Source organism: Eptesicus fuscus, chromosome 3, assembly GCF_027574615.1.
Source record: "Eptesicus fuscus isolate TK198812 chromosome 3, DD_ASM_mEF_20220401, whole genome shotgun sequence".
NCBI lineage: Eukaryota > Metazoa > Chordata > Mammalia > Chiroptera > Vespertilionidae > Eptesicus > Eptesicus fuscus.
In genome coordinates, this window is record NC_072475.1 from 111,462,850 (window position 1) to 111,534,938 (window position 72,089).

The window sequence follows — 72,089 nt, forward strand, 5'->3', positions numbered from 1 at the left end:
CACTCATCCTCTTTCTACTTCCTCTATAATGAACTGAGGTTCATCCGATTCTTAATCTTACTTTCTGTATATAATATCCTGCCCACACCCTCTTTACTGGGAATTTGGTGTTTGTATGGTTTGGTTTACCTGTTTTTTTTGTTTTGTTTTGTTTTGTTTTTATATATTTTACTGATTGTTTACAGAGAGGAAGAGAGAGGGACAGAGAGTTAGAAACATCGATGAGAGAGAAACATCGATCAGCTGCCTCTTGCACACCTCCTACTGGGGATGTGCCCGCAACCAAGGTACATGCCCTTGACCGGAATCCAACCTGGGACCCTTGAGTCCGCAGGCCAATGCTCTATCCACTGAGCCAAACCGGTTTCGGCTTGGTTTACCTGTTTGTTCTCTGGTGTTTTATATATATATATATATATATATATATATATATATATATATATATTCCTTTTTCCTTCATTTTCTTCTGTTTCTTTTCTCTCATACTATTTTTTCTCTCTTTGATATTATTTGTGCTCTCTTTTCTCTCCCCTAATTCTCTTTTCTCTGGTGGTCACTTATCAGTGTTGCAAGTACATTTGTGTTTTGTTCTCTTTATGCCGTGTCTTGTCAAGGTGAATTTTATCAAGTTTGGCCAATGTGCTAGAGAGTGAGCCACATAACCAGACACCCTGAGAGAAGACTCCATCCACGAATGGGTCAATAACACTCCAGACCCAACTACAGAGTCAGGAAGAAGAAAGCAGTAAGGGAGAGAGCGTGAGTGAATGAGGGAGCAAAAGAGGAGTGTGTGTGGGGGGTGTATGTGTGAGTGAGGCACAGTTAGATCCCACAGGACCTTTGTGGGCAGGCTGACTGGGCTCGCCTAACTAGGCAGCCTCTGCTACCAATGCAAACACTCCCAGAGCAGCCTGCTCTTCCTCAGAGGCCTCAGCTTTTTGAAGGGGAGAGCTGCTGTGACTGGGAGCCCAGTCTCACCTCCACCCAGGGTGCCCTCAGACAACAGCCAGGACTCTACAGCCACCTCTGCCAGGGACCTGCTGCCTTGGCTGTGGTCCCACAGTCACTGAGACTCTTGTGAGTTCAGGCGAGTGTTCCCCTCTTACTGGCCCAACACTTTTGCCCAGGGCACTGCGACCATGCAAGCAACAGACATGTGAGCAGTCTGCTCCTGTCCAAGGAGAAGTAGCCCTGAGAGCAGCCTGACCAAGGCCGAGGAGCAGCAGCCTCACACGACCCTGCTCCCATCCAAGGAGCAGCAGCCATGCAAGCAGCCCACTCCTGTCTGTGAAGCAGCAGCTGCAGGAGCAGCCCCCCGCTGGTCCAAGGAGCTGCCCACCCCCACCCAAGGAGCAGCAGCTGAACGAGCAGCCCGCCCATGTCTGAGAAGCAGCAGCCCCATGTAGCCCACCCCTGTCCGAGGAGCAGCAGCTGCATGCAGCCCACACCCACCTGGGGAGCAGCAATTCTGTGAACAGCCTGCCCCCGTCCAAGGAGCAGCAGCCGCACACAACTCATGCCCATCCGAGGAGCAGCAGCCATGTGAGCAGCCCATCCCCATCTGAGGAGCAGAAGCCACATGAGCAGCTCACCCCCATTCGACGAGCAGCAGCTGTGCTAGCACCCACTCTCCCCTGTAGGAGGAGCAGCAGCCTCACACATAACTCACCCCCATCCGAGGAGCAGCAACCTCATGAGCAGCCTGCCCCTTCTGAGGAGCAGCTGCATGAGCAGTCCAACCATCACAGGAGCAACAGAACAGCTTCACAAGCAGCCTGCTCCGGTCCGAGGAGCAGCAGCTCTGTGAGCAGCCCACCCCCATTGCAGGTGCATCAGCTGCATGAACAGCTCACCCACATCCAAGGAGTAGCAGCCCCATGCAGCCTCCCCCAATCTGAGGAGCAACAGCCGTGAGCGCAGCTCACACCAGTCTGAGGAGCAGCAACCTCATGAAGAACCTGACCCTATTTGAGGAGCAGCAGCCACGCGAGCAGCCTGCCACAGTCTGAGGAGCAGCAGCTGTGTGAGAAGCCCGCCCCATACGAGGAGCAGCAGCCCTGTGAGCAACCTGCCCCTGTCCAAGGAGCAGCAGCCTCGCAAGCAGCCTACCCCAGCCCAAAGAGCGGCAGTCCCCATGAGGAGGCCACCCCAATCCGAGGAGCAGCAGCTCACAAGCAGTCCGCCCTATCCCAGGAGAAGCAGCTGCACGAGAAGCACACACCCATCTGTGGAGCAGCAGCTGTATGAGCAGCCACCCTCCGTCTGAGGAGCAGCAGCCCCAGGAGCAGCCTTCCCCCGAATGTGGAGCAGCAGCCGGACGAGCAGCCCACGCCCATCTCAGGAGCAGCAGTGGCGAGCAGCCCACCACCATCCAAGGAGCAGCAGCTGTGCGAGGAACCTCCCCACACCAACCAGAGGAGCCACCACTGCTGTGAACAGAACCCACCAGAGGAGCCACTGCGAACTGAGGAGCAGCTGCTGCTATGACCGACCGAGGAGCAGCCTCTGTCCAAGGAGCCATTGCCACCCAAGGAGCTATCCCCTGCACGAATCAACACCTAGGTCTTCCAGTGAGAACAAAAATGGGTAGACAAAGAAACCACCAAAGGAAAGAAAAGGAGGAATCACCAGAAAAGCAGCTAAGTGAAATGGAGGCATGCAATATGTCAGAAAAAGAATTCTGAATAAGGGTCATACAGTTCATAAACTGGATGGATGAAAATATCAACAACTTATGTAATAATCAAGAAGAAATAAAGAGTGATATAGCTGTAATAAAGAACACCATGGAAAGTTTCAACAGTAGACTAAGAGAAGCAGAGGACCAAATTAGAGAATTAGAAGATGGAAGCAAAACACACCCAAGTTGAACAATTGGAGGAAAAATTAAAAGACATGAGGAGAGCCTAAGGGAATTTTGGAACAACATGAAACGAAGCAACATATATATAATAGGGGTGCCATAATGCAAGAAAAGGAGCAAGGGTTAGAAAATGTATTTGAAGAAATAATATAAGAAAATTGCTGAAACCGGTTTGGCTCAGTGGATAGAGTGTCGGTCTGCGGACTGAAAGGTCCAAGGTTCGATTCCGGTTAAGGGCATGTACATTGGTTGCGGGCACATCCCCGGTGGGGGATATGCAGGAGGCAGCTGGTTGATGTTTCTCTCTCATCGATGTTTCTAGCTCTCTATCCCTCTCCCTTCCTCTCTGTAAAAAATCAATAAAATATATTTTTTGAAAAAAAGAAAATTTCCCTGATGTAGGAAGAAAAAGGTCACACAGGTACAGAGAGTACAAAACAAGATGAACCTGAAAAGACCCACACCAAGACATGTCATAATTACAATGGCAAATGTTCAAGACAAAGAGCGAATCTTAAAGGCTGCAAGAGAGAGACAGAAAGTTACGTACAAGGGATCTCCCATTAGATTATCAAATAATTTCTCAACAGAAACACATCAGGCCAGAAAGGAATGGAAGGAAGTTAACAAAGTAATGCAAAGCAAAGGACTGAATCCACAAATACTCTATCCAGCAAGGCTATCATTCAAAAGTGAAGGGGAAATAAGGAGCTTCACAGACAAAAACAGGCTAAGGGATTTTATCACTACCAAGCCAGCAATGCAAGAAATGCTAAAGGGAATGCTGTAAAAAGAAGAAATAAAAAGGGAAGAAGGAACACAGGCACAAAAAATACAAATGGCTACAAACAAGCACCTATCAATAATAACTTTAAACGTAAATGGATTAAATGCTCCAATCCAAAGACATCGAGTGGCTGAATGGATAAAAAAAGTGACCCATATATATGCTGTCTACCAGAGACCCACCTAAGAACAAGGGACTCACACAGATGGAAAGTGAAGGGATGGAAAAATATCTTTCAAGCAAATGAAAATGAAAAAAAAAAAAAAGGCTAGGGTAGAAATACTTATATCTGACAAAATAGATCTTAAAGTGAAGGCCATAACAAGAGATAAGGAAGGCCACTTCATAATACTACAGGGATCGATACAACAAGAGGATATAACCCTGATAAACATATATGCACCCAATGCAGGAGCACCCAAATAAAAAAAAAATTAAAAAACCCTGGAAGATAACAAGGGAGAGATCAACAATACAATCATCATAGGGGACTTTAATACCCCTCTGACATAACTGGATAAATCCTCTAGACAAAAAATCAGCAAAAAAACAGCAATCCTAAATGACTCACTGAACTAGATGAACTTAATTGACATCTTCAGAGCATTTCACCCGAAGGCCACAGAATATCTGTTCTTCTCAAATGCACATAGGACATTTTCAAAGATAGACCACATATTGGGCCACAAGCAAAGTCTCTCCAAATTCAAGAAGACTGAAATCATATCAAGGATCTTCTCAGACCACAATGGCATAATTTTAGAAATGAACTACAATAAAAACAACAGCAAAAATTCAAACACTTGGAAGTTGAATAGCATGCTATTGAACAATGATTGAGTTACCAAAGAGATCAAAGAAGGAATTAAAAACATCCTGGAAATGAATGACAATGAAAAACAACAATCTACAATCTGTGGAACACACTGAAAGCAGTCCTGAGAGGGAAGATTATAGCTCTACAGGCATACCTCAAAAAACAAGAAAAAGTGGTAGTAAATCATCTAACTCTATAACTAAAAGATTTAGAAAGAGAGCAACAAGAAAAGCCCAGAGTGAGCAGAAGGAAGGAGATATTAAAGATCAGAGCAGATATAAATGACACAGAGACCAAAAAGCAATACAAAAGATCAATGAAACCAAGAAATGGTTCTTTGAAAGGATAAACAAGATTGATAAACCTCTAGCCAGGCTCATCAGGAAGCAAAGAGAGGACCCCAATAAACAAAATCAGAAATGAAAGAGGTGAAATAACAACAGACCCCACCAAAATACAAAGGATTGTTAAAAAGTACTATGAAAAACTCTATCCCAACAACCTAGACAACCTGGAGGAAATTGACATATTCATAGAAAAATACAACCTTCCAAAACTCAATCAGGAAGAATCTAAACAGCTCAATAGGCCAATACCTATGGAAGAAATTGAAGCAGTCATCAAAAAGCTTCCAGCAAACAAAAGATCAGGGCCAGATGGCTTCACAGGGGAGTTTTACCAAACATTCAAGGAAGAACTAAAAACTATCCTCCTCAGACTATTCCAAAAAATTCAAGAGAAAGGAACACTTCCAAGCTCATTCTATGAAGCCAGCATTACCTTAATACCAAAATCAGATAAAGACAACACAAAGAAAGAGAATTATAGGACAATATCCCTCATGGATATAGAAACCAAAATTCTCAAAAAAATTCTAGCAAATTCAATCTAGCATTACATTAGAAAGATCATACACCATGACGAAGTGGGATTTATCCCAGGGATGCAAGGATGGTACAATATCCACAAATCAATAAACGTGATACAACACATAAACAAATTCAGAGATAAAAATCATATAGTCTTGTCAATTGATGCAGAAAAAGCATTTGACAAAATCCAACACCCTTTCTTGATAAAAACTCTCAGCAAGATGGGAATAGAAGGATCATACATCAACATAATAAAAGCTATATATGATAAACCTACAGCCAACATCATACTCAATGGGCAAAAACTAAAACAATTTCCCCTAAGAACAGGAACAAGACAGGGATGCACACTCTCACCACACCTGTTCTACATAGTACTGGAAGTACTAGCCATTGCTATCAGACAAGAAGAAGAAATAAAAGGCATCCTAATTGGAAAATAAGAAGTAAAATTGTTCTTATTCTCATATGACATGATACTATACACAGAAAACCCTAAAGATTCCATCAAAAAAATTATTAGACTTAATAAATAAATTCGGCAATGTATCACGATATAAGATTAATGCCAAGAAATCTATGGCATTTCTATACACCAAAGTGAACTTACAAAACGAGAGAATAAAAAAACAACCCCATTTACCATTGCACCAAAAAAAATTAAGATAACTAGGAATAAACTTAACTAAGGAGGTAAACGATCTATACTTGGAAAACTACAGGAAACTGAAAAAAGAGATAGAGGAAGACATAAACAGATGGAAGAACATACCGTGTTCATGGGCTGGTAGAATCAACACCATTAAAATGTCCATACCACCCAGAGCAATCTATAGATTCAATGCACTCCCCATTAAAATACCAACGGCATATTTCACAGACCTAGAACAAACTCTCCAAAAACTCATCTGGAATAAAAAAAGATCCTGAATAGCTGCAGCAATCCTGAGAAAGAAGAACAAAGTAGGTGAGATCTCAATACCAGATATCAAGTTGTATTACAAAGCCACTGTTCTCAAAACTTCCTGGTACTGGCACAAGAACAGAAAAATAGATCAATGAAATAGAATAGAGAACCCAGAAATCAAACCAAATCACTATGCTCAATTAATATTTGACAAAGGAGGCATGAACATACAATGGAGTCAAGACATTCTGTTCAATAAATGGTGTTGGGAAAATAGGACAGATACATGCAAACAAACGAAACTAGACCACCAACTTACATCATACATAAAAGTAAACTCAAAATGGATACAAGACTTAAATGTAAGATGGAAAACCATAAAAATGCCAGGGGAACAAAGGCAGCCAAATCTCAGACATATGCTGAAGCAATTTATTCACCAATACAGCTGCTAGGGCAATGGAAACTAAAGAGAAAATAAACAAATGGGACTACATCAAAATTAAAAGATTTTTCACAGCAAAAGAAACCATCATCAAAACAACAAGAAGGCCAACTGCATGGGAGAACACATTTGCCAATGTTATCACCAGTAAGGTTTTCATCTCCAACATTTACAGGGAACTCATACAACTTAACAAAAGGAAGATAAACAACCCAATCAAAAAATGGGCAATGAACCTAAATAGATACTTTTCAAAAGAAGACAGAAGGAAGGCCACAAGACATATGAAAACATGCTCAAAGTCACTAATCATCGGAGAGATACAAATCAAAATGACAATGCAGTACCATCTCACACCTGTCTGAATGACTATCATCAACAATCAACAAACAACAAGTGCTGGTGAGGATGAGTACAAAAAGGAACCCTCGTGTACTGCTGGTGGGAATGCAGACTGGTGTAGCCACTATGGAGAACAGATTGGAGTTTCCTCAAAAAACTAAAAATGGTTCTCCCATTTGACCCAGTGATCCCACTTCTAGGAATATATCCCAAGAAACTAGAAACATCAATCAGAAAGGATATATGCACCCCTATGTTCATAGCAGCACAATTTACCATAGCTACGATTTTTTAAAATAAATCTTTATTGTTCAGATTATTACAATTGTTCCTCCTTTCCCCCTCCATAGCTCCCCTCCACTCGGTTCCCACCCCACCACATGCCCTTACCCGCCTCCCACTGTCCTCATCCATAGGTGTACGATTTTTGTCCAGTCTCTTCCCGCACCCCCCACACCCTCTTCCCCCTGAGAATTGTCAGTCCACTACCTTTCTATGCCCCTGATGCTATTATATTCACCAGTTTATTCTGTTCATCAGATTTTATCTTTACCTTTTTCTTCTTCTTCCTCTTCTTAAAGAATACCTTTCAGCATTTCATATAATACTGGTTTGGTGTTGATGAACTCTTTAGCTTTTTCTTATCTATGAAGCTCTTTATCTGACCTTCAATTCTGAATGATAGCTTTGATGGGTAGAGTAATCTTGGTTGTAGGTTCTTGCTATTCATCCCTTTGAATATTTCCTGCCATTCCCGTCTGGCCTGCATGGTTTCTCTGCACTTTACTTCCGCAGCTCCTCTGAATCTCAGTGCACTTTTCTCTTCCCTTCTAGTTGTAGAATTTCCACTTAGCCAGCCTTCCTGTGGTTCTGGATGATGTCCGTTTGGTCTTTTAGTTGTAGTTTTGAAGTTGTTGTGTGAGGCAGCAAGTTCAGGTGTTTACCTATGCCATCTTGGTTTCTCCCATAGCTAAGATTTGGAAACTGCCTAAGTGTCCATCAGCAGATGAGTGGATTAAAAACTTGTGGTACATCTACACAATGGAATACTATGCAGCGGTAGGAAATAAAAAAGGAATTCTTACGATTTCAACAGCATGGAACTGGAGAGCATTATGCTAAGAGATATAAGTCAGTCATATAAAGATAAATATCACACAATCTCACTCATTTATGGAAAATAATGAACAACATAAACTGATGAACAAAAACAGATTAGAGACAGAGAAGCATCTTTCAGACCGTCAAACCTCAGAGAGAAGTTAGGGGAGGATGGGGGTATGGGGGAAAGATCAACAAAAGGACTTGTATGCATGCATATGAGCCTATCCAATGGACACAGACAACAGGGTGGTGAGGGCATGAGTGGGAAGGTTGGGGGGGCAATGGGGATATAAGGACACATATGTAATACCTTAATCAATAAATTCATTTAAAAATTAAGCATCTAGATAAAGAAGATCAATTTTGAAAGTGAGAAAAAAGAAAGGAAAGAGAAAAACTAAAAAGGAGACGGAGAAGGAAAATAGGAGGAAAAAAGAGAAGGGAGGAAGAAAAAGGTGCAAAAAAAAAATAGTGAAGTGTTCATTTCATCTGAGTTTGAAGGCCCCATGGTAGCTGACTTAGGATCCCATTCTTCTGTTCTGTCTGCTAATTCTGGGCTTCTTGTTAGATACTTAGGTGCTAACCATTGTCAGGCACTGCCTTTTGGCTTTTAGCACCCTCTTGAAGCTCCAAGTGATCCACCAGTCCAACACTTCTCTCTCTCTGCAGACCTTGGCTGCAAGCAGGAGGGGCCGATCTGCCTCTAGAGTAGATTTGTTAGCTGCCTGGGGCCCAATGCTGGCTCATCACACTTCCCGATTCCTGGGCTTCCACCACTGCCCATCTTTGCCTGTCAGACAGCTATCAATCTTAATTACTCAAAGTCTCTTTCTGACAGGTTTTTAGTTGGGGTAATTGCTGTTTCATTTTCAGGGAATATGATGGGAGTGTTTTCCTGTCCCAGAGCTATTCTTCCTCCAGTGGCCCAAAATATGACTCTGCCCTTGGTTGGACAGAGATCTTTGTATGGAGAGTAATTGGATCAGCTGGGACCCTGGAGTTTTCATCAGTCTGGTTCCTAGAATACTGGGGCGGATAGCCCCTCCTCCAGTCCAGTACTGAGGACTCCTGGAAACTGTTCAGACCTGAAAGCTTGACTTCTGCCCTTGTTTCCTCTGTAAAGCTCAAAATTCAGGGTGTGGCAGGTTGTATCACCTACGGTATTTTTTTTTTCTTTCACCTGCCCTCTGGTAGCTCCTCCCATGAAAATTGCCATTTTGGAAGCATCTGAAAGACCCAATGCAGGACTCCTAGCTACTGCTTTTCCAAGTCTCCCTGCACTAGTTCTCTCTCCAGCATGTCCTCAGGCACCTCAAGTCCATGCCTCCCTTCCTGAACCAATGCCTCAGGTGTGTAGCTGAAAATGAAAACTCCTGTGCTCTGGGTTTAGAGATTTAAAAAAATAAAAGCAACAAAAATGTGTCTCTCTCTCCCAGTGGCTCCAGTCTTCCAGGGCTAACCTCCACTGCTGCCAGCAACCCTACTACCTTTCACAACTGATGAGATGTTCAGGTGACATGGGTCATGCCATGGGTCAGGTGGGGCAGCTTCTATTTTCTGAGGGAACAGTTCTCCCCATAGCGCAGCACTCCTCCCTCTCCAGGCAAATCTCCTCTCGTGACCTCGCCCTTCCTACCAGTCTCCAGGTATTTTTTTTCTTCCTTGTTATAAGTCACTTCCTCAACTGGACCTCAGATGGTAATTCCAGGTGCATGTTCTCTAATTTAGTTGCATTTCCAGTCTGGGACAAAGTGCACAACAGGTCTGCCTATTCAGCCACCATTTTCTCCTCCTTCTCAAGAGCTGTGTTGTTGTGGGTTTTTTTTTGTTTGTTTGTTTGTTTTTTAAGATAAACAAAATTGATAATCCTTTAGCCAAACTTATTAAGAAAAAAGAGAGAGGATCCAAAAAATAAAATCAGAAATGAAAGAGAAGTGACAATTGATACAACACAAATACAAATTACATCCAAACAAATCAGGCAATTTGGAAGAAATAGATAAATTCATAGAAACATACAATCTTCCAAAATGGAATCAGAACTAATAGAGAATGTGAACATACCGATAACAAAATCAAATCACTAATCAAAAAACACTCAACAGACCTGGTGTGACACCCCACCCAGGCCCCAGGACCATGCTGATAGTGAAAGCCAGAGGCACCCAGCATGGAACCCTGACCATGCCCCAGGAACATGCTGAAAGTGTGCAACAGAGGCACCCAGCACAGCACCCCACCCAGGCTCCAGGACCACACTGCAAATGCACTGCCAGAATGACCTAGGGCACCACCCTGCCATGGGCACTGGGGATATGTAGTGAATCACATGCCAGAGGAATCCTCACAGGGAGTCACACACCAGAAGAACTGTGCAAGTGCCCCCACCAACCCTGAGCATCTGCAGCGGATAACTGAGGGAAGATCTGTGGGGGAAAGGAGTACTACTCAGAGCAGAGAAAATAAAGGCATAAGACTCAAGGCAGGCTCACCCTCTGGTCTAAGGAGTACCAGACCATTGGACCTCTATGGGCTTCAAATTCTTGGAGCTCAAACAGGTTGCCGAGGAACAGAAAGAGATAACAACTCACATTACATAGAAACTAATAAGAAGGGACAGCAAAAAGGGGGAGACAAAAAAAAAAAAAAGATCCCCAAAGGAAAGAAAAAGAGGAATCGCCAAGAAAGGAACTAAATGAAATGGAGGCAAACAATTTGTCAAAGAAAGAATTCAGAGTAATGTTATAAGGATGCTTAAACATCTGGATGAGAAATTCACCAAGAGTAAGACTATAGAGGAAATCAAGAATGATATAGCTACAATAAAGAACACAAGGAAGGTTTCAACAGTAGACTAGAACAGCAGTTGCCAACTGGTGGTCTGTGGACCACTGGTGGTCCGTGATGTCCGAAAGGTTGGTGACCACTGGTTTAAGGAAATCTCTGGAGCAGCAGTCTGAAAGGTTGGTAGCCGCTGGACTAGAAGAAGGTGAAGACTGAATCAGTGAGTTAGAAGACAGAGTAGTAAAAAAACACACAATCTGAACTACTATTGGAAAATCAATGTAAAAAGCAGGAGGAGAGTTAGAGGGAGATTTGGGAGAATGTGAAACAAAGCAACATAAACATAATAGGGGTGCCAGAAGTAGAAGCTGAGCAAGGAATAGAAAACCAATTTGAAAAAATAATGACAGAAAACTTTCCTGCCTTGGGGTGAAAAAGTCACACAAGCAGCACAAAGAGTCCCAATCAAGATGAACCCGAAAAGACCCACACCAAGACACGTCATAAGTACAATGGCAAACATTAATGACAGAGAAAGAATCATAAGGGCTACAAGAGAGAGATAGAGAGTTACCTACAAGTTATCTCCCAGGAATGCAAGGCTGGTACAATATCTGTAAGTCAATAAACATAATACATCACATAAACAAATTGAAAGATAAAAATCACATGATCATATCAATTTATGCTGAAAAAGCATTTGACAAAATCCAACACCCTTTTTGATAAAAACTCTCAGCAAAGTGGGAATAGAGGGATCATACCTCAACATAATAAAAGCCATCTATGGCAAACCTACAGTCAACATCATACTCCATGGGAAAAAAACTAAACTCATTTCCCCTAAGAACAGGAACAAGATGGGATGCCCACTTTCACCACTCCTGTTCAACATAGTGATGTGCTAGCCATAGCGATCAGACAAGAAGAAAAATAAAAGGTATCAACTTGGAAAAGAAGAAGTAAAACTGTTATTGTTCACAGATGACATGATATTGTACATAGAAAACCCTAAAGATTCTATCAAAAAATTGCTAGACTTAATAAATGAGTTTGGCAATGTAGCAGGATACAAAACTAACACCCAGAAATCTGTGGCTTTTTTATACACCAATAATGAACTCACATAAAGAGAAACTAATCTAACAATTCCACTTCCATTGCAACAAAAAAATTAAGATAAATGGAATAAAGTTAGCTAAGGAGGGAAAAGATGCAAATTATAACAATAATGAGATATCATCTATACCTGTCAGAATGGCTACCATCAACAAATCAATAAACAGCAAGTGTTGGTGAGGATGTGGACAAAAAGGAACCTTCAAGCACTGTTGGTGAGATTATAAATTGGTGTAGCCACTAACAAAAACAGTATGGAGTGTCCTAAAAAAATTATGGAACTGTCTTATGACACAGCAATTCCACTGCTGAGTATTTATCCAAAGAAATCTGAAACACTAATTCCAAAAGATATATGCACCATCCTATGTTCATTACAGCATTATTTACAATAGCCAAGATATGGAAGAAACATAAGTGTCTATCAATAGATGCATGGATAAAAAAGAGGTGGTACACATTCAATGGAATATTGCTCAGCCATAAAGAAGAACAAAATTTTGTCATTTGCAACAACATAGATGGACCTTGAAACCCATGCTAAATGGAAGAAGCCATGCTGTAAAAGACAAATGCCTTATGATTTCACTTACATGTGGGATCTGAAAAAAACAAAAACAAAATATGAAACAAACTCATAGACACAGAGAACAAATTGATGTTTGCTAGATAGGAAGGGTGTCGGGGCAATGGATGAAAAGGTGAAGAAATTAAATATAAATTTCTGGTTATAAAAAGAGTCACAATGATGTTGAGTATAGCATAGAGAATATAGGCAATAATATTGTAAAAACTATGTATATTGTCAGATTACTAGACTTATTTGAGTGATCACTTGTAAGATATAGAATTTCTAATCAATATAACTGAAACTGACATAATATTGTAAATAAACTATTATAAAAAATAAAAGTTGTGTACTGATTTAAAAAAAAAAAAGAAAGAATAAACAGGTGTCAAGAAAGAACTGATACTGGATGTTCTGGAGTGCATACAGGAAGCTTTCTAAAAATAGATGCAAATCCCAGAAGTCAAAAGTGGAAAACACTGTAAAAGATGATTAAAAATGAAAACTATGTATTGCTAAAGTAACTTACAATTAGACATAATTCAGAGACCGTCTAGGCAAAAGGATTGTACCTTATTAATAGATCAGGGATTCAATCCACAGTATATAAAGAGCACAACAAATAAGAAAGGGGGAATAAATGTCCCAATCCAACAAAAACTGTGTTAAATATCAGACATATCACAAAAGAATATGGTAGAATGTTCAGTAGTAATATGAAAAAAATTACTCAGTATTACTAACAATCGGAATTAACAAAAACAATAATAAGTTAATACTTGCCAATCAAAATAGCAAACATTTGGAAATATTTAGGAAGTGGAGAGAGGCGGTAAAATAAGCATTCTCAGACTATATTGGCAAGCAGAAGAACAGAATGATAAGTTTCTATGGCGTGTACAGAAAGATATGTGAAAGGATTATGACCATGACATAATTTGTAATCATGAAATTGGAAGCAAAGTATACTGTGATGACTACATCAACATTCAGTTCTGTATTAAAGGTAAGGAGATTTCCAAGATGTTTCATAAGGTGGAAAGACATGAGAGAACACTTTACATAAAATAATCCTGTTTATGTTTTTAAATAATTTATTTAGTGCCTACTCTGGCAGGCATCACTCAGAACTTTTTGTATATTTTAACTTTCTTAATCCTCATAAAACAGATTAATGAATCTCAGAGGGAAGGGGAGAATTATATGCCTAACCCATGGTCACAGACAATAGTTTGGTGAAGGCTTGGGGGAGAAGGGTGAGGGAAGAGGGTGTCAAAGAGGGAAAAAGAATACTTGTATTACTTTCAACAAAAAAGATTTTTTAAAATTCTATGAGTAGATAGTATTACTACCCTCATTTTACAGATTAAAAAATAGACACAGAGAGTGCAATTTGCGCAAAGTCACACAAATGAGAAGGGATTCAAACCAAAGTGACTTGGTTTCTGTTAGGTCTGATCAAATAATTGAATCTATGTTCCCTTCCCCTGGGAAACTGACCTTTAGATCGTTTGACAACCAACATTCCCTTTAGCTTAAACCACCTTCCATTTGCTAAGACCAGTAACTTTCCCCTCCTGACTTTCCCAGGATCCGGACCTGTCCAGAGAATCCCCCACTGAAAAAGTCTTCATCTCTGACTCCCCATCCTTGGGTGCTGGCGCCACTTTGGGGCTCAACCCATCTGTTTTCTAGATGACCAATCCTATATAATAAAAGGCTAATACGTGCACTGCTGGTGGGAATGCAGACTGGTGCTGTCACTGTGGAGAACAGTATGGAGTTTCCTCAAAAAACTAAAAATGGAACTTCCATTTGACCCAGTAATCCCACTTCTAGAAATATATCACAAGAAACTAGAAACACCAATCAGAAAGGATATATGCACCCCTATCTTCATAGCAGCACAATTTACAATAGGTAAGATTTGGAAACAGCCTAGATACCTGTCAGTAGATGACTGGATCAGAAAATTATGGTACATCTACACAATGGAATACTATGCTGCCATAAAAAAGAAGGAATTCTTACCATTTGCAGCAACCTGGATGGAACCGGAGAGCATTATGCTAAGTGAAATAAGCCAGTCAATGAAAGAAAAATACCACATGATCTCACTCATTTTTGCATAATAAAGAACATTATAAACTGATGAACAAAAAGATAGATACAGAGGCAGTAAAGCATTAAACAGACTGTCAAATTAGAGCGGGGAGGTTAGGGAGAGGTGGGGGAGATAAGAGATCAACTGAAGGGCTTGTATGCATGCATATAAGCACAACCAATGGACGCAAGACACTGGGGGGTGAGGGCATGTATGGGAGTCAGGTGGGGGGAGCAATGGGAAGATATGTACAAATGTAATACCTTAATTTAAAAAATGGGGAAAAAATAAATACAAAAAAAAACCAAAAAGAGGCTAATATGCAAATTGACAGGAACGACCTGTCGCTATGATGCACACTGATCACCAGGGGGCAGATGCTCAACGCAGGAGCTGCCCCCTGGTGGTCAGTGCACTCTGTGGGATTGAGTGCTGCTCAGCCAGAAGCCAGGCTCACAGCTGGCAAGCCCAGTGTGAGCCTCTCCCACCTCCCCAGCAGGGCTATGGATGTCCTACTGCTGGATTTCAGTCTGACATCCCCTGAGGGCTCCCAGACTGGGAGAGGGTGAAGGCTGGGCTGAGGGACACCTCTCAACTCCAAGTGCACGAATTTCATGCACCGGACCTCTAGTAAATTTATAATTCTTTACCACTTTTGGCCTCATGCGTACCTCCTTCCTTGACCCTAACAGTTTCCTCCCTCCTTTTTCAGTCTTATTTTCTCAATGTCCCTATATCCCTCCCTTTCAACTCCCTTCTCTCCTACCACCTCCCTATTCTCTCAGTAAATTTTCAAATGTCTATTAAGTGTCATGGGGAGAAGAGTGGGGTGCAGAAGGTATGTTTCGCTTCTTTTCTCCATATTTGGCTTTATTGTGTGGAAGATCATGTGTTACTTTTATAAATGAAAATTTTATTTTTTATTATTATTTTCAAAATCTTTATTGTTGAAAGCATTACAGATGTCCCCTTTGTTTGTTTTCCCATTGACCCCCTCCACCCTGCACCCGCCCCTCCCAGGCCTTCACCAAGTGTCCTTGGGCTATGGATATATGCACTTAAGTCCTCCAGTTAATCACTCCTCCCCTCACCCCGCCTTCCCTCTGAGATTCCACAGTCTGTTTCATGCTTCTCTGTCTCTGGATCTATTTTGTTCATCAGTTTATTTTGTTCATTAGATTCCACATATGAGTGAGTGCATGTGATACTTGTCTTTCTCTGACTGGCTTATTTCGCTTTTATTGTGTGGAAGATCAGGTGTTACTTTTGTAAATGAAAATTTTAAAAGAAAAAATAAATCAATGAATTCTTCAGTTCAGTTCAAATATTTATTGTGCTTGGTTGCCAGTCCGAGGGACCTGAAAAACTAAACATTCTAAACACATCTGGTCGGTTTAACTCTTAAAAAGAGTTAAGACTCAAAGACTGAGAGAGACAAAGAGCCAGAGAGCAAAAGTGAAAAGGCCCCACAAAGAAAAACCTGTGTGCTCTGAACCACTCACTGCTGCCACCCTGAAAGTGACAGGAATGTAAGGGATGAAGGTGGAGGCCAGAGTCCAGGAAGCGCCTTCCACCCACCCGGCAGCCCAGTCCCGGTAGTGACCCCAGGTCAGCGGGTGTAGGCGCCCCAGTCCCTGGCTGCTGGGAGCACACAGCCCCTGTGGTACCAGGCGGTGCAGAGCGCGAGGAGGGCGGCGGCGGTCCCTGCGGCGCCCCCTCCAGCAGCTGTGGACTGTGGACGGGCGCGCGGACGCCAGGGAACCCTTTTGTATACGTAGGATCCGGGAAACGAAACTAAACCCCAGCCGCATTCGGCGCCCAGGTCGCTAGGAGGCCCCACCCGGGTGACTTCCGGGAGGTTGACCTCCGCGCAGGGCCACCGGGGGCCAAAGGGCGCAGAGCCACCGCCTTCGCCCGGGTTCCCTGTTCTGGTCCGCGCGGGGCGGTCAGGGAGCAGCGGCAGCCGCAGGTGAGTGGGGCCTTCTCCGTCCCCGGGCGCGGGGCGCGGGGCGCGGTAGCCGGGCCTGGCGCGGGCCTTCAGGGGCGGCTGGTGACCCGGGGCCGCTAGGGCGGCGGGTTGCGCTTGCACAGAGATTGGCGGGGTGCCTGGTGGGACCGCGACCCTAGGGGCCCGGGACGCCGCCCGGAAGTGGAGCCGGGCTGAGGAAGGGCCCCGCCGGCCGGCCGCCGGGTGCTCCGGGCCAGGAGCTCGCCCTGACGGGGATCCCGCTGAAGCCGCCAACCAGAACCAGGCTCCGCTTCCTCTAGCGGGCGTCTTCACGGCCCCAGAGCAGCTGGAACCAAGGCACGAACCTGGGCCCCGGGGAGCTGCCAGCCGTGGGGGCAGTCGGGAGGGACGAGTCACAAAGCCCGCCAGCTGTCGTTTAACTGTGGACGCTGAATGGAGGTGGGTGGGCTGTGCCAGGCACCCTGGAACACCAGCTTGGAAAGCGAGAGGCGGTGGTAGAGGCCCCGACCCTTACTCAGGAGTCCACCTGCCTGCCTGAATCCTGCCTGCACTGCTTAATAGCTGGGACTTCAGCCAGTTCCTCCATTGCCTCATTCTGGGAACTGTACAACTGTTGAGCCTTACAGGAGTTCGAGGATGGCCTGAGTTAGTGAACCTCGTTAGGGCAGGATCTGGCACTGCAGAAAGTACTCAGTGAAAATCAGTTCTTTTTGTTTGAATATTTGACAGAGTTCACCTTCTCCATGCTTACTATCTGGTTCCCCGGGGTTTTATGTATGCGTTTATTTATTCCTGGAATTCTGGCATGGTGACTTCCCAGTTGCAGGAACAGGCAAGAAACTATTGTTTCTCCTAGTTTAGCAAGATCCGGAACATGATTAGTACTGTGCAAAGTGTCCCTTGCTTAGTGTCAAGTGTCAGGCGGTTTGGGATCACTTTTTCTCCCTTGAATTTTTGTAACAGCACAAGTTCCTCTTAATACTACCCTGGCGACTGGAGGAGTTTGAAGGCTGAACGAACACAAGGCTGCTTTAAAATGAGTGGACTTCTGCACTTAAGTAGAAAAGTGGCATTTGAAATAGCTAGGTCCTAGGAGATTAAGCAGCCTTCAAAGGTGTGAGGGAGCTGTTCTTTCTGACTGAGAGGAATGAACTCATACCATACACACCCCCTATTGAATCAACAAGCACCAATTAAGTGCCTTGCCTTGGACTGGCTATGCTCTGGCCTTTCAGAGTGTAAAGTGCAGCTGGAGACAGTGAGTGTGTGAGAACTCCATCCTCATGTCTAATGACCTCTTCCTCCTAGTCTAACTCACAGAACTTTCCTTTTCTTGAATGACACAAGCTCCCTCAGCCTCAGGACTTCTACCTATGCAGTTACCTCTGTCTGTAATGCCACACCCTACCCACTCTTCACACACACTTCCTTCAGCTCTGGGATCTGTCTTCCTTGACACACACGTCCCCACTATCTAACCTGGTGCCCCCATAACTCTATTATAGCACCATTGTACTTATTTATAGCACTTAGAGTGTTCAGAATAAAGGATTGTCTGTCATTTTGTTCTAGTGATTGTTACACTGTTTTACATGCTCTATGCCTTCCATCAATATTCTTTGAAAAAAGGCACAAGTTTATACTAAGTTAATATTTACACAATATTTATAAATGTACATGTGCATTATATATGTGTATATACACACACACTGTATAGCACTTTCTTAAATAGTGCTAAATTGAAAAAGTCAAAGTACAGCTGTTAATTAGTATTAACAACTGTGCTTTTCATTTTTAAAAGTTTGAATGTAGTAAGTGCTTACAAAATTTCTAGCCTGGCCTATTAAAAACAAAGTGGCCATGAGTAAATTTGAAATTATTAAGAAAGATACCCATAAAGATAGTCTTTTAACAAGTTTTACTGAAACTGGACAATTTGGAAAAAAAAATTTTAATGAATCAAGGACATGAGCGTAAAGCACATGAACCATAAATCATTTTAATTCAGCTAGTGAGTGAGCATTAAGTAACCATTCACTTTTTGCGTGTAGTTTCCTCATTTATAAGGAGGAAAGGAAACAAATTTGTGAGGGACCTCTGGGAATTGTCAGCAAAAGCTTTGCAGGAGGAATAAAGCACCCATGCCAGGATAACTGACATAAAATTGTTTTTGTTTCTTTTGTCATTTTGGTTTACTTGTTAGTTTTGTAGAACACTTGACCACCACTTCCTCAGTTGGTCCCAGTTTATGCAATATCTACTTTTATCTTCAAAGTTTACTATAAAATGCTATCCCAATGTGGTTCTGAGCATTTTTGTTTTGTTTCCTTGAACATAAAATGCAGGAGTAGACTTTTTTTTTTTTTTTTTATTGATTTTTCACAGAGAGGAAGGGAGAGGGATAGAGAGCTAGAAACATCGATGAGAGAGAGACATCGACCAGCTGCCTCCTGCACATCCCCCAAGGGGGATTGTGCCCGCAGCCAATGTACATGCCCTTGACCGGAATCGAACCTGGGACCTTCCAGTCCGCAGACCGACGCTCTATCCACTGAGCCAAACCGGTTTCGGCCAGGAGTAGACTTTTATAGGAAGACTCCACATTACCAGATACTTTGCTTTTATAAATCAGCCTTAGCCACCTCACTTACATCACATACCTTGTACATGTATTTGGTGGTCTGGTGGACTCAACATCTGTGTAAATTCATCTGGTTTTAGTCTACTTACCTTTTACCAAAATTGCAGTTCAACAGATGAAATATTTTTGTCCTCAGTGTTAACTAAAGCTTGTTAAATGCACAAAATTTACCTATGAACATAAGCTGAACAACATAAAAAGTATTTTATTTGTGACCTACCTCAGCAAGTGTTTCTGTGCCCAGTTTCTCCCCTCCTCCAAGCCTAATAACTCATTTTCACTTATTCGCAGGAATTTAGGGACATTTATGTGATGGACTTTAGACAATAACTTGCTAAAATAATTTAGAACATATATCCCCCATCTTGGGGATCTGAGAAAAAAATTTAACTAGTTTGTCTAGGCGATTAAGAAGCAAATTTGGATAAATAATTCAAATCTAGTTTTTCCTAATTTGTAGGTATAGTAGTTCTAGGATTTTCCAAAATGAGGGATGCTTCCCCCTTGGGTTCCAGATTTTACAGTCACACTTTTTTAAAAGCGACAAGATAGAAATTTTGGGACCCCAAGACATGGTCAAAAGGGTTTCACTGTATTATGAACTGTGGAATGGTTACTGGATATCAGCTGAACTATTTCTTCTTCTCTTGGTCATAGAAGTTTATAATTTGAAGTCTTATTTGTCCTGAAGTAATTAAGATTCCAATGGTACAGTATATAATATGACTTTATTAGAGACTGTATAGCAGTGGTTCTCAACCTTTCTAATGCCGCGACGCTTTAATAAGTTCCTCATGTTGTGGTGACCCCCAACCATAAAATTATTTTTGTTGCTACTTCATAACTGTAATTTCACTACTGTTAATGAATCGTAATTTAAATATCTGTGTTTTCTGATGGTCTTAGGCTCGACAGCAGCGGTTCTCAACCTGAGGGTCGCGACCCACAGGTTGAGAACCGCTAGCAGGGTCACCTAAGACCATCAGAAAACACAGATATTTACATTACGATTCATTCACAGTAGTGATATTACAGTTATGAAGCAGCAACAAAAATAATTTTATGGTTGGGGGTCACCACAACATGAGGAACTGTATTAAAGGGTCGCGGCATTAGAAAGGTTGAGAACCATTGCTATATAGGATAAATATGACTTTCTCTGTCTTGGAAGATGTTTTTTGGAATTTGTTCCTTATAGAAGTAGTGGGAGGCATTATTTAATTAAAGGTATCATGTTAATTAAGGAACTAATTCACCCAAGACTCAATTCTGTCATTTCCAAAGCTGAGTGATGTTATGTCTTGTGATAGACCCATTAAGTTTGAGAAAACCAAAAGATCCTTAAAACAGCAAATAGTGGATAAGGATGAACATAGTGGATATCTTTAATCCACAAGTGCTTTATTCCGCCTGTCACTTAACATTTTGCACCACAGCTTATGACATACCATTTTTATGCTTGAGGTATTACATAATAGTGAAAATTCTAAACGCTATGGGAAAATGAGAGCCCAGATTGTGTTACACAGTATTTTTCCCAGCAGATACTCATCCTTACAAACTTGTAGTTTAAGACTCAAAATAATGTAATCAAATAGGAAGGGAAAAAGCAAATAAGAACCAGTGTGCTCTGTTTTGGAGTCCGTTTAGTTTCTCTTCCTTGGATTTCTGTACAGGGAGAGAATGATCTCTGACCCTATGAAAGAAAGAAATTCAGGTTGGTACTCATTTGGGAAGGACTTGTTAAATCACGACACTCCATTGCTCAGGAGCTTTCACCTTTTCCTGATGCAATGCACAGCATTTTTCTTTTGTTTTTTACCATTTTTTAATTAAGGTATTACATATGTACATATCTTCCCATTGCCCCCCCCACCTGACTCCCATACATGCCCTCACCCCCCCAGTGTCTTGCGTCCATTGGTTATGCTTATATGCATGCATACAAGTCCTACAGTTGATCTCTTATCTCCCCCACCTCTCCCTAACCTTCCCACTGTAATTTGACAGTCTGTTTGATGCCTTACTTCCTCTGTATCTATCTTTTTATTCATCAGTTTATAATGTTCTTTATTATGCACAAATGAGTGAGATCATGTGATATTTTTCTTTCATTGTCTGGCTTATTTCACTTAGCATAATGCTCTCCACTTCCATCCAGGTTGCTGCAAATGGTAAGAATTCCTTCTTTTTTATGGCAGCATATCATTCCATTGTGTAGATGTACCATAATTTTCTGATCCAGTCATCTGCTGATGGGTATCTAGGCTGTTTCCAAATCTTAGCTATTGTAAATTATGCTGCTATGAAGATAGGGGTGCATATATCCTTTCTGATTGATGTTTCTAGTTTCTTAGGATATATTCCTAGAAGTGGGATTACTGGGTCAAATGGGAGTTCCATTTTTAGTTTTTTGAAGAAACTCCATACTGTTCTCCACAGTGGCTGCAACAGTCTGCATTCCCACCAGCAGGGCACAAGGGTTCCTTTTTCTCCGTATCCTCTTCAGCACTTGTCCTTTGTTGATATGTTGAGGATAGGCATTCTGACATGTGTGAGATGGTACCGCATTGTCATTTTGATTTGCATCTCTCAGATAATTAGTGACTTTGAGCATGTTTTCATGTGTCTCTTGGCCTTCCTTCTGTCTTCTTTCAAAAAGATTCTATTTAGGTCCGTTGACCATTTTTTTATTGGATCTTTTATCTTCCTTTTATTAAGTTGTATAAGTTGCCTGTAGATGTTGGTGACTAAACCTTTATCAGTGATAGCATTTGCAAATATGTTCTCCCATACAGTGGGATTTCTAGTTGTTTTGTTGATAGTTTCTTTTGCTGTAAAAAAGCTTTTTATTTTGATGTAGTCCCATTTGTTTATTTTCTCTTTAGCTTCCATTGCCCTAGGAGCAGTATCAGTGAAGAATTTCTTTCGGCATATGTCTGAGATTTTGCTGCCTGTGGATTCCTCTAGTATTTTTATGGTTTCCCGTCTTATGTTTAAGTCCTGTATCCATTTTGAGTTTATTTTTGTGTATGGTGTAAGTTAGTGATCTAGTTTCATTTTTTGCATGTATCTGTCCAATTTTCCCAACACCATTTATTGAAGAGACTGTCATGACTCCATTGTATGTTCATGCCTCCTTTGTCAAATATTAATTGAGCATAGTGGTTTGGGTCAATATCTGGATTCTCTATTCTATTCCATTGGTCTACATGTCTGTTCTTGTGACAATACCAGGCAGTTTTGAGAACAGTGGCTTTGTAATACAGCTTGATATTTGGTATTGAGATCCCACCTACTTTTTCTTCTTTCTCAGGATTGCTGTGGCTATTCAGGGTCTTTTTTTATTCCAGGTGAATTTTTGGAGAGTTCTTTCTAGGTCTGTGAAATATGCCATTGGTATTTTAATGGGGAGTGCATTGAATCTATAGATTGCTTTGGATAGTATGGACATTTTAATGATGTTGATTCTACCAATCCATGAACATGGTATGTTCTTCCATCTGTTTATTTCTTCCTCTATCTCTTTTTTCAGTGTCCTGTAGTTTTCCGCCTATAGGTCTTTTACCTCCTTCGTTAAGTGTATTCCCAGGTATATTAATGTTTTTGGTGCGATGGTAAATGGGATTGCTTTTTTAGTCACTCTTTCTGTAAGTTAACTACTGGTGTATATGAATGCCATAGATTTCTTGGAGTTAATTTTGTACTGCTACATTGCCAAATTCATTTATTAAGTCTATTACTTTTTTGATGGAGTCTTTCAGGTTTTTTATGTACAATATCATGTCATTTGCAAATAAGAACAGCTTTACTGCTTCTTTTCCAATTTTGATGCCTTTTATTTCTTTTTCTTGTGTAATTGCAATGGCTAATACTTCCAGTACTATGTCAAACAGTAGTGGTGAGAGTGGGCATCCCTGTCTTGTTCCTGTTCTTTTAGTTTTTGCCCATTGAGTAGGATGTTAGCTGTGGGTTTTTCATATATAGTTTTTATTATGCTGAGGTATGATCCTTCTATTCCCACCTTGTTGAGAGTTTTTATCAAGAAAGGGTGTTAGATTTTGTCAAATGCATTTTCTGCATCAATTGACATAACTATGTGATTTTTATCTCTGAATTTGTTTATGTGATGTATCATGTTTATTGATTTGCGGATATTATACAATCCTTGCATTCCTGGGATAAATCCTACTTGGTCATGGTGTATGATCTTTCTGATGTACTGCTGGAACCGATTTGCTAGAATTTTGTTGAGGATTTTGGCATCTATGTTCATGAGGGATATTGTCCTGTAATTCTCTTTCATTGTGTTGTCTTTATCTGGTTTTTAGGGTGATGCTGGCTTCATAGAAGGAGCTTGGAAGTGTTTCTTCCTCTTGAATTTTTTGGAATAGTCTGAGGAGGATAGGTTTTAGTTCTTCCTTGAATGTTGGTAAAACTCCCCTGTGAAGCTGTCTGGCCCTGGGCTTTTGTTTGCTGGAAGCTTTTTGATGACTTGCTTCAATTTCTTCCTTAGGTATTGGCCTATTGAGATGTTTAGATTCTTCCTGATTGAGTTTTGGAAGGTTTTATTTTTCTAGGAATATGTCCATTTCATCCAGGTTGTCCAGTTTGTTGGAATAGAGTTGTTCCTAGTATTTTTAATAATCCTTTGTATTTCTGTGGGGGTCTGTTGTTATTTCACCTCTTTCATTTCTGATTTTGTTTATTTGGGTCCTCTCTCTTTGCTTCTTGTTGAGGCTGGCTAAAGCTTCATCAATCTTGTTTATTCTTTCAAAGAACCAGCTCTTGGTTTTGTTGATCTTTTGTATTGTTTCTTTGGTCTCTATGTCGTTTATCTCTGCTCTGATCTTTATTATATCCTTCCTTCTGCTTACACTGGACTTTTCTTGTTGCACTCTTTCTAACTCTTTGAGTTGTAGGGTTAGGTAATTTATTACTATTATTTCTTGTTTTTTGCAGTAGGCTTGTAGAGCTATAAACTTCCCTCTCAAGACTGCTTTCTCTGTGTCCCATAGATTTTGGTTTGTTGTGTTTTCATTGTCATTTGTTGCCACGACGTTTTTTATTTCTTCCTTGATCTCTCTGGTAACCCAGTCATTGTTTAATAGCATGCTGTTTAGTCTCCATGTGTTTGATTTTTTTTGGATTGTTTTTATTGTAGTTGATTTCCAGTTTTATTCCACTGTGATCTGAGAAGATGCTTGATATGAGTTCTATCTTCCTGAATTTGAAGAGACTTTGCCTCTGATCCAGCATATGGTCTATCTTTGAAAATGACCCATGTGCACTTGAAAAGAATTTATATTCTATGGCTTTGGGGTGAAATGTTCTGAAGATGTCAATTAATTTTATCTGGTCTAGTGAGTCATTTAGGATTGATGTTTCTTTGCTGGTTTTTTGTTTAGAGGATTTGTCCCATGGTGATAGTGGGGTATTAAAGTATCCTATTATGATTGTGTTGCTGTCAATCTCTCCCTTAATATCCTACAGGAGTTTTTTTCATGTATTTGGGTGCTCCTGTATTGGGTGCGTATATGTTTACCAGAGTTATTTCTTCTTGTTGGATTGCTCTCTTTAATATTATGAATTGGCCTTCCTTATCTCTTTTTATGTTCTTCACTTTGAGATCTAATTTGTCAGATATAAGTATTGCTACCCAACTTTTTTTTTCATTTCCATTCGCCTCGAAAACCTCTTTCCATCCTTTCACCCTCAGTCTGTGTGCGTCTTTTTTTTCTGATGTGGGTTTCTTGTAGACAGCAGATATATGGATCTTGTTTTCTTACCCAATCCATTACACTATGTCTTTTTATTGGGGCATTTAATTCATTTACATTTATAATTATTGATAGGTACTTATTTGTCACCATTTTTATTCTTTACCCCTGTGTTCCTTCTTCGCTTTCTATTTCTTTTCTTTACAGCAGACCCTTTAGCTTTACTTGCATTGCTGGTTTGGTGGTAATAAATTCCCTTAGTCCTTTTTTGTCTGTGAAGCTCTTGATTTCATCTTCAACTTTGTTTGATATCCTTGCTGGGTACAGTATTCTTGGATTCAGACCCTTCCTTTGCATGACTTTGTATATTTCATTCCATTCCCTTCTGGCCTGATGAGTTTCTGGTGAGAAATCAGTTGCTAGTCTGATGGGGGTTCCTTTGTAGGTAACTTTCTGTCTCTCTCTGGCCAATTTTAAGATTCTTTGTCATTGGTGTTGGCTAATTTAATTATAATGTGCCTTAGCATTGGTCTTTTGGGGTTCATTTTACTTGGGACTCTGTGAGCTTCTTGGATTTGTGTGGGTTTTTTCCTCCCTATATCAGGGAAGTTTTCTGTCATTATTTCTTCAAACAGGTTTTCTATTCCTTCCTCAGTTTCCTCTCCTTCTGGAAGCCCTATTATTCGGATGTTTTTTTTGTGTGTGTTGTCCCAGAGTTCCCTGAGGCTCTCCTCCTGCTTTTTAATTTTTTTTTCTAGAAGCTGCTCTACTTGGATATTTTTTCCAAGTAGAAAAAATATCTACTTGTAGCTCACTGATGCGGTCCTCTGCTTCTTCTAGTCCACTCTTGATGCTTTCTATTGAGTTCTTTACAGCAGCGATGTCATTTTTCATTTCTTCTTTGTTCTTCATTTCCTCTTGGTTTTTGCTCATATTGTCGAATTTGTCTTCCATTCTTTTCAGCCACCTTATGATCATTTCTCTGAATTATTCCTCTGACAAGTTGCTTGCCTCCATTTCGTTTACTTCCTTTTCTGGTGATGCTTGCTTTTCTTTCATATGCGGGCTGTTTCTTTGTCTCCCATGGTCTCTCTTCTCCGGATGTCTGGTTATGTTGTTCTCTCTCTCCAGCATTGATTTAAAGGCACAAAATACAACACAACCAGGTACAATACACAAGGCACTGAACAGAAATGTATTCACGATATTAATAAATCCAAATAAAGGTGACCACCAGAGAAAGGCAAATTAGAGGATAGGAGAGAACAAAGAAGAGGAGGAAAAAAGGAGTGCCAAAATGAAATTGGGAAAATGAAAAAAAAAAGTAAGAGAGCAAAGAAAGAGAATTAGAGAGAAAAGGGGATCAAACTATATATATGGGGAGAAAACTCCAATAGAACAGCCACTAATACCAGCAAATGCCAGCAACCTGGAGATTAATACAAACTACAAACAACAACTAATATCAAGCGAGGCGACGGAAAACAGAAGCAAAAAACAAACAAAAACAAAGGAAACAAAAAAAAAACAAAATGAAAAAAAGAATATGCAAAACAATCTCACAAAAAAGCATAAAAAATTGATATAATCAACATTCAAGCAAACAACAACAAAAGGACAGAGAGAAAAACAATTTTTTGGATAGCTAAGACAGAGAAGAGAGAGATGTGTATGGACGTGGAGCAAGGGATTGGAAATTAGATATATAAGTAGGGTGAAATTTTAACGGGTTAAAAAAAAGAATACGGAAAATCTAAAGAAGGAAAAGGGTAAGAGAAACAGGACAAAAAAAGGGAAAAGTTAGGAAGAGAGTAATGGCACAAAGGTAAAGTTGAGATAGAGTAAAATGATGCTAAAGGAAAGATGAAAATAGAATGTAGAACACTAATCCCAAAGTAAAATAAAGAGAAAATAAAATGACACTTTTTTTTAAAAAAAGGTAAAATAGTAGTAGTAATAATACTGATTGAACATAAAAATGTAATAATTAAAAATGTAAAATCAAGTGAGGAAAAAAGAAAAAAATGGTTTTTTAAGTAAAAGATGAAAAAATAAAAAAATTAAAAAAAATTAAAAATAAAATGTGCAGTAGTGAAGGTCAATCACTTCCTCTATTGTTCTGTTTGGCATGCCTGTTTCCCAGTCAGGACAGTATTGCAGTTCCTTGCATTCCACTGTTCCTCTGTGTTGTAAGCCAGTCCTGATTTTTAAGCAGGCAGTGTCTTAATTTCTCGTATTCCTTTATTTGTGATTACACAAGAGTCAATTTGTGATTCAGCCCCTGGGTAGCAGTGTTTCTGGATTGACCTCTGGGTCTATAGGTCCTCTCTAGCCAGTGCTTAGATCCTGCTTTCCCTGTGGCACTCAATACCGGTTTGTGGGAGTGGACTGCCTCAGAGCTGGCTCTGACGGTCACTCCCCGCTCTGATCCCCAGGTTCCAGAAAAACAACTTTCCCCTGCAGTCTCCCAGGGTGTCCCCAACTGGATGATCCTATGTATTGGGCTTAGTAATCAGAAGCAAGGATTTGAAGAGGAAAAAGCCCAAGTGTGCGAACAACGGGGCTGCAGGCAAGTCTGTGTAGTCCTCCTTTCCCTATTGGGTCTAAGCAGCCGGCACACTTTTAAAATTTTTAGGCTGTCCTTTTGAGTCCGATCAAAATGGGTTGCTTTTTAGAGATCCCTTCTGTTAGCAGCTCTGAGGACCCCCTTCCACATTCACAGATCACGCCAGCCCCAACAGCCACAGATTTTTCTAGGTGCGGACTTCCCCTGGTCCTCCAGCTCCCGCAGTGCATGCTTTCTCTGTCCTGCCGGGAACAGAGACCTCACCTTATCCCAGGCGAAATCTGACCTTTCCGTGATGGAGTATAGACCTCCTCTGAATCTGTGTGTTTGCGCCAATTGGGAACTGGTGTTCTGGGGCTCGCAGTTGTTCGGTGAGTGTCACAGTTGTAGATTTTTAGGCTTCCGATAACATCCTTTCCCCTTCAAGATGGCAGGGTCTCTGCGTCCGAGCCGGTGGCTCCAGGAGGGAACCCAGTAGCAGTGGGGGCTGCCCGTCCGGGGGAGCCCCGTCCAGCCGTCCCCCACCTTCTCCTGGAGTATAGCTGTCCCTTAACTCACCAACAAACACTCCCCGTGCGACCCTCAGCTGTTCTTTCTTTTTTCTTTTTTTTTAAAATATATATTTTATTGATTTTTTTATAGAGAGGAAGGGAGAGGGATAGAGAGCTAGAAACAATCGATGAGGGAGAAACATCGACCAGCTGCCTCCTGCACACCCCCCACTGGGGATTTGCCCGCAACTAATGTACATGCCCTTGACCGGAATCGAACCTTGGACCCTCCAGTCCGCAGACCGACGCTCTATCCACCGAGCTAAACCAGTTTCGGCTCAACTGTTCTTTCTATCTGCTCTGGGACAAGGCTCGGGACACATCTGTCTATTCCACTGCCATTTTTTTCTCTCCAATTCACAGCATTTGTTAATGATTTCCTCTTTCTGGCATACTCGTTCTTTCTGACTGGCCCTGGACTCCCCAGCCTCAAACAACTAAATGTAAAAACATATATTTTTAAATTAAAAATATTTTACTTTTTAAGTAAAATTTTTTATTTTAGTAATTTTAAAGTTCTCCCTCCACAGAAACACACAGGAGGGCTTGTCTGTGTTCCTCCTCCAGGTATTATTCAGGATTTCTCCTTGAAATTAGTACACTTCTGACATTGTAGGCAAGTAGAGAATGATAGAAACAATGGTCCCTTAAATTTGCTGTATAATTGGTTAAAGGTATATTTTTTGACTAATCATATTAAAGAGGGCTGTCATATGAACAATAGAGGATAAATAAAAACTTTAGAGATGCCCCATTCAGCATGTTGATGAAAGGATATACTTTAATTCTACTCCACAACCTTAGTCTTTTAATTTTATATATCTATGAAGGTACTCTTAGCATATTTTAAGTTAATGGGTATTATTTTTTAATGTATAATATTGGATCTTGGAAATGTGAGATTAACAAAAGTAACCATGGCATGTGTTACATATGACTAATCTCCTTTTACTGTTCCTAACCTAAAACATGAATGTGGCCTATGAAAACTTTTAGCCAACTTTGGTTGCATATATGTTTATTTAATTATTGATCATCTTATAGATTAACTGAAAGAAAAAAATATAAATTTTAATCTTTTAGCCTGATGAGGTCCACAACAGTTGGTTTCTGACTAACTAATGAAAATTTAGGTTACTGTTATTCTACAAAAATCCAGGAAGTCAAATCAGTAACTCAAACAAATGTTTTGCTTTATTCAAGAGCCAAGTAAACCCATTCCGAATTATTCAACCACTAGAAGCCCGGTGCACGAAATTCATGCACGGCGGGAGGTTGTCCCTCAGCCCAGCCTGTACCCTCTCCAATCTGGGACTCCTAGAGGGATGTCCAACTGCCCGTTTAGGCTCAATCCTGGTGTGATCGGGCCTAAACGGGCAGTCGGACATCCCTCTCACAATCCAGGACTGCTGGCTCCCAACTGCTTGCCTGCCTGCCTTCCTGATTGCCTCTAACCGCTTCTGCCTGCCAGCCTGATCACCCCCTAACCACTCCACTGCCAGCCTGGTTGATGCTTAACTGCTCCCCTGCCAGCCTGTTTACCCCCAACTTCCCTCCTCTGCCAGCCTGGTCACCCCTAACTGCCCTCTCCTGCAGGGTTGATCATCTCCAACTGCCCTCCCTTGCAAGCCTGGTCCCTCTCAACTGCCCTCCCTTGCAGGCCTGGTCCCTCACAACTGCCTTCCCTTGCAGGCCGGGTGCCTCCCAACTGCCCTCTCCTGATGGCCATCTGAAAGCTTGGCTTGCTCTGTTACCAGGGAAACCTTGCTCTCTGTGGCTGTAGCCATCTTGGATGGGGTTAATTTGCATAGTCGCCCTGATTGGCTGGTGGGTGTGGCTTGGCTGGTGGGCGTGGCTTCTGTAGCAGAGTGATGGTTAATTTGCATATTACCATTTTATTAGAGAGGATTGCTGAATTTCTTGAGCACACATAATTAAGAGATGACTATAATTGGAATGTTCATAAGAGTTTTACTAGTTTACAAAATTTTATGCTTGAAATTAAAATGAACCCTGGCCGGTGTAGCTAAGTGGTTAGAGCATCGGCTTGTGCACCAAAGGGTCGCAGGTTCAATTCCTGGTCAAGGGCATATACCTGCGTTTCCGGTTTGATCTCCTGCCCCTATTGGGGAGCATCCAGTCGGTGTGTCTCACATTGATACTTCCCTCTGTCTCTCTTTTTCTTTTTCCCCCCTCACTCCCTCCCTTCCTCTCTTTCTAAAATATTCAATAGAAAAAATATCTTTGGATGAGGATTAACAACAACAAAAAATTAAAATGAGAGTAGGAACATGAGTTCTTCCTAGGAACACCAGATTTTAGTAAAGAATATAGAGGAATCAATTGATTTTTTAAAATTTACCATTTAAGATAGTACAGGAGGAGGCATTAATAAAGTGATAGCAAGACGAGAGGTCTTAGGAAAGTCGGGTCTGGTTTATGTTAGTGTGTGAGTCCAAGATAAAAGAGTCAGGGAACAGAGTTTTTGCTTCATGTATTAATTGAAATTAACAGGCATATAGGGGGTTGGGATATAAAGTGGAGAGATAAGAAATGGGGAGGAGTGGGGAAATATAGGATGGGTTCAAGGCACTGGAAGGCAGAAGTACTGAGTACAATGTTTATTATTATTATTTATTTTTCAATAGAAATAAACAAATACAAAATTTCAGTTAGATTGTCATGGAACTACAACTATGACAACCCCTAAGGGTGGGTTATCTGGCTAAAAACAGGTCTTAAAATATGGCACAAAGGGTCAGGCCTTTTCAGATTTACCATCCATGCTGGGCAGAACACATCCACAGGACCTGGGATTTCCAGAGGTGTTTGCACAAGTGGACCTGATAGCTAATGTTTCTCTCTCATGCTGGACCACGCTTGGAGCCCAGCCCTGAGCTGTCCACCACCTGGCTGACCCACAACTTTCGAAGTCCTACTCAGAAATATAGCAATAGGGAATGGATCAAGACCAAAGGGTTGAAATGATCAGATTCTGATAAACTAGATGAATAGAGGAATATCTTATGTGCATATAGACTTTCAGAGTATCTTGTTTTAACAGTCATATTTGACCTATAAAATTACAGCTGATGTATTAATATCAGGTCTTCTTTTTCAGACCTTTTAAAATCATGGACAAACAAAGTAAGTAGATTATGTATTTACTTTTCTCTTATAATGTTAAATCTGCTGTTAATACATTACTTATCAGATGTTTTATTCAGTTTCTGAAATAATATAATTTGCTTTTTGTTGTTTATTCTTCAGAATCCAAAGTCTAGTTCAGTGTTTTGATATACAGTATCTACAAATATTCACTACCAATAATTTTTTCTTTAAAAATAAAAATGCCTTAAACTTAAGAAATTTTAGGCCTACTGGAAAATATGTTGTATAATTTATACTATATTTCATCCAGACCAGTTTTCCCTTTTGTGTGTATATTCATTTTCATAAAGATTATTCAAGTCATATTAATTAACAAAATAAATGTAATATGTCAGTTCATTGTGATAAAATCCTCACATAAATCCCTAATATGTGTTTCATAACATACGCATGTGAATAGTTTTAAATAAATACCAATTATTATATTCTGGCTTTTTTTTATTCTTTCAAGAAAATTCTAAATAAGTTAGGTATTGACCAAGCATGTAATAAGACATTGTCTGATTAAAAACCTAAAGCAATATGTGGGGAAGGGGGATATTTTTTAAAAAGTCCTGTGTTCTTAAAGGATTTATATTCTCTCTTTAACTTTGTATAGGTAGCCAAAGATGTTTATCTCTCACCACAGTGTCAGCCTTGCTACATGTATATATTTATTAGGACCAGAAACTTTGGCTCTTCTTCAGGAAGTTTCATGATTTTTCTCTTAATGTTTGCTATGTTAATTTAATCTTATTTACAAAATGCAAAGCTTTTTAAATGTAAGTTATATAAAGCTTTGCGTTTTGTAAATAAGATTAAATACATATGTACATTTCACTTGTTTGATGTAAATTTTAGGATGCTTCAGATAACTTTAGAAAGATTATTTTGGCCATAGTCACAATCACCTTTTAACTCTTCAGTTTCACATATATAAATTGTATGTATGTGTATGCATCAATAGAAGTGAAATGTACATATGTGTATAAATATACATATATAAATTAAAATGAAATACCTTTATAACAATGTGATACTCCTATGACTTTATGTCATTTTAGGTTGCATTTCACAAATTCATTTGTAATTCATATGCTCTTTGCTCTACTTGACCACTTGCCCATTCATATATTTCTGTTTGTATGAATTTCTACTAATTCTGTTACCAGGATCATTGCTCTGGTACCAAAATCCCAGAGATAAGGTCCTAATTTCTTGATTCTGTGATGTCATGGACATATGTGTATTTTCACTATTGTGAGCAATGGTACTTGCTCAGAGGTGCCAAAGTGTGACATATCATTTAAGGGTAGGTCTTTAAGTCAGATTTGCAGTTTGTTTCTTCCAGATCCATTGAGTCCGATCCTGTTGTCTCTAACTCACGCTGAGAGTAGGGACTCTGGGCAAAGCCTTGAGAGCTAGAGAACTAAGCAGAGCCACTCATGTGATGCTAAAAAACAGAAGAGAATAGTTGGGAAAAAATGGCTTGCAGTAATTCAGAAATCTGCGACAATTTGGTGTGTCTGTCCAGGGGAAAGCCCTGATGGAAGTTGCTCTGTTGCCTGAGTTTACAGTCTCCCTGGACTCCATTCTGCTGAACTTATTATGAAGCAATTGAATGGAGGAAGTGGGCCCACAGTCCAGCCTTCCTGCTGAAACCACATAGTGAGTGATCTTAAAAGGCTCATGAAAGAGAAGCATACAGGGGAGGTGTCAGATTGAATGTTTGCGGGGGCCTGATGCGGCGGGGATCTCCCTTTTCCGTGGCCAGCACGGAGAGAGATGAAACTGGTTCTTGATAGAGGCGTCCAGGGATTGAGAAATCTTACCTTATAATAGACAAATATGCAAATTGACCGCACCTTCGCTACGCCCAAGCCACGCCCACCAACCAAGCCACGCCCATCAGGAAACCTTTACAGGGACGCTGGGGCCGGTGGCTTTCCAGGCGCCTGCTCCGATCGCAGGGACCGGCTGGGGTGCGGTGCGGCGGAGCCCAAGGACCGGAAAGCCGCCCGGGCTTTCGGGCCTTGGGCGCCAGCCGGGTGCCTGCTACGATTGGAGCAGGGACCCGGCTGGGGTGCGGTGCGGCGGAGCCCAAGGACCGGAAAGCTGCCCGGGGCTTTCCGGGCCTTGGGCGCCAGCCGGGTGCCTGCTGCGATCGGAGCAGGGACCCGGCTGGGGTGCGGTGCGGCCGAGCCCATGGACCGGAAAGCCGCCCGGGTCTTTCCGGGCCTTGGGCGCCAGCCGGGTGCCTGCTACGATCAGAGCAGGGACCCGGCTGGGGTGCGGTGCGGCCGAGCCCATGGACCGGAAAGCCGCCAGGGGCTTTCCGGGCCTTGGGCGCCAGCCGGGTGCCTGCTCCGATGGCAGAGCGAGCCGACCTGGGGGTCTGCTCCTGCAATCGGGTCGCAGGGACGCTGGGTGCAGCTGAGCCCAAGGCCACCGCCCAGGGCCAAGCCGGGACCCTGAAAGAAGGTAGAGGGCAGTGGCCACAGCCAAGGCCTGGGTCCCTGGTGCCGGCAGAAAACTGGTGCAGGCAGCCAGGTGAATGAAGGTCTATTGCACGAATCTTCGTGCAAACGGGCTACTAGTAAAGAAATAAAGAGACACAGAAGTAGATGCAAGCTGGGTCCCGGGTGGGTTGCTGACCTCTTCTGCTGGAGAGACAGACTAATCCCTGAGCCACGCAGCACATTTATTTATACTCCCATATACAAGGGGGTTCACTGGAAAACAAGATTAAAGGAGCTTGGGAGGGCCCAGGTCTATTTCATTTCCTCTTTTCCTGTGCTAGACTGGTTCCACATCTCAAAGCCCTCTTCTGGAACCTAGACAAAGGTAAGCCAGGAAATGACAACACCTCCGCACTCCTGGGGCGGGGTGCAACTGACATGACTCTGTCAAATATCTTGGGCTTAGTCAACAGCAAGCTAAAGAATGTCCATGTGTCTTCCCAGGGGGCCCTCTACAAATGTCAGGACAACATTTTCTTCTGTATTGATGCCATGTCCCCATGATTCCAAAAGAAACTTTGAATTTACTGTTAGTAAGTCATATGAAAGAGAGGAGGACATAATAAAAGTAGAGAGTCCACAGACTATATGTTCCATGAAGACAGTACCAGTGTAGCCCCAGAGCCTAACTCAGGGTGAGACAAGAGATACTTATTATCCGGCTGGGATGGCCACTAAATGAATAACTGGAGAAACATAATTATGAAGAACTATGATGTTGAACTATTTGTACATATATTAGGATTTGTTAAGGCACATTGTATATCGTTTGATTAGCAAATAATAACATTTAACCTGTTAGTTTATTGTAATTAACTCAGTTTTGATTTTCATAAGTCAAAATCAGTCAAATATTAGAATTCACTTTGGTCAACCTTATTAGGGAAGTCCCAGAGTAAGCATGAAAAGGATATTTAAATACGGATATAGTCTGGCCACCGGCATGGCTCAGAAGTTGAGCATTGACCTATGAACCAGGAGGTCAGGATTCAATTCCCGGTGGGGGCCTATGCCCAGGTTGCAGGCTTGATCCCCAGTGTGCGGTGTGCAGGAGGCAGTCAATCAGTGATTCTCTCTTATCATTGACTAGAGGCCCAGTGCTGGGATCCCTTGGCCTGGCCTGTGGGTATCGGGCCAAAACTGGCTCTCCGACATCCCCTGAGGGGTCCCAGATTGGGAGAGGGTGCAGGCCAGGCCGAGGGACCACACCGGTGCATGAATCTAGTATGCATATAAGATCTTTGGTTAATCTCTTCCTGTCCTCCTCCTTACCCCTTCCCTCTGAGATTCATCAGTCTGTTCCATGTTTCCATGCCTGTGGTTTCCACTCCTGCATTGAGCGTCTGCCTCCTGGTGGTCAGTGCGCATCATAGCTACTGGCCAATTGGCCGGTTGGCTGGTTGCTTAGGCTTTTATCCTATCTAATAATAGACAAATATGCAAATTGACCATACCTCCGACACACCCACAAGCCACGCCCACCATCCAATCAGAGCAAGCATGCAAATTAACCCAAACCAAGATGGCTACAGCCACAGAGAGCAAAGTTTCCTAGGTAACAGAGGAAGCCAAGCTTTCTGCCAGCCGTTGCAGGCCTAAGCCTCCACTCAAGCTACAAAGTTTCAATTATAGAAGGTAAACAAATTCAAACAAATGGCGGCAGAATGGAGCTTGAGAGAGCAGGCCAGGGTTGCCAGCAGCAACAGGGGAAGCAAAGCTTTCCGCACACTCTGGCTGGGCCCACCTGCTTAAGGCAACAAAGTTTCAATTATAACCCCAACACAAATGGCTGTGGGCCTCGGAGGGAGCCCCAGGCTTGGCTCTGCTCCAGGCTACAAAGTTTCAATTGTAGAAGGAAAATAAATTCCAGATACCAGGGCCTCTGCTTGGGTTGCCAGGGGGCGTGGCCATCCTGCAAACCACCACAGGCCCCTCGCTCAGGCCGCCCCACACCCCAAGGGAACCCCAACCTGATCAGGGACACCCTTCAGGGCAAACCAGCTGGCCCCCACCCCTGTACCAGGCCTCTATCCTATCTAATAAAAGAGTAATATGCAGATTGAGCATCACTGCAACACACAATATAGCTGCCCCCATGTGGTTAAAGATCCTGCCCCCATGTGGACACAAGATGGCCACCACAAGATGGCCAGCAGGAGAGGGCAGTTGGGAGGCACCCAGCCTGCAAGGGAGGGCAGTTGGAGGTGATCAACCCTGCAGGAGCGGGCAGTTAGGGGTAACCAGGCCAGCAGAGGAGGGAAGTTGGGGGCAAACAGGCTGGCAGCAGAGTGGTTAGGGGGTGATCAGGCTGGCAGGCAGAAGCGGTTAGGGGCAATCAGGAAGGCAGGCAGGCAAGCAGTTGGGAGCCAGCAGTCCTGGATTGTGAGAGGGATGTCCGACTGCCCGTTTAGGCCCGATCCCAGGGATCGGGCCTAAACAGGCAGTCGGACATCCCTTGAGGGGTCCCATATTGGAGAGGGTACAGGCTGGGCTGAGACACAACCCCCCTCCGTGTACGAATTTCGTGCACCGGGCCTCTAGTATATATAGATGTTTCTATCTCTCCCTCTCCTCTCTAAAATCAATAAAAATATATTTAAATAAATATATATGCATTATTTTAAATATGAAAAAATTCCATGATTATAGATATCTTTAAAATCATCTGTAATTCTTCCATTACCATTGTCACATCCCACTAGTTTTATTTATCTCTTCACACTCTATATGTGGTTTTAAAACCATCTCTTTTCTAATACCAACAAAATCAAACTATGGAAGTGAACACTCATCCAGCATAGTTGAAAACTAGAAATTCAACCCCTGTGAATTTAGCTATTTAATTTTATCCAAAAGGGAATATGTTTACCCTGGCTGGTGTGTCTCAGTTGGTTGGACATCGTCCTGTGCACCAAAAAAGTTGCCAGTTCGATTTTTGGTCGGGGCACATGCCTGGGTTGCAGGTTCGATCCTGGTTGTGGGGAGGGAGAGACATGCATGCAGGATGTTTCAGTCTCAAATCGATGTTGCTCTCCTTCTCCCATTCCTTCTCTCTAAAAATCAGTTAAAAACATTTTTAAAGGAAATTTGTTTGACACAGGATTCTGTAGCAAAATAATTCTGATAACAGGCACAACTTGTGTTAAGTGAAGAATTCACTCTATTTCAATATAGCACAAAATCATGCAAATGAAGTTATCTATCCACAAACATTATATTTTATTTTTTAATGTGTATTTTGTTAAAGCTTAACTCTCCTTGAATTACAGATTCACAAATGAATGCTCCTCACCCAGGAACAAATTTCCCAGCTGGGTATCATCCTCAATATCCTCCAGCAGCATTCCAAGGTAAAGCATTTGTTTAAAGAATAAAATGAAAATAAAGCAATCATTGATATTCCCCAAAGGGTGTGTGTGCATCTGTCCATTTGTCTGTGTATTTATCATAGTATTGCATTTTGTTGAAGGTGCAGTAATGAAATTGGCAGAGTAGTTCTTGATTTGTTTTGGTTGACTATATGTTATCGTCAATAGCAATAAAGTAATTTTTTATTGATTGTATTGATTCTCCAACTCTTCAGAAAATTGTGATCATGAAATCAATCAGTTAGAAGATTTGATCCTGGGTGTTTTTTAGTCATGTGGAGCTGAGATTAATTGTGTTCAGAGAGAGTCACAGAGAAGACATGACTGCTTAAAAGGAAGCTTCAAGCTATAGAAATGCAGCTACCTAAGCATATTCTCATCTTCATCTGATAACAAGTGAAAGCTTTCCTTTTATATACATGCTGGATCATGCCTTATATGTAGAGGGTCTTAGGAACGGACTACACAGTGGATTAAACCCCAGGGAAATTGTTAAACCAGAAAATTACATGGACAGTACTGGAAGGAATGACGTGCCTATACCTCTATACCAGGTTTCTCAAAAGCGGCACTGTAATATTTGGGGATGGATAATTTTTTTTCATTAGGGTGCTATTTTGGGCATTTTAGGATATTTAGCAGCATTTCTGTCCTCTGTCCACCAGATGTCAGTGCCACCCTCCCTTCTAGCTGTCACAGCCAAAAACATCTTTAGAACTTGCCCAATATACCTTGAAGAGACAAAATTGTCCCCAGTTCTCTCTATCCTAATATCTAAAAAGCCAGGAGCTGTCACGACCTAAATGACGAGATGGACGACCAAACAGCAGGCTGCGTGGGGCAACCAGGCCGGCAGGGGTGTTAGTGAGGGACGACCAAATGACTGAACAGCAGGCTGCGTGGGGTGACCAGGCCGGCAGGGGGTTAGTGAGGGACGACCAAAGAACTGAACAGCAGGCTGCGTGGGGCAACTAGGCCAGCAGGGGGAGCAGTTGGGGATGACCAGGCCAGCAGGGGGGGAAGTGAGGGGCGACCAGGCTGACAGGAGGGCATTTGAGGGCAACCAGGCCGGCAGGGGGTGCAGTTGGGGGCGACCAGGCTGGCGGAGGGGCACTTGGGGGCGAACAGGCCAGCATGGTGGCAGTCAGGGGTGACCAGGCCACCAGAGGGGGCAGTTGGGGGTGACCAGGCCAGTGGGGAGTGGCAATTGGGGGTGACCAGGCCAGTGGGGGGGCTGTTGGGGGTGACCAGGCCCACAGGTAGAGGTGGTTAGGGGTGATCAGGCTGGCGGGGGGGGGGGCAATTAGGGGTGATCAGGCAGGCAGGCAGGTGAGCAGTTAAGAGCCAGCAGTCCCAGATTGTGAGAAGGATCCCAGATTGGAGAGAGTGCAGGCTGAGCTGAGGGAACCCTCCCCCCCACTGCATAAACTTCATGCACTGGGCCTCTAGTGTGTGTAGAGGATAGAAGATACGATTTTTTAGAATTCCAAAATCCCAGTTTTACAGATTGCTTTGATCCTAGAAATGCTGGCTCCTAAAGCCGTTATGTTGGACCTTCTACTCAATGTTCTCTCTCTTTTCCATGAAGGCATTCGAGAATATTTGTGCAAATGACTCTAGATCATTGCTAATTTTCTTTCACTTTCTTAGGTATTAAGCATATTTTCATCTGGGCATTTATTGTTGAATGGTAAAAGTAAGGCCCGGGCCAACTCTATTCTGCCCAAAACTCTCAAAATACAAATGTATATGAAAACACAGATATTTCATTGAAAATTCGATGAAAGATAAAAACATGAACTTGAAGCTTCATAGAAACAGGATTCCTAAGCTGAAATTTGTTTGTAGATACTGGGATAAACCCAAAGACTTGATGTTTCTATTTTTTGGTACAGTTACAAATTATTTCACTTGTTCATATTGCAGGACCTCCAGGACATACTGGCTACCCAGGCTTGCAAGCTGCCTATCCTGGGATGCTGGCAAGCTATCCTGTACCCCAGGCTGACTATTCAGTCCCACCACCTGGATATTCAGGTGCTGGTCCAGTGGGCTCTCCTGTCCAACACCAGCCAGTGTATAATCAGCCAGGGGGACCAGCAGGGCTACCGTGGATGCCAGCACCACCACCTCCATCAGACTGTCCACCAGGGTTGGAATATTTAACTCAGGTAATTTCAAGTACCTAAAACAGTCATTCAAATAAAACTGTGCTTCCAGTTTACTTATTAACAAATGACTAATTAGCAAATGTCTAAAATGGTAAAACAACATTTTTTACTAACAAATTATTCTAATTCTTCTAGGTCAGGTTTACTTTTATTTTTATTTTTTAAAATATATTTTTATTGATTTCAGAGAGGAAGGGAGAGAGAGAGAGAGAGAGAGAGAGAGAGAGAGAGAGAGAGAGAGAGAGAGAAACATCAATGATGAGATAGATTCATTGATCAGCTGCCTCCTGCATGACCCACACTGGGGATGGAGCCCCCAATGCGAGCATGTGCCCTGACCAAGAATTGAACAGTGACCTCCTGGTTCATCGGTCAACACTCAACCACTGAGCCATACAGGCCAGGCAGATCAGGCTTACTTTTAAAGCAAACTACAGAAACCGGTTTGGCTCAGTGGATAGAGCGTTGGCCTGCGGACTGAAAGGTCCCAGGTTCGATTCCGGTCAAGGGAATGTGCCTTGGTTGCGGACACATCCCCAGTGGAGCGTGTGCAGGAGGCAGCTGATCCATGTTTCTAACTCTCTAGCCCTCTCCCTTCCTCTCTGTAAAGCAATCTACATATAGTTTAGGAAATTGTATTTTCTATGATCTTGAATATAATCTGTGATACTAGCCAACAGAAAACATTTATTAAGCACCATTTTCCAGGATTTGTTCCTAAGTATAATATAAGTATTAACTCATTTGATCCTTTTAAAAGCTCTATGATATTTAGGTGTTATAATTATCACTATTTATCGCTGAACCACTGAGCCTAACTGGCCAGGCCATTCAATAGATATTTTTAATTACAAATATATTAACTTGAGCTCTGACCAGTGTGGCTCAGTTGGTTGGGCATTTTCCCATGCACTGAGAGGTTGCTGGTTCAATTCCCAGTCAGGGCACATGCCCGGGTTGTGGGCACAATCCCCAGGGGGGAGTGCAGGATGCAGCTAATTGATGTTTCTTTTTTTTTTTTTCTTTTTTAAATATATTTTATTGATTTTTTTACAGAGAGGAAGGGAGAGGGATAGAAAGTTAGAAACATCGATGAGAGAAAAACATCAATCAGCTGCCTCCTGCACACCTTCTACTGGGGATGTGCCTGCAACCAAGGTACATGCCCTTGACCGGAATCGAACCTGGGACCCTTGAGTCCACAGGATGACGCTCTATCCACTGAGGCAAACCGGTTAGGGCTAATTGATGTTTCTTTTTCTCTCCCTTCCTTTCTCTCTAAAAATCTATAAACTATTCTTTAAAAAAATAAAAATAAATAAAAAATATAAATTATATATTAATTTCTGATATATCTAGAAGTAATATAAGTTACTAAATATTGATAATATTGGTAAGTATTGTTAATTGATTATATGTATCCTTTAAAATATAAAAACAGTGATGTTAATTTGGTTGGCTTAAAAATGTGATATATAATTTACAGTTTAACTTTCTGTTTTTATTATAATAGATAGATCAGATACTGATTCATCAGCAAGTTGAGCTTCTAGAAGGTATGTATTGATTGTGTTGGTTATATTTCTAGAAAGAGAAGACACTTGTGCAAATAAAGGCATATCAACAACCACAAATATAACACTTTCACAAATGTGGAATGATTAAAACTGGTTATTTACAAATGTCTCTCATCCTGATAAATTCTTTCTTGAACTTAGGAATCAAGTGGTAAAATACTATTACTCTGGGCATCTATCTTCATTATATAGACCCTAATTTAGAAGGAAACCAACCAATATTTACTTTTGCTTCCTCTTCTCTCTAGAAAGCACTTCAGTGATTTATCACTTTACCTGACCTCTCTCACTCTGGCTTTTCCTCCCCTAATATGTGATAACCTTGAGATTGGCACACAACCACGTGCAGTAGTGCACTTAACCTTAATGCATTTCGAAGTGAATACATTTTTTGAATCTGGATGGGTATGTTGTAGAAAATTACAATCTTGCCAACAGTTTCTCTTGGGAGCTCATATGAACCCTGTAAAACCTTTTTGCCATGGGCTGAGGATTATCACTTAGAATGTTGAAGGATGCTGATCAGCAGGCCTAGAGATCTGACTTCCTAAAACAGCATTCCTCCTCATGTGAGTGGGTCTGACTCCAACAGATGTCTCTCTGGGTCCAGTGCTCCTCACGTATAGTATGAACATAGGAAGTCACCAGATGTTTCAAAACTCCTGCCAGGACGATTCATGAACCATAGTGTCTTTTTTCTAGATATAGACTTTAATGAAAACTCTTCACTCTCTGCAAAGTTTCTTACCAATAGTAGAAATCCTATATAATAAAAGAGTAATATGCAAATTGACCATCACTCCAACACACAAGATGGCCACCCCCATGTGGTCAAAGATGGCTGCCCCCAGGTGGACACAAGATGGCCAGCAGAGGAGGGCAGTTGGGAGGGACCAAGCCTGCAAGGGAGGGCAGTTGGGGATGACCAGGCCTGCAGGGGAGGTCAGTTGCAGGGGGACCAGGCCTGCAGGGGAGGAGAATTGGGGGTGACGAAGCCTGCAGGGGAGGACAGTTGGGAGCGACCAGGCCTACAGGGGAGGGCAGTTCGGGGGGACCAGGCCTGCAGGGGAGGGCAGTTGGGGGGAACCAGGACAGCAGGGGAGAGCAGTTAGGGGTGATCGGGCCAGTAGGGGAGGGCAGTAAGGGATGACCGGGCCTGCAGGGGAGGGCAGTTGGGGTGTACCAGGGCTGCAGGGGAGGGGAGTTGGGGGGTCAGGCTTGCAAGGGAGGACAGTTAGGGGCGACCAGGCCTGCAGGAGAGGGCAGGTAGGGGCAACCAGTCTGGCAAGGGAAGGCAGTTAGGGGCAACCAGGCAGGCAGGCACGTGAGCAATTAGGAGCCAATGGTCCAGTATTGTGAGAGGGATGTCCGGCAGTTGGACATCCCCCAAGGGGTCCAGGATTGGAGAGGGTGCAGGCTGGGCTGAGGGGATTAAGTGCCCTAATTCCTCTAGTAAAATATAAAGTTCCAAATTTAGTAATTATTAACTCTTCAGTTTTTAAAAGGGATGTCATTTATTTTGTTTTTTATTTCAAATTGAAAGTCTGTATTTTAACTATGAATAGTATAGATGAACATTACTGTTTCTTTTTAGTATCTGAGACTATGGCAGCCACATTTCCCAATTCAAAACTTAATCAACAATAAAGGCATAGCCATAGATTTTGTTTTGTTTTCATTTTCTAAGGAAATAGAAGGAAATTTATAGATTATGTAAGCCCATTTTATAGATAAGCAGACTAAAGATTTTGAGATTAAGCTGCCTTAGAAGATAGGGCCTGCATGAGTTAGAGGAAAGACACTTGAGGGAGATCACGGTGCTAGACTTTGCACAGGATGTCTCCATCTGAATGAAAGTCCATCCATACACATACTAGAGAGTAATTTTGTCTCCATATTTTTATTTTAATCACTGTTATTTGGATGGCTTGCAACAACCTATGACCCAAATTAATGATGGCTCTGGACAAGTGGGACCAAGAATTGCTCCTTCCAGGCTATAAGCAAGGAGAGGTTTCCAGTGTATGGTTCAGCTGTTAAAGACTTCACTAAGATACCAGGCAGGTGTCAGTATTTAGCATATCTATTTTTCTCCTGTGAAAATATTAGCCCCTGTAAGCTACAGAGTTCACTTAGGATGCCAGTGGTCTAGATATCCTGTGAGTTGCAGCCTGGTTGCCAAGCACCTTTTCCCTTGTCTAATACCACCTCCCACCTCTGAACAACTGCTGCATTAAACAAGGGTGCCCTGGGCCCAGTGTGATGTTCTGATCCACCTTCTACTTTCACGTGTGCATTCAGAGTAAACTCCTTCATTACCTTCCCTCACACAGTGCAAAAGTAAGCTACTTCCTGCCTTGTATTGTTATAGTTTATTAACATACTGTGACATGGTATAAAGCAAAACCATAACCCAATTTATTTTATATCCTAGTTTACAGAGCATAAACATAGTAATGATCCTTTATTCCCTCCCTAATTGAATATCTGAAAACTGTACCAAGCAAGTGAACATGTTCTGCATACCCCAGCATGATTGGGACCATCTGCAGCACTGCCCATCCCTTTCCCCCCCCGCCCCAGGGTTTTGTGCCCTTATCCTCCCAGACCTTTTTCTCAGATTTCTCCAGGCTAGTCACCTCCAGCCCTGTTTTATGATGCCATCTTGGCTTCTACTGCACATGCACTCAATGAAAGGAATTTCCCCTTCCAGTTTTCTCCTTCCTTTGGTTAATCCAGCAGAATGGTGCCAGTTACCCGCCCCCACTCCTCAATGTGGCTATAAAATTATGCTGGTTACCTCCCAGGCTGACTGTGAAACTGCTGTTTTCCCACTCAATCAGGCATAACTATGTCTGGCTCCCTTCTCTTTTCATTAATAACTAACTGCCTATTGTAACATTAAGATCTCTGTGTCTGAAAAAAGTTTGATTTATTAAAACTGGTGATACTTGGTAGCATAAGTTCTAAGTGCATTTTATGATGCTACTAAAAATAATTCTAGAAATTATTAAATAATTTTAAAAAATAAAAGTACTACATAGTAAATAGGTAATATGCAAATTGACCATCACTCCAACACACAAGATGGCCACCCGCATGTGGACACAAGATGGCCAGCAGGGGAGGGCAGTTGGGGGGGACCCAGGCCTGCAGGAGAGGACAGTTGGGGGTGGCCAGTCTGGCAGGGGAGGGCAGTTAGTAGTGACCAGGCCAGCAGGGGAGGGCAGTTAGGGGCAATCAAGCTGGCATGGGAGCAGTTAGGTGTCGATAAGGCTGGCAGGGGAATGGTTAGGGGGTGATCAAGCTGGCAGGCAGAAGCAGTTAGGGGCAATCAGGCAAGCAGGCAGGCGAATGGTTGGAAGCCAGCAGTCCTGGATTGTGAGAGGGGTCCCAGTTTGGAGAGGGTGCAGGTTGGGATGAGGGACACACACACACACACACACACACACACACACACCCCCGTGCACGAATTTCATGCACTGGGCCTCTAGTAGTTTATAAAACTCTCCTTGTGTCTAAGAATTGCCAAGTTAATTTGGCAAAGATAAACCTAATATTTTTTAGCATCTGTACAGTTTTGATAACAATTTATATTATTCTGCAAGAAGGTTCATGTAAACTTGAGTCTTGCATTGTGAACCACTTTCTCCAAATAAAATTTCCCTACAGAGCTATGTACAAAAGCACCAGAAAGTGGACAGAATCCACTTGCAAGTTGGTATGATGCAGAGTTATGGCTAGACGCCATCTGAGACAATAATCAGCCCTCTAGGGTGTGTGAGCAAAGAGGGAGTGAATATAAAGAGGCAGAGTACCCAAACAGACCTACCTAGTACTCTCATAAGTAGAAAATCATTCTACTAATCAATTCTAACATGTGAAGGAGAATAGAGAGCTGGAAAGGGAAAAAGCAGAGACCACTGAGGCCAGGCTGTATTGTCACATTTTCAAGAGCTTAGGACTTAAGGAAAGAGTGGAGTTACACAGCTATGACCCTCCAACACACAGTGGCCTACATAAGAGTGAATTTGCTATACTTTAGTTAATGAATGCTGATGAAGCACATAGGTAACTTCTCTTTCTATATAGAGGAATGAGGAAAAAGAGTTGCCTTTTTTCACTGAAAGAAATGTGGGCACAGTATGTTAACATACTATAATAATACAATGCAGAAAGTAGTAAGCACTAAGAGAAAATAGTGAGGGTTTATAGTCTTAAGGAAATATAGAAAAAAGGACCTTACGTTTCCGGGGTGATAAGGGAAGACTTCACAGAGAAAGTTGGACCAGAGATGGGCCTTAAAGGTTAGCTAGAATTTGGTTGCTCAGGAGCTGGAAAGACATTCTAAGGTAAGCAAATAGTATGAGCTCTTAAGTCTCCCTTTATGACACAATTATATGGAATTAGGAGAATATGGGCTTTCTTTTCCATGTCTCACACAGGACTCTTAATTTTGTATACTTTCATACCCTCTCCTAGTTCTCTTCCCTTGTTGTTTTTCCTTTGTTGGAATCATCTCCAAACACCTTTCCTTTGCTTTCTCCCAATGTAACATGAAGTATCATCTAAAAATTGTATAACTAGATATTATAGTATCTTAGGATAGATTCAATATTCTTTTATCATAATGGTCATAATTACTCCCTTTTATGTTTTTAGTCTTAATAGGTTTTGAAACAAATAACAGATACGAAATTAAGAACATCCTTGGACAGAGGATTTACTTTGCTGTGGAAGATACTGATTGCTGTACCCGAAATTGCTGTGGGACTAATAGGCCTTTTACCATGAGGATTCTTGATCTTATGGGCCGAGAGGTCATAACTCTGCAGAGACCACTCAGATGTGCCAGCTGTTGTTGCCCCTGCTGCCTTCAGGAGGTCAGCGAACATTTACCCAGATAATATGTAAAGTAGTTCAACAAGAATTATCACCCTTTCATTGAACCTGTATAATCAAATGAGATTTTCTAAAAATTGGTCCATGAACTATTGTATTATGCTTGAGAGTAATTGGGAGAGGAAGGATGCCAGGTGAAAAATAGTGAGCAGTTAGCCCCCTGGCTCTGAGAAGTTTATCTCATGGGAATGAGCCTCTGCTCAGAGTCAGACTTTGGGGAGAGTTGAGAAGGTAAGGCCCTTATTTTAAATGACCGTGAGAGGTCTGGCTAAAGCTATAGGAGGGCACCACAGAGACCGTCCTACATAATAATAGACAAATATGCAAATTGACCGTACCTTCGCTATGCCCGCAATTGGCCAGGAGGCGCCGGGGGTGGGCGGGACTAGGGGTGGCCGGGGTGGCCGATTGGGCTGGCGGGACGCTAAGCTCGCGTCGCTAGCTGCAGCTCGAGCTCAGCTTCTGCGCCATGGCTGTGCTGCGTCACTGAAGGGGCCTCTGGGGCAGCGAGCTCACGTCCCACTGTGGACCATCAAAAGCGTGGGAGCTGGGTGCCTGTCTGCTCAGGCACCAGGCCTTTCAGAAGCCTCCACTGCGCTGGAGGCTTCTGAAAGGCCTGGTGCACCAGCGATCAAAAGCAAAAGCGTGGGAGCTGGGTGCCTGTCCACTCAGGCACCAGGCCTTTCAGAAGCCTCCACCCCGCCAGAGGCTTCTGAAAGGCCTGGTGTACCAGCGGACAGGCACCCAGCTCCCACGTGATCGAAAGCGAAAGCGTGTAGGGGACCCTACACGTGCATGATTCAATCATGCACTGGGCCTCTAGTCTTAGAATACAATTCCAGGAGCAAGTGTACAGAAGAATGAGGAAAAGAGCAGATACGTCCATCTCACAATTTTGGCTAACCTATTATGGAAGAAACCTAGGAGATACCACCTTTGAGAAATCTCAACTCCTATGTTCTTAAGTTCCCCATTTAAAAAAATTAATATATTTGAGCACCTGTAGTAGGTATATGCTAGGTGTGGGTATCTTTAGCTCATAAAGACCAGGTGTCTATTTCATATTACTTGTCAGCTCACTAGTACAGAACATGGATCTCAGGAGAGGCACCAGGGAACAGAACATACCAGAAAGTTGGCCTTTGTCTGTATCCCCACTGGCCTGAGACCAGCCCTGCCTGGTCAGTAATTCCAGACAAGTAGCTGTGAGACCAGGTCACAGACCAAGGCACAGGCACATAGATATTTGAAGTCTAAGACTGCATTTATTTTCAAACAGTAACTGATGTTATTCCTACTGAATTATGTTGTGATTTGTCATTTAGGTTAGGTATAATAGTATCTATTCATAGGAATATCTGAGGAAAAACTGAGAGTTTGGTGGAATATGCTCTGAATGTAAAGAGCACATTGACAGACATTATACTATTGACCTTAGAAAATAGTTTAGGACGATGTCACTTACACATGAGCATCCTGAGGAACTCCCTAGGTCAAGCATGTCAAAGTCAAAGTCTAACATGGGCCAGATAAACAAGGTTTAAGTTTATGTGTGCTGCAAAAAAACAAAAGCCTCAATTTTCATAGAAACGTAGGTTTATTTCAATAGAGACATGCTGAATACAAAGGGCTGAAATAAGAGTAATTGTTAACATAAAATAATAGAACATTTTAATACAAATTAATTTTTTTGAGCATTAATTTACCAGACACTGAATAACTGCACAAATTAATAAGCGTAACACAAATAAATCTATTTTTCTTGTTCTCCAAAAGTGAAATATTTCCCATTGCGCACCCAGAGAGTCAGTACAAGACTAATCACGTGGCAATCAGCTGCTAAAATATTCGCTGCTAGAATCAGTGGAGAGAAATGGTGTGCCTGTGTATAAGGTGCATAAGGGAAATGAATGCAACACGATTATAGTAATCAGTCATTAGCGAATGTTGTAGTTCATTATTAATAATTATGTGTAACTGGATATTGTAAAAAGTTATGAAATTTTTATTAAAACTTTTCTTACTGTTATATTGGCTGGGCTGCAAAAATATTCATCGTGGACCACATGTAGCCCACGGGCCGCAAGTTTGACATGCTCACCCTAGGTCACCCTGCTAATAGCAGAGCCAAGATTCCAGGCCCCAGTTCCTTTCCATTATAGAGCCATTGCCACTCAGATTTGAAAATTGCACCAGCAATCAAGAGTCTATTCATATATCTAAACCACTGTTTTTATAGAAGTTTGAGAAGAGTTCCTTAATAATTTCAACATCCTATATAATAAAAGCCCAGCAACTGGAATGACCAGAGACCAGGGCGATCAGGCAGGCAGGTGAGTGGTTAGGGACAATCAGGCAGGCAGGCAGGCGAGCGGTTAGGGGTGATCAGGCAGGCAGGCAAGCCGTTAGGGATGATCAGGCAGGCAGGCGAGTGGTTAGGGGCGATCAGGCAGGCAGGTGAGCAGTTAGGAGCCAGCGGTCCCGGATTGTGAGAGGGATGTCCAACTGCCGGTTTAGGCCCGATCCATGGGATCAGACATCCCCTGAAAAGTCCTGGATTGCAAGAGGGCAGGCTGGGCTGAGGGACGCCCTTCTCTCTCCCCCATGCACGAATTTCATGCACCGGGCCTCTAGTGTTTCATAAGTATAGACATTTTTTAATGTACAGGTCTGGAGAGCAGTGCTTAAGAGTGGAGTCTATGCATGCAGTCTGTCTGTGTGACTCATCTACTTTGCAGCTAGGGAATCTGATAAAGTTAGTTAACTCTCTGTTCTTCAGTTACTTCCTCCATAAATAGGAATAATAGTACCAACTTGTTGTAAATCAAGTGGTGTTTAGAACAGTGTCTGACACTTAGAATGTATTCAGTAAATAAGAGTCATTATTAGACATTATTATTATTATAATTTACATATGTTCTTTTGCTTTTGTAGATAGAAGTTTATGCTCCTCCTGGTGTACCAGTGGGTTATGTTATTCAGAATTGGCACCCATGCCTGCCTAAGTTAACCATTCAAAATGAGAGGAGAGAGGATGTACTCAAAATTATTGGTCCATGTCTTGTGTGCGGCTGTTGTGCAGATGTTGATTTTGAGGTAAGGGTTGTAATCATGTTTATAGGTTTTTCTTTCCTAATATAATAATAATATAAGTTGTGAGGATGTTACAAATATATTAAATAAATATGTGTATCCTAATATCTCAAGAGGGAAACACTGCTCATATATTTAACTTTGGTCAGAAAGGAAGTTATTAATCTCCTTGAGCTTTAATGTTGATTATGCTAAATGGAAAAAAAAAGTAGAGCCTTGCACTCAAATATAAGCAAGACAACTAATATTTAAACGTGGTTTTGTATGAAGGTCCTATACATTATCCATTTTGAATATAACCTTTTCATCTATGTCTGACTGCCAAAGCCTCTGATCCTTCCTTAGTCTGAAACACAGGCTGCCAGTGCACTTGGCCCTCTTCAGAAGATCTGACATGTTTGAGTTCCTACAAAAAGTCCAATTATGCAAAGAGAGCTTTCAGAAAGATAGTGTAAGATGAGCTACCCAATTATAAATCTCTGGGGTCTCTCCTTTACCTTTGTATTAAATTTCATTGTTAGAGCCCAGTTGGCATGGCTCAGTGGTAAAGCATTGACCTATGAACCAGGAGGTCATGGTTTGATTTCCAGTCAGGGCACATGCTCAGGTTGCGGGCTCGATCCCCAATCTGGGGGGTGCAGGAGGAGCCAATCAATGATTCTCTCTCATCATTGATGTTTCTATCTTTCTCTCCCTCTCCCTTCCTCTGTGAAATCAATAAAAATGTATTTTGGAAAAAAATATGATTGTTAGAAACCACAATATATCTTTGTACTTACTACATGGAGCAATTTCATCACAGCTGTTTTCCAACAGATGGCCTAGCTTTAATAATTCATGTTATTTAGTTGCAAATATTAAAAATCAGGAGGTTTTATAACTTAATCTTGATTTTCTTGTTCTATTGGAAAGGAAGAAAATGTGGCAAATTTGGCCCACATTTCAATAAGAGGGTCAAAAAAGAGGCTTAACCTAAGTGGTGCTGCCCATTGTGACTAATATGTGGGAACTCTGCCAGTCTCCCATGACTTCCTTAGGTTTTCCACCAGCCAGCTTCTTTCTGTTATATTATCTGCCTGGTTACATGATATTGAATTCCTGTGTTAGACCCTAGTTATATAAAGATGAATCCTTTAAAAGGGATATAGATTGTTGGGTGGAATTTATGCTATGTATGTGCAAAGACTTTAAGATTTATGTATAATGATAGTTCTTTAAGTAGGGGTTATCATTCCTATGAAAGATCCAGAGGAGTAAAAAGGTAATTGTTCTTTCAGGGAGTATTAACAGTAGTTTGGCTAACATATATTTTATTTGTTTAAAAATAAGTGAAAATACTAGTGAAGCAAGTCAGACTTGATTGTGAAACTCTGATATTAATGCTAAGTAATTAGCAACTCTTCTCAACGAATGCTTTAGAGCATCTCTTATAGGTAATAAATTAACTCTACTCCTGTGCATCTAGAATGGTGCTTTTAAGTAACATCTTTGAGTGAATTGAGAAAATAACACCTTGAAACATGTCTGAAAGCTAGCTGATGGTAAGTTTGAATGCAGAAATTATCAATATGAGGAACCATTATGGAATATTAATTCTATTTGGATGTGAATTGATTGGCATGGCAACTTGGTATATGTAAAAAACAGCAAGAACAGAAGTTATTCCATAGGAAAAAATCAAGAGACATTTAATAAATGTACTAAGTGAAACTGATTCATGGATTTGATGTCACTTGAAGATGAAAGAAAATTGGGAGATTATTCTGATGTCTGAAGATAAGAAGCTGATTGAATAATAATGCCATTGGCCACATTAAGAATCTTGGAGGAGAACTAGTTGATTTATGAAAAGCTAATAATTTGCATTTGAGTTGTATTGGATTTTAGGTATGTAGAGGGAAAAGTTGAGAGGTTTTCAACACACAGATGATAGTTGAAGCCATGAGTACATAATGCTCTAGGAACTAATCCACCAAGAACAAACTTCATATAATTGGACAATCTGCAATTGATCATATAAGAAGTATTTAAATAAACATTAGACAAAACAAGAAGCATAAGGAGAAGAATGAAACTAATATTAAAGGACAGGAATATTTGAAAACAACACAGATAGTAGAATGAGGAAGAGTCATTGATAAAACCTCATTAGAAAGGACTTAGATACAGATGAAGATAAAATTACTGAAATGAAAATCTATGTTAGGAAAATAAAGGAGGAACATTTAAATTTCAAGGGATAAAAATATTTGAAGGGATGGGAAGCTAGAATAAACTACTCCTGCATACATGCTAAAGAAGAGTACAGAGAGGGGACAGAGAATGTGCTGAAATAATATTGAAATAGATAAATGGCTAAGAATCTCTAGAATACCTTTATCTATTATCCTATACTAGAGGCCCAGTGCATGAATTCATGCACCAGTGGGGTCCCTTGGTCTGGATTGTGGGATCAGGCCAAAACCGGCTCTCCGACATCCCCTGAGGGGTCCCCGATTGCGAGAGAGTGCAGGCCAGGCCGAGAGACCCCACCGGTGCATGATCATGGCTGGGGAGAGACACGGGAGGTTGGCCAGCTGGGGAGGGACCATGGGAGGGCTCCAGGGTATGTCCAGCCCATCTTACTCAGTCCCGATTGGCCAGACCCCAGCAGCAAGCTGACCTACCAGTCGGAGCATCTTCCCCCTGGTGGTCAGTACACGTCATAGTGACTGGTTGAGCAGCCTTAGCATATCATTAGCATATTATGCTTTGATTGGTTGAATGGCTGGATGACCGGACCCTTAGCATATTATGCTTTTATTAAATAGGTTAATAAAGAGGTAATATGCAAATTGTCCATCACTCCCTCACAAGATGGCTGCCTATGGCCAGGAGGGCAGGGGGGTTAGTGAGGGACGACCAAACGACTGAACAAGCAGGCTGTGTTGGGCGACCAGGCTAGCAGGGGGGAAAGTTAGTGGTGACCAGGCCGGCAGAGGAGGGCAATTGGGGGCGACCAGTCTGACAGTGGGGGCCATAAGAGGCAACCAGGCCGGCGGGGGGGCAGTTAGGGGCGACCAGGGCAGCAAGGGGGACAGCTGGGAGCAACCAGGCTGGCAGGGAGGGGACAGTTGGGGGCAACCTGGCCAGTAGTGGGGGGCAGTTAGAGGTGACCAGGCCAGCAGGGGGGGCAGTTAGGGGCAATCAGGCTGGCACACAGAGCAGTGAGAGGTGATCAGGCTGGCAAGGGGGACAGTTGGGGCAACTAGGCAGGCAGGCAGGTAAGCGATTAGGAGCCAGCGGTCCAGGATTGTGAGAGAGATGTCCGACTGCCGTCAGACATCCCCTTAGGGATCCCAGATTGGAGAGGGTGTAGGTTGGGCTGAGGGGACCCCCCCCCCAACCTGTGCATGAATTTTGTGCACCGGGTCTCTAGTTTCTTTAATAATTAACATTTAAATTTAATAGTAATATCAGTTTATTTTTTCAGAAGTTAAAATCATTTCATTATATAGATTTTCTGCTTTTTAAGTATCTAGAATTTAGCTAAAAATTACTTAGTCCTGTTGATTTTTCAGCTATAGATCATTTTTCACATTCTGAATTATAGGAATAAAAAATAAAATATTAATATCTGTTAAATCTAGTGCAGCATTATTGTGGCTCATAAGTTATCCTCTGTATTGTTCATTTTCAAAATTAAAAATAAATTTTTAAAAAATAAAATAAGATTACTTTACAAGCTACAAATACTTAGATTACAACTATTAGCAGATAAAACACTAAAGGGTTCAGAAGATTTATTTAGTCTGTTTTCCCAGAACAGTGTTATATAACATAAAACCCCTAAAGATCAGTGGCTTGAAACAACAGGCATTTGCTCTCATGCTATGCGTCTGCAGGTCAATTGTGTCTCAGTGGATACACATAGGCTCGGCTAGATGGCACTGATTTAGGCTTGAAGTTGGCCTCAGGCCTGTTCCAAGTATGCTCATTCTAGAGCTTTAGCAAGAACTACATGATTTTCTGGTGGCTGATCACTGGAGAGCAAGAGCCAGGCCAAACCGCTTAGCCATGTTTAAGGTCTCTGCTCGCTGTCATATACACTAACATTCCATTGGTCAAACAAGTCACATGGCCAAGCCTAAGTATCAATGTTCAGAGAAGAATACTGGGCCTACAGTGGGAGGGGTGGATGAATATTGATGAACAGCAACCCATGCTATCACAGTTTTCATATTAAAAGTATATTTCAGGTTTGTTAAGAACTTAAGCACCCACACTGGAACAAAATGAGTCAACTGTTTTTAGTTTCCCCACATTTTTTAGCAGCTCCAACTTGAGCTGTGGCTTCAAAGGATGTTGCTGTCACATGTGCTACCTTGTGTACATTTGAAAAGAACATATCTCTTCCTGGGTTGACACAACCCTACGTGTACGCACCATGGTGAGTGTGGCTACCATCAGCTGCCATATGCCCACTTGGTGAGGCGCAACTGTCCAACTCTTCATAGTGGTCCTGGGGTTTCCTCAGGCAGAATTGTAAAATCAAAAAGAATTTACTTCAGAGCTTTTTTTTCATACACCTTTCCTATTTTATTGTTCCCTCACTCTCCTGTTGTCCAGTCTTACCCCAACCCTGGACCTGTGGCATCCCTATAAGTTACTTATTAGATACTTTCCTTCACTCAAAACTGCCAGTCCTCTTTCCCAGGCCCTTAGCACTTCCTGTCTGTCTACTAACATTGAGTGGTAATGTCCCCCCCATCACGTGTAATCACTTAGCCTATGTAAACTCTGTGCTTGTCTTAAAGCAGATGTCACATGGGGTTTAGTTTGCTACCTTCCTGATGGCTTCTAGAAATTTCATCAAAGAAATATTTAATGTTTGAATCTTTTCCTGCTTAAATTTTGTTTTAAATCACTTCAAATAATTTAGTACTGTGTTTTAAATCACTTCAAATAATTTGGTATTTAATATACAATAATAAAATGTTAAATATTTCAGTAAAACTACTTTCTTTTTAAAAATATTTTTATTGATTTCAGAGAGAAAGGGAGAGGCAGAGAGATTGAAACATCAATGATGAGAGAGAATCATTGATCGACTGCCTCCTGCACACCCCCTACTGCAACCCAGCATGTGCCCTGACCAGGAATCGAACCGTGACCTCCAGGTTCATAGGTCAATGCTCAACACCGAGCCAAGCTGGCCGGGCAGTAAAACTACTTTGATATAAGTTTTCTGTAGCAAAGAAACAATTTTTTCATGTATCTATAAATACAGGAATTTATATGCATCCAATGAGCAATATACTGTTCATAGTTACGTATTGCACGTAAGCTTAATAACACATTTGTTTCATTTTATTACAAATTTGAAAGTTGTTTTATTATTTTCTAGAATTCTTTAAGACCATCATTTTTTTTTTTTTTTTTTAGATTAAATCTCTTGATGAAGAAAATTTGATTGGCAAGATTTCCAAGCAATGGACTGGTTTTGTGAGAGAGGCATTTACAGACGCTGATAACTTTGGGATCCAATTCCCTTTAGACCTTGATGTGAAAATGAAAGCTGTGATGCTTGGTGCATGTTTCCTCATTGTAAGTATATTCTTGCTAATCTTGGGTATTTCTTTAATATCTCTCTGAAAGATTCAGTAAAGTGTACCTTTTTAAATGACTTGCTTAAATTTATAGATTTTATTCAAAGGGGGTGCCATTTAATCCTAGCTCTGAAATTCCATTTTCTCCTGATGGTCTGGATTCACAGGTGACTAATTTCTCAGGAAATTCTACAGTTTCACATGGCAATAGAAAGACTGTGTGTTATAGAGAGGCTCTGGTCTTTGGGGCTTCTATTTAAAAATCAAAATAGGTACACTCAGATATGGACTAAGGTGGAGTAGAACCCAGTGAAATGGGGAGATTTTGTCCTGATTCATTATTAAATTAAATGTTATACTACTTGAGTGCAAACTACAATAAAAGTGCATCCAATCCAGCCACCAGATGGAACTGCCAGTTGACACACACAGGATAGAGCAGCGATTCTACACTTGTCTTCCATTAAGTCATTTAGGAAGATTTCAAAAACCCCAAGTACCAAATGATACTCCCATTCAATTAAATCAGAAGCTCACAATCGAAAGTTTATTGTTTAGCTCTCCAAGTGATTCAATATGCAGCCAAAATCAAGGACACCTGGGAGAGAGCAGCAGTTCTCAATCTTAGCTGCACAGTAGAAACACCTGGGTAGCCTTTTAAACTGCCTGTATCAAGACTGCACCCAAATAGTCAATCAAAATCTCTGGAAATGGGACCAAGCCTTCAAGCTGTTTACATCCCTTCCAGGTGATTCCAATCTGCAAGCAAGGTTTGGAACATCTAAATGAATATCTTAAATGTTTATTTGGGGATGCACTCAGAAAAAAATGAAATATGAGAGAATATACAGCAAAAGGATCCATTTCCTTCAACAAATAAATGTCAGGAAAATAAAAAGATAATAAAATGAGAAAGACTTTAAAGACATCAACTTTGCAATTTGTAGACTCTGTATACTGCATTGAACAAACCAGTATTTACAGGCATTCATGGAAATTTCAACATTGACTGGCTATTGATAATTAATGACTTATTGATTTTTTAAGATCTGATAATTATGTAATGGTATAGGGAAGATAAGGCAGTCTAGGATGTTTGGATAGATGGGACATGGGGTTGGGGTGTAGTGGGATTGTTAATAAATGACTATGAGATAGATTGGGCTTCTACTAAATGACTTTTAAGGACTGTGCAACTTCTAGTAGACATTGAGAAGACATTGAAAATGGTTTAGTTAACTCATTACGTTTAAACTAGGCATAAATAAAATAGTTATAAATCCAAATTTTAGAAAGATAAATCCTGGTGACTGTGAGAAATGGATTGAAGAGAGGTATAATTGCGGTAGAATAATTGCAAGTGATTGCAAATAAGGATTAACTTACTTCTGTTCATGGGATGAAGGAAAATGATAGATGTGAGAGATAAAAATCCATAGGATTTGACTTTAAGTCATGGAGGAGAGAATATAGTTAGGCATTGATGGAGTGAGGCCAGCTGGGAATACAGTGGACAAATATGGAAGAGAAATCATAAAACTGGGCCAAACAATTCTAAGTGGTATTCTAACTCTAAGATGGCTTTCATTCCCCTGAAATAAATCTAAAAGTTGTACATGGTATTCCAGTCTTAAGAAAAGTTATATTATTAGAGAAAGAATATAAGAAGTTTAGGAAAAAAGATTCAAAAAGAGTCATTACAGGAGACCTGAGAAAAAGTGAAATTGAGAGAAATTATCAGAGAACTAATTAAATTCATACAGGTATTAATAAGTGATTAGAATTATAGGATTTAATTGCTATTAAAATGGGAAGCTGAAGCTATCAACTTTTCCCAGATCTACTTATAATAGTAAATTTTCTTGGTTAGCAGATGTGTTATTCTGTTTCATCATATTTCATATCCCTTGGCATTTATACATCGAAGAATTGACCTCAGTTTTATTACTGAAAACTCATTTCTGTATTTTGTTTTTATTTAGGACTTCATGTTTTTTGAAAGCACTGGAGGCCAAGAACAGAGAGCAGGAGTATGGTAGTGGATTAATAAAGATCTCCGAAAATGTGAAGTTTGTATATTGATTAGGACTATGTACAAGTGAAAAATTATTTTTCTTTATTGAAATTACTTATAAAATATGTGAATTATACTGTGATGCCTTAAGCTCCAGGTATATGATTTCCAATTTCAAATCATAGAGTTTATTTTCTGTATCACTTATAAATTTGCTTATACATTTGCTTTCATTTTATACATTTTGTATTTCATTGTATATTTTAGAGAAATAACATAGGGATTTTTACATTTAATCATTGATAAATTTGCTTTATTTTCAATTTTATAGCAAAATTAAAATGATTTAACATAAAATTATATATTTTATTAAATTTAGTTACAATTACATATGTAACAACTAATGTTATTTTGCAAATATTGTATATTCAAAAAAGTTAAAAATGAACATAACTTCAATTTCCTTTACAATTATGTTCAAGCTAGAGGCCCAGTGCATGAATTCATACATGGTGGGGTCCCTTGGCCTGGCTGGTGATCGAGGCCTATCAGGGGGCCAGCCGGCTAGGGGGAGGGGCCATGGGAGGTTAGCTAGCTGCGGGGGGGGACTGTGGGAGGTTAGCCAGCCAGCCCCCTGATCGGGGCCAATGGGAGGACTGGCATGCTGGGGAGAGGGACTGCGGAAGGGGGGCTGGCTGGCCAGGGGCAGAGGGGCCACGGGAGGTTGGCCAGCTGTGGGGAGGGGCCATGGGTTGGCTGTGGGAGTGTACTGACCACCAAGGGGCAGCTCTGTGTTGAGCATCTGCCCCCTGGTGGTCAGTGCACATCAGAGTGACTTGTCGACCGGTCGTTCTGGTCATTTGGTCATAACAGTCGCTTAGGCTTTTATATATCCTATATAACAAAAGCTTAGGTGGCATCACGCCCTCGTGCAATGTCATCACAAGATGGCTGCCCGCACGTTGTGATAAGATGGCTTCCACAAGATGGCCGCCACAAGATGGCCACCACAAGATGGCCAGCAGGGGAGGGCAGTTGGGGGCGACCAGGTTGGCAGGGGAGGGCAGTTGTGAGCCATCAGGCCGGCAGGGGAGGGCAGTTGGGGGTGACCAGGCCAGCAGGGGAGGGCAGTTGGGGGCCAGCAGGCCAGGAGGTGAGGGTAGTTGGGGGTAACCAGGCCGGCAGGGGAGGGCAGTTGGAGGTGACCAAGCCTGCAGGGGAGGGCAGTTGTGGGCGATCAGGCTGGCAGGGGAGCAGTTAGGCGTCAATCAGGCTGTCAGGAGAGCAGTTAGGGGGCAATCAGGCTGGCAGGCAGAAACGGTTAGGAGCCAGCAGTCCCGGATTGTGAGAGGGATGTCCCAGATTGGAGAGGGTGCAGGCTGGGCTGAGGAACACCCCCACCCCCGTGCACAATTTCATGCACTGGGTGTCTATATAGATAATACTCAATATTCATATTATTAAGGAGAAATCAAAGATGTATTTGTTTTTATTCAGAAATTACACCACATTTAACTTTTATATAAGCTAATCTGCTATAAGATTTTTATATTAATAAGATAAGAAATTACCATTTTTAATGAATTTCAGTGAAAAATACATTATTCTGTGCCAAAGAAGGACAAGGACACATTTAAAGACTCACTCACTCTAAAATTGTTGTAATTTTTGAAGTAATTATTTATACATGGAATGCTTAGTATCTAATTCTATTTTTCATAGAAAATGGTATTATGAGGTCACTCAGGTATTAATTAAATAGGATGTATATATTCCATCAGAGTATGAACTTCAATAATGGGCTAGTAGGTTATTTATACCAACAATCAAATAACTGAAATAAAAAATAGTTGATATATTTCTTTGCTTATTTTTGTTTTTAAACTGAGCAATCAATGTGTATGGTATTCTTAACATTACACATTTACCTTTCCCCTTCCTTTTCAAAAGTGCAAAAGCATTTTTGAAATGTGGTCATCAAATGATAATCCTATCTAATAATAGAGTAATATACAAATTAGGCGTCACTCCGCAACAAAATGGCAGCCCCATACCCACAAGATGGTGGCGCCCAGTCCCCTCAGCCCTGCTGCTAGAGTGTCTGGCCTGTCCCACCAGCAAACAGAGCACTGAGAGCAGGGCATGGTTGCTTCCTTAGTGCTGCGGCAGCGGGAAGCCGCCAGGCCCTGCACACACGGAGCCGGCGGAGGAGCAGGGCCTGTCACCAGGGCGATCAGGAAGATGCCAGGCCCTGCGCACACGGAGCCGGTGGAAGAGCAGGGCCTGGCGTCTTCCTGATGGTTGCCACGGCGATCGGGAAGATGCCAGGCCCTACGCATACGGAGCTGCCGGAGGAGCAGGGCCTGGCGTCTTCCCGATGGTCTCTGCGGCGATCGGGCAGACGCCAGGCCCTGCACTCACGTAGCCGGTGGTGGAGGAGCAGGGCATGGCGTCTTCCCGTTGGTCACCGCACTATCGCCAGGCCCTGCTCACCTGGAGCCAGTGGAGGAGCAGGGCCTGTTGCCACGGCGATCGGGAAGATGCCAGGCCCTGCGCACATGGAGCCGGCGGAGGAGTAGGACATGGCGTCTTCGCGATGGTCACCGAGGCAATTGGGAAGACTCCAGTGCCAGCAGAACAGGGCATGGCGGCTTCCTGATCTTGGTAGCCGGGAAGCCGCCAGGCCCTGCAAAGCCGGGCATGGCAGCTTCCTTAGTGGGGCAGTGGCAGGGAAGTCCCCAGACATGGCAGACAGAGCCCAGACAGCAGGGCTTGGGGGCTTCCTTAGTGGGCAGTGGCGGTGGGAACACCCCCAGGCCCCGCAGACAGAGCCTTGACAACAGGGCATGGGGGCTTCCTTAGTGTGTCCATGTCTGGGAATCCCCTAGTCCGGGCAGACAGAGCACACTGCAGGGCATTGGGGCTTCCTTCACATGGCACATGGCAGCAGCGGGCAGAGAGCGACAGCAGGGCATGGGGGCTTCATCTCCATGGCTGCAGGGAAACCTCCAGGCCCCGCAGAGAGCAGAGAACCATGGGAAGTGGGCCTAAGCCATCAGTAGGATATCCTCTGAGAGCTCCTGGATTGTAGAGGGTGCAGGTTGGGCTGAGGGACCCCCGTGCATGAATTTCGTGCACCGGGCCTCTAGTCTGTAATAAAATCCATACCAGTGTTGGAACCTAGGATTTCTACCTGTCAGTAACTTAAAAGGAATTTTTTTAGCTTCTGTTTTATAGGGAAATTTGCATTGAGTGAGAAGAGATGTCCAACCTATAATTCAACTCATGCAAAGGAAAATAGTGCTTAGGAAATAAGGGCTTACGGGAGAGACTCCCTTACATCTTCAGCAGAACTCCACTAATAGGCACCACTCCTAATGGTAAACGTCAGCAAGAACAACATACAACCAGCACCACTAGCTTCTAATGTTGAGAACATTGGGATGTCAGGGGAGCTACAGGAAAAGCCAAGTCTAGACCTTTTTTAATTAGCCAAATAATTCACCAGATGCCAAACGCCAATGAGAAGTGACCATGTACTCACATTGTTTGTGGTTGGTACAAACAGCATGCCAGGTAAAGTGAGGTCCTGGCATAGCTGGACCTGGCATAGTGGCGTTATTTATACCATTTGGAGAAGGGGAGGGCTTTCCAGGTTAGCTATCAGGTACTACAGTCTACTCAAAATAAGACCAGAGGTATTAAAATTAACTCTCTGACAGCTACATCTTTATTTTCCATTTTCCTCACCCCCTTCTGCCTCCTGCTCCCCTTCCTATGCATAAAATTCAAGATCTCTGGTTCAGCAAAGTACAACTGATTTGAACAGCTCCTTTCTTCTTCAACTATGCAAGAAAGATTTGTCCAGAAACCCATATACCATCTACAAAATCCATTTAAATTCAGATACTAAAAAAAATTAAATAAAGAGAAAAATCATTGCACATGAATAATGCGAAATTTAAATGAGAAAAATACCAGGAATTACAACAAATGTCTTTGTAATCTTGGTGAGATTTGGAGGAATGTTGCTTATTTCTGTAACAGGCGGTAATAAAGTTGAAAAATATGATGACAACATTTTAAAGTATGTTGGAGACACTGGAACAGTAGGTTGCACAATCCTATATAATAAAAAGATAATATGCAAATTAACCCTCACACCCTCACAAGATGGCTGCCTACGACCAGGCCAGCAGGAGGGTTAGTGATGGATGACCAAACAACTGAACAAGCAGTCTGTGTGGGGTGACCAGGCTGGCAGGGGGGTTAGTGAGGGACGACCAAATGACTGAACAGCAGGCTGCGTGGGGTGACAAGGCCAGTGGGGGGGCCATGAGGGGCGACCAGGCTGGCAGAGGGGCAGTTGGTGGTGACCAGGCCAGCAAAGGGGGCAGTTGGGGGTGACCAGGCTGGCAGGGGGGCAGTTGGGGGATATTAGGCTGGCAGGGGGGCAGTGAGGAGCGACTAGGCCGGCAGAGGGGGGCAGTTGGGGACAACCAGGCCGGCAGGGGGTCAGTAAGGGGTGACCAGGCCGCAGGGGAGGCCTAGTAACTGCCCCCCCTGCCAGTTTGGTTGCCCCTAACTGCTCCCCGCTGCCAGCCAGGTTGCCCTCAACTGCCCCCTTCCTGCCGGCCTAGTTGCTCCTAACTGCCCACCCCCCACCAGCCTGGTCACCCCTTACTGTTAGTTAGGAGCAACTAGGCTGGCAGGGGAGGCAGTTGGGGGCAACCAGGCTGGCAGGGAGTCAGTAAGGAGTGACCAGGCCGGGAGGGGGGCAGTAGGGGGTCACAAGGTCGGCGAGGGAGGGGCAGTTAGGAGCGACTAGGCCGGCAGGAAGGGGGCAGTTGGGGGCAACCTGGCTGGCAGCGGGGGCAGTTAGGGGCAACCAAACCAGCAGGGGGGGGCAGTTACGGGTGATCAGGCTGGCAGGCAGAGGCGGTTAGGGGTGATCAACCTGTCAGGGAGGGCAGTTAGGGGTGATCAGGCTGGCGGGGGGGGGGGGGGCAGCGGGGCAGGGAGGGCAGTTAGGGGCAACCAGGAAGGCAGGCAGGCAGGCAGGTGAGCGATTAAGAGCCAGTGGTCCAGGATTGTGAGAGAGATGTCCAACTGCCAGTTAGGCCCAATTCCCGGGATCGGGCCTAAACTGGCAGTCTGACATTTCCCAAGGGTTCCTGGATTGGGGAGGGTGCAGGCTGGGCTGAGGGGACCCCCCCCCCCATGCACGAATTTCATGCATCGGGCCTCTAGTGTATATAACACAATAAAGCAAAAGAGACTTCAGAAAATTTTCCAGAAGTCATCTAAAGTAGAGTGAGAAAGGGAAAGGCAATTCCTGAGGAACATATACAACTTTCATGTACACACAGTAAGGGATTACAGAAGCAGAAATCAATGGAGCCAAGAGAATATTAAAAAAGAAAAAAAAAAGTAAGAAAACTTATTTGCAAAAATGACAGACTATACTCTCCAAGTCAGTGATGGCGAACCTATGACACGCATGTCAGCACTGACACGCATAGCCATTTCTGATGACACGCGGCTGCTGAGGCGGCCGCATGCCGAGGATGAAACATTTGCTGCTCCTAAGGATGAAACATTTGCAAAATAATGTTTTTTCCTCAAAGTGACACACTACCCGAGTTATGCTCAGTTTTTTGGCGAAGTTGGACACACCAAGCTCAAAAGGTTGCCCATCACTGCTCTAGGTGAATAGATTTAGCATATATCAGAAAAATTCATTAAAATGCCTATTTATAATTACTTTTTATAAACAATTACTACATGCCCACACTATGGCAGACACTGTTAGGCCTTAGTAGAATGGTTTCTATGACCTAACTTCCATGATAGTCCCCCGGTCTAGTTCATTTTTTCATACTTTACCAATAGAGGACTCTAATCACAGGCAATAGTTATGGGGGTGCAAAATACAGCATTGGGAATATAGTCAATAATATTCTAATAACTATGTATGGTGTCTGATAGGTATGAGATTTTTGGGGATGATCACTTAATAAGTTTTATAATGTCCAATCACTGGGGTATACACCTGAAACTAATATAATATTGTATGTCAACTATAATTAAAAAATTAAAAAATCTATATATATAAAAAGCCAGCAACCGTAACAGCCATAACAACCATAACGACTGGTCGCTATGACATCCACTATGGCCAGCGAACCAGCCTGATCAGGGGGTGAGGCTGGCTGTCCCTCCCCCCTGCCGGCCTGCCCTTGATCAGTCTCTCCCACCCTGATCAAGAGTGGGCCTCCAGCCAAATGCCCCCACCCTTCCCCCCTGCCAGCCCTGCCCCCAGCCCTCCCCACCACGATAGGCCCGCAGCCCCTCACCCTGGCTGGCCCACCCCTGATCACACCCTCCACCCCAAGAGGGGGTGGGGCTGGCCAGCCAACTTCCTGCAGCTCCTCCCCCTGACTGCCCCACCCCTGATTGCATCCCCCATCCCAATAGGGGGTGGGGCTGGCTGGCCAACCTCCTTAAGCCCCTTGCTATGGCTGGCTATGACCCCTATGGGCCCCCACCACCCTGATCGGCCCGCAGCCCCTCCCCCTGGCCATCCCTGCCCCTGATTGTCCCCCCTACCCCATCAGAGGCAGGACCAGCCAGCCAACCACCCATGGCCCCTCCCCCAGGCCACTGGCCCCCGATCAGCACCCCCCAAACCCATTCGGGGGTGGGGCCAGCTGGCCCACCGCCCCCAGCCCCTCCCCATGGCCTGGCCCTGCCCCCAACCAGCCCCCCCAACCCCAATCGAAGATGGGGCTTGCTGGGCAATGGCCCATTGTCCCTTCCCCCAGCCAGCCTAGCCCTGATCAGGCCCCGATCAGGGTGGCCAGCCAACCAACCTCCCGATTGGGGCTGGGCCAGCCGGACCCCACCCATGCATGAATTCGTGCACTGGGCCTTTAGTATAACAAAATAAAATAGCCCCGCTGGTGAGGTTCAGTGGTTGAGTGTCAACCCATGAACCAGGAGGTCACAGTTCAATTCCCGGTCAGGGCACATGCTCAGGTTGAGGGCTTGATCCCCAATGTGGGGGAAGGGGGCATGTAGGTGGCAGCCAATCAATGATTCTCTCTCATTGATATTTCTATCTCTCCCTCTCCCTTCCTCTCTTAAATAAATAAAAATATATTTTAAAAAATAAATAAAAGGACCAAAGGATATGAAACAAAAAGGTAAATCCTACAACGGTGCTTAATGCCTTGCTACAAATTTTCCATGCCTGACTTTGATGGGAGCCTTACCTCTCCTGAGATTCTCTCCCTCAGGATGATGTGACATATAGAGATGTGGTGTCATAGACTCACTCAGAACAGGGGCTCCCTTTTCCTGTCTTTTCTACCCTGAAAAGAATAAAGGAAAAGCCTATCTCAGGTCATTATCTGTCCATCAAGTCCTAGAGCTTGGCTTCTAAATACCATTCTCCACTAGAACTGGGGTCTTTGAGAAATAGTTATACTCAGACATGAGTCAGGCATAAGTATACGATGAGTCTTGAACAACTTATGGAAAGGCCAAGGAGATGCTCAAGAAATAATGGTGGGATATCAAAGGGATGAAGATACCAAATTGAAAGGGCTCCCATCAGCAAAATAAGGGAATTTGAGCAGCAAAGTATTTATAGGGAGATATCATTACCTATTGAATAAATTAGGACACCATACATCCCTACTGATAGAAATGCATAAATTGAAAGTTTGATGAGTACAAACATACGTATAGTTTTAAATTGCATTCCACAATGTCCTTTTAATTTTAAAGAAGCAAATAGTAACTTTTACAGCAGAGCCTAGTGATCAGGTGATGGAAGTGATCATTGTCAGTAATAGGACAAAGTCTAACTGAGTTCCACCTGATAGGATGCAGTAAGACACAACATCACTGGAATCTTGACACATCCTTTAGGACAGCACATGGTGAGGGGATTTTGTTTTAATGCCAATAAGCTGACCTTTCCTTGTGATAAGCCTTTTGTCCAGTACTTGTGTTTATCTAGTCAGGACTTGGGTTTAGTTACCCTCGCTGCACCCCAGGCTTCAAATATTTTTAGGGATTACTTGTGTTCAAGATGTGGGCTTTGCAGACTGCAGGGTCCCAGGTTCGATTCTGGTCAAGGGCACATGCCCAGGTTGCAGGCTCAATTCCCAGTAGGGGGCATACAGGAGGCAGCTGATCAATTATTCTCTCTCAGCATTGATGTTTCTATCTCTCTCCCCTCTCCCTTCCTCACTGAAATCAATAAAAATATATATTTTTAAAAAGATGTGGGCTAGTTTGCCAGTGTTGACTGAAACCCTCACAGGGAATCTGTCTCTTGCAGCATCTCAGCTGTAAGTCACTGTTCTCTTACTCAGAGCTTGTTAGCCTGGGGTGGAGATTGAGGAAGTGTTCTCTGATGTTCAATTTAAGTACCAGTTGTCCCAATTTCTCCTTGAGGGACTTAAGCACAGGTGACCAAGGGTGCCTCAGCCAGTCTCTAAACAGACACTGACACGTACGACCCAAGGTACTTACTTAATATTGGCCGAGCATAAGTTACACAGGAGACAGACATGCAATGCACGAATCACTCACGGGTTATTTACAGAGTCCTGGTGGTTTCCAGACCTCGGCAGGCCACCCGGGGATCCGCGCCGACAGACACACACACTGAACGTTGGACGTTGCAGCTGCGGCTCGGTGTCTTGTTTGAGGCCTCGGTTTCCTGCTCACTGTTTGGACTCACAGTCCACGCAGAGCTTGGGCAGATGCAGGAAGTGGGGTGGAGAGTGACCGTCTGTGGAGGAGCAGAGCAGCCTCTCTGATCTTCCTCTGGTGCTTCCTCTTTTTATGTGCCTAGATGGGCGTCTTCAGTGTGTCTTATCAGCGGGTCCCAGAAGCCTTGCATATCTGGTTTTACATATGGGGAACAGATCACTTTATCTATTTTCTACATACAGGCCACTCAGGGGTGTTTATCAATTTGTTTACATTACATTCCATACTTTTTAATATCACACTTTAATTATACACTTTGATACTTATTCTATATTATCCTTATTACTATTACTATAACATTCCACCCGGTGATTCCTGAAGGGTTTACCCCAATCAATTATTTTTTATTTTATTGGGGATAAGGCAAATAATGATTTTAGCAATCTTAACAAATAAACACAAGAGGAAAATAATAGCCAATGCAAATAATATCTCCTTCATTAAAGTCCATGCAGATTCAAATGAAGAGAGTCCATGCTGAATCCATGTCATGGGGTTGATGAAATTCCAATCAGGAGTGCAGGGGATGGTCCTCCATAAGGATAGGAGAGTGTCCGCTGTCGTGCAATTACGGTGTAGTTTGTTCAAGTCTTCCAAGGTTGTGAGAGTTCCAGCGTTTGGGATGTAGGCTAAATGATGTAGTTGTTCAGCTTGTGACTTCAAGGTCTTCATAGTATCTTTTACAAGGGGTTCTAAAGAGCTAAGCTTGTTAAAAGATTCATTAAGAGTAGGGGGTGCAGTATAATGTTTTTCTTGCAAACGTTGGTATAAGGGTAAGGAAGGTGAGACGTATAGAGTGGTTTTGGTGTCAAAGAATGAAAATGTATTTTATTATTAACGGTGATGTTCCTAGTGATTAAGTGACAAGAATTAGGGAAGGAGTAGTTCACGTTCTTCCTTATTGTGTGATCATATACAGAGATATTTGTAAAGCAGGCGACAAAGTTGTGTCTGCCTATATTATACATGAGGGGTCTTGGGTCATGTGGAAGAAGTGATATAGGAAATGTATCTACAGATGGTGGTTGGAATGCAATGAAGATATTTGGAGTGAATTGTATTAGTGAAGATTTTAAGAAGAAATAAGGTTCCACATATAGCATGTCTCCATTAGGCATTGCAAATTCACTATTGTTTATGTGTATTGGTATGTTCAATGTAGGATATGCCACTAAGTTTTCTCCTCCTACTGCTGTGAGTATTGAAAGTTCACAATCTGAGTAGGAGCATCCTATAGGTTTTGTAAAGTCAATTGAAGCTATTGCATCATTCCACAATGGGTTCAGTCCTTGTCCCATGACAATGAGAGACAAAAGGTCTCTTTGGGCTTGTGTTAGAAAATTTTGTATAAGTTGACATTGTTGTCTAAATTGGAATATTTGGAATCTAGAATTAATGTCCTCTATGTCTTGATGTAATGTGTGCATATAGTGATCCTGTTCCTTAACTATGTCTGATAAGAGCATGACTAGCTGATGGGTTTGTGCTGCCAGTTGATAGGCACTGTCAAATGATTTAGAGTTGAGTTCTAATGTCTTAGTTTCAAATTTGGTTGTATGGTGGAAGTATTTATTTAAATCATTTGTTAATTGATTAATTTTAACTGAATTTTCTATAGATACAGATGCTGCGATTGATGCCAATGCAAAGGAAGCTACGTCTAGTTGTAAAAGTTTCCTTCCTGAATGTTGTCTAAATTTTTGAGGGAATGGTGCATTTTCTGATTTGAATTGGGGGTTCTACATCTGCACAAGCTTTGACTAATGAGGAGACTAGAAAACCATCCAATGAGAAGTATATGGTAGTTCTCTGAATCTGTGGTTGGAAAATTAGTCTACCTAGGTTATTGATTTGTGTAATTACTGATAGGGCCTCAAGAAGTTTTGGTGCAGGTTTTATAATGCCATAAGAATAGACAGGTGAGAAATGTAAGGTTCTTAGGCATATCGTAGAATTGTAGCAACCTCTTTGTATGATACATGGTTCTAATAGGTTATTATAACATTTATCAGCTATATTAGGTATATAGTAGAAATCAGTGAAGGGTAGAAGAGAATGATTAGTCATGGGTGAATGGTGGTGGAGGAATAATTTCTTCCATCCGCCGTCTAAGTAATGTAGCATATATGATTGAAAACCAGTAGTGAGGGATCCAGCTATACGTTTTGCTTTTGATGGATTAATATAAGCTCCAAAGGTTGTAAACCAAGAAGTTTAGTCCATAAGAAATATTATAATGTAAACTAATGAGTGGGTCATATCCTCTGCAAGCAACCTATGAGTGATTTAGTGGTATAGGGGTTGGTCTTAATGTTGAGTTGGGATAAAGAACTGTATAGGTTGTTTGGTGTTGTTGGCCTGTGGTAAGATTTGAAAGAATGTTTGTAGAGGTGTAGCTAAATGCAAAATTTCTATAGCTTATAATGGGGAATGGTCCATATGAGTATGGGTGGTTTAAAAATGTAGGTTGTCGTGCTTGTTGATCATGTTTAGGAATAATTGCATAGGTGAGCATTTCTGTGACACTTGGGGAGCAATCTAATAGATATGATGTTGTAGAGGAATTAAACATGAATAAAGGAAAAAATTTGTGTGTAGTTAGAGAAAAACATAGTTACATTTGCTAAGGAATTAGCCTGTTCTAGTATGTATCTTTTAGACTGTAACCAATTTGTTATAGCCATTGTCATTTTTGTGGATAATATAGAGCAGTTATAGGAGGGCATAATTGCTGGGTTTGTGTGTTCTAATACCAATGGCTATGGTATTAGAACAAATGTGGGTTGAATTCATGACAAATTGTTCTCCTTGTGGGATTTCTGTAAAGGTATGTGTAATTATATCTGGGTAATGAAGGGTGGTATAATTTATATTCCAGAATCCTAGAAATTGCTGTGATTTTAGTTTGTAACCATTTGGATATAGCATTTTGGGGGTTAGTCTTTGTAATAGATTTAGAACAGATTTGACTAATTTCTTGTTAGGGTCAACACAATATATAGCTGGTTCTAGTTTGGTATAAAAATGAGTAAAGTTTGTCCCAGTGGTATTAATTTGAAGGGAATTATTAGATATAGCTGCTGAAAAGCAAATTTGATATATGGTGCCAAACATAGGTGAATTCCAAAGTTTATGCATAATTTCACCAGAGTCAAAATTGACAGGACTAATGAGGTCCGTCATTATCTGAGGTATGTGTCTAAATGGCCAATAGTTGTTGTCATGAGCTAAATATTCTTCTGGTGTGATGGCACCAGTTAAAGAGGTTATCATCACGGGGCCATATTCAGACTTTGACATGTGACATTTAATGCCTACACAAAAGTTGCCAAATGTTGGAAAATTTGGAAAGCTTGTTAAATAATATTGAGAATAAGTTATATCGTTTTCCTTCACAATGTGTGTCATGTTATAATATGATGAGATAGGAAAGCCTTCTGGTAGGGTTGGGTTCATGGTGGGTGGTGAAAAGAATGGCTGTCTGTTAAAATAGGTTGATATGGGTGCTACTATTGTAGGTGCTTCTGTTGTGAGTGTAGGTGTGGATGTCTCTATTTTATCCTCTATTATAGGTGTGGGTGTCTCTGTTGTGTTCATCATCTCCTCATATTTATCATATTCATCATAATCCTCAAATTCATCTCCTAGTTCTCCTGTATACCAAAAATGTATGAGATGTTCTTGGAATGGAACTACATTAACTAGTGCTCTCTGAATGCATTAATTATTTTCTATATTTAAATATGAACCTACATTTTGAACTATGTTTATAAATTTGGAGTTGAGAGTTATAAGGGTATCATTAATTATATGATAAGTTGTTGTGGGGGGATCTCTTGATTGGACATCTATAATGGAAACTGATCTCAGAGTCAGAGAGTCCTGAAACCATTGTTGGGAAATGCATTCTTTCAGTTGAGTGTGATCATATGTTCTCATAGAGTTTTGTACATAATTCAATGTTTTAAGTTAGCAAAAATCTGGGTGGTAATATGATGGACACATTTTGTATGTGGAGTAATATTGTAAAGAAGTATTGAAAGAAAAATCACCTATAGTTAGTGAAAAGATTGAGTTATTTGCTGTAAGTGTGACTGGGTGGTGGAAAACATAATGTTTGTTTGGTTTAGTTAGTTGTATGGATAATTTATGGGCTATAGCTGGTTTTATGGTATCTGGCTTGCCAGTATTAGTAGTAGTAGTAATAGTAGTAGGTAAAGTAGTAGTAGGTAAAGCAGTAGCAGGCACTTCAGTAGTAATATCAGCATTAGTAGAGGTACTAAAACTAGCCGTAGTGCTAGAAGCACTAGAAATAACATCATTAACAATAATATTAGTAGAGAGTAAAATCAATGTCCAGTGGAAAATTCCTCTGGGCCATCTAGTTCCATCATATGTTCCCAACTTTCTCTGTCTTCAAGTTCTCTCTGAGAGACTGCAAGGATATAGTTCCAAGGTGGTGTCAAATATTCTGCTTTTAAGTCTCCTATACAAATTATATTAATTCATTTGAGGTTGTTAATGGTGGAAGTGAGCTTGGGTATCTGTAAGCAGAATAGATTGCTTGTTCTCCTATGGCGATATAGTCTCTGAGTAGAGCAAGGAAGTGCACAGCCGTTTCTCCTGGCAAATACTTTTGTGCACATTCTGTTCAATGTATGATATGAGTGATAGGAGGAGTGTAAGAGTGATTATGGCTGAGATAAGACAATAAATAAATAATATAATGTTAATTTAAAATCTTGGTTGTGTGTTTTGGATTTTGGTTTGTTGTAGTTCTCCCTTATCATTTACTGTCCAGTAAAGCGATGCTCCGCTGTCAGCTATGATTTCCTGCAAGGACAAGGAGTTATCCTTAGAGTTTTTTGTTAAGATTTTGTAAGGAACTTTCCTATTTATTCTAGGTGGAGGGCTGAATTGGTATTCATTGATATTTTCAATGTGTGGAAGATATAGTTGTTCTAGGGGCGGGGTCTGTTCTGTCTAGGTCTAGAATTTAATAAAAGGCATGCTTTATTTAAAAGAACTTGTAAAGATGGATATTTATTATCCATCAATAGTGTTTGCATTTTATGTTTGAGGAGTCCATTCTGCCTTTCAGTTGTTCCTGCTGCTGTTGGATTGTATGGTAAGTGAAAGTTCCAATCTATATCAAATTCTGCTGCCAACTTTTGTACAGGTGTGGCAGTAAAGTGTGATCCTTGATCTGATTCTATGATTAGTGGTGGGCCAAAATGCATCATCCAGGTGTTTAGGGAGCGTAATGTTGTATTTGCATCTGGGTGTGACGATGCTGTGGCAGCAAGGATTCCTGTATTTACATCAACTAATGTGCATGCATATTTTTATGAATATGGTACTTTCAAAGGTCCAATAAAATCTATCTGTAAGAGTTGGTTGGGTATTTATGGTTTATTCATTCTAGGTGGCTGATGTGTGCGGAACATGTGGGTTCCTTTGCAAACAGTGCATGCATTTATGGCTGATTTAATGTCTCTGATCAGGGCTTTTATGTTTCTTTTTAGAAACCAGTTTATAAGTGCTGATTGTCCTATGTGTCCTAATGTATTTGTGTGATAAATGGTATGGTCAATTTCATTTCTAATTGTGGAGGTTATATTTTGTATTTTCCACCTTCCTTTTTAAATTTAATTGATGGAATTGGTGGCAAGGAGTAGGAATTGTTATCTTCCTTTTTTAATGCTAATGTTATTGCTAAAGATTTAGATGTATCAGTGATAGTGAGGTTATTTCCTGGTGTTAGTCCTTTTGCTAGTTGATCTACTATTTTGTTGTATAGTGTTGTTTTAGAGCTGTCACTAGCAGGTGCATTGACATGTGTTACATATATTTTTATCTTTTGTGATAAAATATATATCTTTTCCCAATATTCTCTAGGCCATAAATCTTTACCATTAATTTGCCAATTAGTTTGTTTCCATTTTCCTGACCATAATATAATGCCATTATATACTGCCCAAGAGTCTGTAAATATATATATTTTATGTTTTTGTGTCTGCACTGCTTCCTGTATAGCCATATATGCGGCTATAAGTTCTGCATGTTGTGCAGAATTGGACTCACCAGACACAGTCAGAGCTTGTTGTGTCGCGGGATTGAAGGCTGCTGCCCTCCAGATGTTGCGGTCACCGGATACGGGGGCTGATCCGTCTGTAAGCCTGGCATTTTTTAGTACAGGGGTGTATTTTGGTCCCTGTACACCTATAGGTGTCTCTATAGGTTCAAACCTGTTGGCACAGGTGGGTGGCTCCACCTCAAGTTTGTTTACCTCCTCGGTGAGGAGGGCTGGTTCTCCGGAGCCGCTGGTACTACGCGTGTTTATGTACCACTTCCACGCGAGTACCTTTTCTTCAATTTGGCTACCTGCCAACTCTTCCGCTGACATATTTAACCATGCCTTAAGAGGCAGGGTGCTCCTGACTGTTATTGGCTGTTGTCCTGTCAGAGGTTCTGTGTGTAGCAGTGCTGCATATAAAGTCCAAATCAATTTCTCAAAATATGAGTATTTAAAATGAAAACATGGAAATTTCTTGGACCAGAATTCCACTGGCATTAGCTTATGGTCATCTTTCTCTTTTTTATATAGTCCCCAGTTACCATGTTCTGATATAAAAGCAATATCTAGAACTACCTTGTCACCTGGTTGTATATTTTGTAGTTGAGAGAAGAGGTGGATGTAGTGTTTTAATTGTTGGAAAGCTTCTTCCTGTTCTTTATTCCATTGGAAGTTTACTGCCTTT

The 72,089-nt window shown here is 42.1% G+C and overlaps 1 protein-coding gene across 5 annotated transcripts; it reads left to right on the forward strand.

Annotated features, from left to right (window-relative positions):
* The first annotated feature begins 16,520 nt into the window (after nucleotides 1-16,520).
* Nucleotides 16,521-57,108, forward strand: LOC103303594 (phospholipid scramblase 1-like). Of its 5 annotated transcripts, none has more exons than XM_008160586.3 (9): nucleotides 16,521-16,681; nucleotides 31,281-31,306; nucleotides 37,098-37,178; nucleotides 39,123-39,367; nucleotides 40,881-40,923; nucleotides 45,607-45,827; nucleotides 48,781-48,942; nucleotides 54,364-54,525; nucleotides 56,510-57,107. In XM_008160586.3, the coding sequence occupies exons 2-9, from the start codon at nucleotides 31,294-31,296 to the stop codon at nucleotides 56,564-56,566; spliced, it is 984 nt and encodes a 327-aa protein (XP_008158808.2). In that variant the 5' UTR covers nucleotides 16,521-16,681; nucleotides 31,281-31,293; the 3' UTR covers nucleotides 56,567-57,107. The 5 variants fall into 5 exon arrangements, with proteins under 5 accessions (XP_008158808.2, XP_027993521.2, XP_054570091.1 ...); XM_054714116.1 differs by lacking the exon at nucleotides 16,521-16,681 and adding an exon at nucleotides 25,411-27,611 and having other exon boundaries at nucleotides 56,510-57,108; XM_028137720.2 differs by lacking the exon at nucleotides 31,281-31,306 and having other exon boundaries at nucleotides 16,522-16,681.
* Nucleotides 57,109-72,089: the final 14,981 nt, after the last annotated feature.

What these genes read in the sequence shown, in the direction of transcription:
- LOC103303594 (XM_054714116.1), top strand. Translation starts at nt 27,529, where the DNA reads ATGATCCTATGTATTGGGCTTAGTAATCAGAAGCAAGGATTTGAAGAG. An exon ending in TGCGAACAACGGGGCTGCAG is followed by an intron (nt 27,612 to 31,280) that starts GCAAGTCTGTGT and finishes CTTCTTTTTCAG; the next exon opens with ACCTTTTAAAATCATGGACA. An exon ending in GCCCCTGCTGCCTTCAGGAG is followed by an intron (nt 45,828 to 48,780) that starts GTCAGCGAACAT and finishes TTGCTTTTGTAG; the next exon opens with ATAGAAGTTTATGCTCCTCC.